At 41.2% G+C, this 72,089-nt stretch overlaps 2 protein-coding genes across 2 annotated transcripts; one reads left to right on the plus strand and one right to left on the minus strand.

The window, feature by feature from the left end:
• Nucleotides 1–3,352: 3,352 nt before the first annotated feature.
• Nucleotides 3,353–41,320, plus strand: LOC308292310 (ras/Rap GTPase-activating protein SynGAP-like; the record flags this gene model as incomplete). Its single annotated transcript, XM_080734626.1, has 18 exons — nt 3,353–3,415; nt 4,544–4,665; nt 8,617–8,770; nt 13,629–13,727; nt 16,328–16,567; nt 17,525–17,860; nt 19,434–19,578; nt 20,124–20,268; nt 23,933–24,169; nt 26,651–26,852; nt 29,374–29,564; nt 30,325–30,532; nt 31,108–31,722; nt 34,092–34,469; nt 35,068–35,280; nt 37,327–37,488; nt 38,783–38,994; nt 41,272–41,320. The coding sequence occupies exons 1-18, from the start codon at nt 3,371–3,373 to the stop codon at nt 41,318–41,320; spliced, it is 3,753 nt and encodes a 1,250-aa protein (XP_080590752.1). The 5' UTR covers nt 3,353–3,370.
• A 13,740-nt stretch (nt 41,321–55,060) lies between these two features.
• LOC308292311 (relaxin-3 receptor 1-like) lies at nt 55,061–56,185 on the minus strand (the record flags this gene model as incomplete). The annotated part of the gene is made up of 1 exon (XM_080734627.1): nt 55,061–56,185. The coding sequence occupies one exon, from the start codon at nt 56,183–56,185 to the stop codon at nt 55,061–55,063; it is 1,125 nt and encodes a 374-aa protein (XP_080590753.1).
• Between the last annotated feature and the right edge of the window lie 15,904 nt (nt 56,186–72,089).

Raw genomic sequence — 72,089 nt, forward strand, 5'->3', positions numbered from 1 at the left:
GCATTGTACCCATCCTATGACTCAACCCCAGTGCTTGAGTCAAAGTGTAGATACTGTACTCCTGCTCAAATACATATGACTCAACTGCAAGGGAATGTTGCTCTGTCAAATTTGTACTTGTATTGGAGCATTTGCTGCCATGCCAAAAATAAGTATATAGGAAGTATTCAAAACGACATGCTTCTAAAAAATACCTAAGTATCAAAAGTACGAATAACATTTTCTTTTTAACACTTATGTTGCAATGATTTTTTCTCTTCAATGTCTCGCGTTGCCATGGTTACCTTAGACTTCCATGTAATTGTGCAATTGTGTAAAAAGTGCACGCCCATGCCTAGATGATGCACCACGTGTGTAGATGCTGTTCACAGCTTTCAAACAAAAAAATCCGCTTGGAAATCCGTTCAGGCATTCATGATTTATGGGCCATTATGTTTTCTACAGATGTAAACAAACATGGCTGCCATGTTTGAAAGAATGGGTTGGTATGGGGGTTAAACATGCAATTTCGCGATCGCGATCATGCCTAATACATTTCTGGAGGTCCAAACAATTTTTTTGAAAAAAAAAAATTGAAAAAAATTTTTTTTTTCTTTTTCAAAAACGGCACAAACTCGGGAAACTCGGGGTTGGCACAGTGTTGGTATCAATACAAACTCGGGAAACTCGGGGTTGGCACCAGATGTGTTAATATCAAAAGCATCGCTGTATTTAAATTGAGACATTTTTGAAGAAATTGTATAAAAGACACGTTATGCATTGTGACGCATTGACTGCTTGTAGATCTGCCATTTTCACTTTGTGAAATAAAGTTTAAGAGGTTAATTGATAAAGTACTTTTTTCCCTTCTGAAAAATGTAGTGGAGTCAAAAGTAGTGATGGGCAATCCCGTTCATTTCAGTGAACGGATCATTTCGTTCACGTTCACGGTAATGATCCGCTCAAAAGATTCGTTCAAATGATTCGTTCAAATGATTCGTTCATAGCCTGATCGTCCCGTGAAAAACACAATCGCGGGAGCGTTTTTATTACATCGCGAGTACAGCCCGCCGTGGCGTCCTGTCTGCCGGCCGGGGTTATTAGGGGGAGGGGCGGGGGTGTGAACGAAAGTGTGAACGACCCATTTCAGGGATTTGAACGAATCGTTCACGAGTCATGCTAATGATTCGATTCTTATGAACGAATCACTCATGAACGACACATCACTAGTCAAAAGTACAATTTATCTTTGAAATGTATTGTGAAAATAGCAAAACAATACATACCGGTATACAGAAATGGTAAAATACAGATACTCAAGTAATGTGCTTTGTTACTGTCCACCAATGATTAGGAGCAGTGTGCTGATCAAAGGGAGAGATGTAGGGTTTCAGTGCTCTGGGGACACACAAAGTATCTGAAATAAAGAGAAGCCTTATCAAAAGAATGACATAGTATCTCACATAATGGGAAACCTAATAAAAAGAATGACTTAGTATCTCAAACACAATGAGAAACAGTCAAACGTTCCCAAAATAATGAGTTAAAATCTCGAAATAATGATCTAAAACTAACAGCTTATATCCATCCATCTTCAACCGCTTATCCGGAATCGGGTCGCGTGGGTAACAATTCCAACTGAGACTTCCAGATTTCCTTATCCCAAGCAACTTCCTCCACTCCCTCAGGGAGTATACCAAGGCATTCCCAAGCCAGTTTGGAGATATAATCCCTCCATCTGGTCTTTGGTCTGCCACAGGGTCTCCATCTCTTCTCTAAAGAATGACAAAACATTTGGAAATAATATGAGAAACTGTCAGAATAATGACTTTGTATTTTCATTTCATTTACTATACTCTATTTTACTATAGTCATTATTTCGACATACCATTATTTTGGGAAAGATTTCATTTTGAGATACCGGTACTGTCATTTCTTTTTACAAATCAAAAATATAGATACTGCCATTTTGTATCAGATACCAGGTCATTATTTTGACAGACACCGTCATTATTTTTAGAAGGTTTCTCATTATAATATATTATTTGGAGATATTAAGTTATTTTTTTCGTGATTATTTTGAAATGCTGAGTTATTTTGAAATTCCATGTCATTATTTTGAGAAAGTTTCTAATTATGACTTTTCTTTTCTTCACATGGATGAAAATGGGCTTCTATATGAAATAGTCCATGGCTTGAGATGTGATAACTATACTCTCTTGGTCACTATATAGTGGAGACTGACATGGAGGACGGGGAGAGGGAATGAGGTGATGTGTTCTGAACATAAGTGGCATTAAAAAGCCAAGGACAGCTTAAGCTGTCCTTGTATGAAATGTCTCAGTTAAAGTAGCTCAGGTGAGTACTGGAGCACTTGATTTACTTCAATATATATATAGGTGCAAACAAACATCCTCCTCCACGTTAACCCTTCTAGGTCTTAGGTCATCAACAAGCGTTCTCCAAGCAAACAAACATACAGAGCGACTTTTTAGCGAGTGCTCCAGTACAATCTGTGGGTTTTGTCATTCAGAAGTGGTCCATAAAGACCTGTTTTTATTACTTTGTACTTGTGAGAGTGACAACCTCCTGTTGGACAGGGGGCTGAGGCACACAAAAACCTTTCAACACTGTGTTAAGACTCAGGTGAGCTTCTCGCTCAGATGGCACTGTTCAGAGTAGGTCCAAACACAACTGAGATGCTAAACTACGAGGAAGCAGTTTCTTTTTTTCCTGTCACCGTTTGGCCACTTGTTTGGTTTCATTTTCTGCCACACTTGACCCTAGGTATTAGGGCATTCACCAAATATTCGAAGTCGAATATTCAAATATCAAAGTCACTATTCGACGTTGTTAAACCGAAGTCGAATATTCGCTTTTTTAAATTATTTTTTAAATTGTTTTCTCTTTAAAAAATATATAGTTTATAAAGCTTGGCTAGATAAAAAGTCATTAGAATGAGTTGTCAACGCCCCTGGTGGATGAATTTGTTAATGCTCTATTACAGGGGTTCTCAAACTTTTTTAGGCTGTGACCCCCAAAATAAACATATTTGAACTGGGGACCCCCACCCTGACAAGCACTTGGAATTGTAGGTATTACATTTAATGTGACTCGGTTCCGCAGATAGATATTGTGAAAATAGTAGATCTACATGCTCAACGCCTCGCAAACGCACTGTATGCGTTTCTGGTAATATTATTGTCCACTCGTGTTGTATGTCTGTGGCAAAAATGTACTTTTGTCAAAAAGATGTTCACCACAAGCCAACATTGCGATGACCACCGATCAAAATCCAGCCATTCCATATGTGTTCCCTATTAATCCGTTCTTTGTCTTTCTCCTAGACCAACGCTTGCAGGCCAAGTTTGCCTCTGCCAGAGAGTCCAGCATGGAAACCCCTCCCAACGCCACACCACAACCCTTCAGACAGCCAGTGAGTTCACCAACACTGCAGCGTTTTCCTCTTGTTACCCCCCTTAGGGTGCGGTCAGGCTTCATGAAACAATGCATGAGTAATGTTCTCCGCGTTGGCACCCATCAGGAAGGTGTCCTTGAGCGGCAGGCTGCTCCCAACAGCCCAGTGGAGCCGCTCAATGACGGCGTCAATGTCACCAACATCAGCGCCGCGTTTATCTCTCCTTCCCCTTTATATCGGTGGTTTTCAATACCGTTTCATATCAAGATCCATTATTTATTCAGCATTTGAGTCACGGACCACCATTTGATTTCGCCTCTCAGACCCAAAACGTAGAATGTTTTGTTATCGTTGGATCAGACTTTGTCCACAATTCCACGCTGTTTTGAGAGATAACACTGCAGGCCAACCATGAACATTTTTTTCTACATTCTCTAATTGTGTCGACTTATAGTAAATTAAGAAATGCAGATGTTTAACCATAATTTAACTCTTGAGAACGTAACATTAAACCAAATGGACGGGTCCATAAGGGTCCATTTGGTTTCACTTTACACTCTCAAGAGTTAAAGATCTGTAAGGGTCCATTTGGTTACCAACTCTCCATCATTTAGCTGGGGACCACCTGGAACCCCCCTCAAGGACCACTGGTGGTCCCCAGACATGAACAATCAGTATTCTCTATTCTTGAGAAATAGTAGAATGCATTTCTTATTAAACTATAATGTATTCTCTAAACAATGATGTTTCTGGCTATGATTCTGAGTAAATGATTGGTTTATTTAATCACTTCTGACAATACTAATTATGAAACACTGCTGACAGTGTGCAACTTGGCTGAGTAATAAAAGTCAGACTGCAACAGTATTTTTATATTTATTCTCTATATTAAATTGTATTTCTCCTGTATTCATTCTATCCTTTATTTCTCTTAAAATGCTTGTCCAATGGCTTTTAAATGGCTTTAGATGGACAGTAAGTCTATCTTATGCTAATGACCTTGAATTGTCTTGTTTGCTGTGTATCAAATGTGCAATATACATAAACGTGCCTACTGCTTTACGTACATCCTCCAGTGGTTGTAACGGCTACAAAATGTGTTCTATTGTGCTCTTACAGACTTCTTTCTCTTTGTTGAATTTCAAGAGTTTTCTCAATCGGAGATTGAAGAGCTCCATCAAGAGGGCTAAAAGTCAGCCAAAATTGGATCGGACCAGCAGCTTCCGGCAAATGATTTTACCTCGTTTCCGAAGTGCAGACCAAGAGAGGTGAGCTCCCTTTTGTTAATTGTCCATTTAGCGTGCATTAAAATTAAGATTATCGTGCCCAATGGTGTAAAGCACTGGTTCCCAAACACTGGGTCGGGACCCATTTGTGGGTCGCTAGATTTTGTTTTTAATTATTATTATTTCAAAACATAAAAAAAAAAGAAAATCCCAAAAAATCTAAGAAAAATCTAAAAAATGACATAGATTAGAAAACAAGAAGTAGTGAAAATAGCCCATCTACAAGCTCACAATACAACGTTGTTTGTAGATCTTGGGTAGAGCTTGGATCTTGGTAGAGCTTGGGTACCGGGCAAAAGTCTAATTTCTCTTTTGGGTCACAAGCTAAAAAGTTTGGGAACCACTGGTGATTTCACAATATGTATCTGTGGAACCAAGTCAAACTAGAAGCAGTGCTCTTCCGAGCACAGGTCTCCACCAGGTCAGGCATGTAATGTGTTTTACATAAGTCGGCCTCCTGATGGCGCTATAAAAGGCTGATGTAAAAAATGCAGGGAAAAGGTTTTACCTTGGCCTCTAAGGAGTGCGCATACAAAGTTTGACACTAATCGGTGGAGTTATAGGTGAAAACATGAATGGACCTGTTATAGCGCCACCATGAGGCTGATTTGATTGTGGCATTTATTCCTCTGCCTATTGGGAATGTGCATGCACAATTTCACCAAAATCGCACACTGCGTTCAGGATTTCAGGCATTTTATTCAAAACTGACCAATCCTGCAAACTTTGAAAGCCAGTTTTAGCCAATCAGGATGGAATATGGAAAATCTGACACATCCATGTCGATCACATGACTGTAGAGATACTGTCTACTGATTTACGTGATTTTTGGACAAAATCTGTAGGAGTACTGGCAAAAGTTAGTTTTGCAAAAGTCGGCCTCCTGGTGGCGCTAGAACAGGCCCATGTGAAATATTTGGGGCAGAGGTTCTGAATTGGTGTCGAGGGAGTGTGTGTGCACAGTTTGGCAGCGACCGGGCCAACGGCGCCGGAGATTAGCTGGTAACGGACAAACGGACGGACGGACGCACGGACGCACGCACGGACGGACGGACGGACGGAGGGGAAAACATACTCTCCCTCAGCCTTCGGCTGGTGGAGACAACTAAATGTTATGCCTCAACTCCTACAATTCCAAGTGCTTGTCAGGGTGGTAGGAATCCCTGGTTCAAATAAGATTATTTTTGAGGGTTCAGGGCCTGAAAAGGTTGAGAAGCACTGGACCAATAGGATTACAAGACTTAGGCTCTTATCGCACACTATTTTGATGGAATTTAAATCACCTGACTGTGCTGGGATGCACTTGACATTTCACTGTATAGGTCTCCACACACTCCTTCCTATATATGTGAATTATTGAGGCCTCTTATCCTGAAAGGGCCCAAGGTCACATTGGGATCGGAGCTTCACAAACCCAGTAAAATCATCCGTGTTTATCCCATTTAGAACGGGTACACATTATTGTGTATCGTTATTTTATGCTTTAACTATTGAAAAATAGCGGATATACAAGCTCACAGCGTGGCACCGAGTGCCGTGCTGCGAGCTTGTAGATCTGCTATTTTTTGAAAAAGTGTCTTTTGAATCCTTCTATGGTTTTTTTGAAAAGCCTATGTTTCTATGTCAGCAATCTGGCTGGCCATCGTCAAAGAAAAGTCTGTTCTTGAGAGACTACTATGTCAGTGGTTCTCAAACCTTTTCATGTGAAGGACCCCCAAAATGATATGTATTTGGCCACGGACCCCCATCTCAAAATATTTAGTTCCAGGGACCACCCAGAAGCAAAATTTGAGTTACAAACGTTTGCTTTGAAAATACATATATTCAAAGATTTGCACACATTTTCATGACTTTAAAAAAGATAGCAGATCTACAAGCTTGCAGCGCTGTGAGCTTGTATATCTGCTATTTTTCACTGGTTAAAGCATTCAATAATTCTAGGCCTAAATGGGATTTATTCATCCGTTTGTAACTGCGAGAGGCCACGGAAAAGGACCAAACGGTTTCCGGGGTCCATTTGGTTCTATGAACACTGAGGATTTTACTATGTAGTTGTTTGGCTACAGTCCAGTGACTGCACACATGGGAGACAAAGTGAGAAGGCAGAGTGGGGAGAAAAATTATGCTGACGCAGTTTTAGAAAAAAAACAAAACAAAGCACAACCCTAGCAGATGCATAATGGACGTTTTCAGGGCAGGACGAGTGGGTGCGCGGCGCCACCAGATGTGATCTTAATACACATCTGACTTTCATGATCACATCGAAATGAGGGTGGCTGCAGTCGTACAGGCCGGGTGCCACAGTAGCATTTTATTCTCATGAATAAGGGATCCGATTTTTATGATCAAAATTATACTGAATTGAAAAGTATGACCAGAGACATTGCAATATTGGTTATAATATGGGTCAGATAAAATATTATATATTATTTATATTAACAAACTTTCAAAATTGGATAATAAGCTCTTCATGACATTATCATCCCTCTAGGATACTGAGGAAATGCAATCTACTGATCTCTGAGACATTTAGATTCTGTTGAAATTTGTACCTCGTTTATACAAAAATAAAATCGTTTTACCCATCCTCCCTATATGTCTTGTGACTCACTTGGTGTGTTCTCGTTTAGTGAATTCTATTAAGTCCTCAAGAATATTCTCTATTGTACACTACCATTTGTCACATTGCATTCAGGCAGTCAGCTTTGACAGTGGAGGCCACAACTCAGTGGAACGCATCAGTACTTAATTAAAACCAAACTAAAAGGCATTCTAAAAGCCACTCGACACTAACCAACACTATAATACATTTACATAATACAAATAATGCGTAAAATCATGCCTCTACCTTTTTAATTTTAGCTGACGGTGTGGGTGTGTGTAATGTGTATCATGTACAGTGCAATTATTTTTTCCCTTGCATCTATTGTGCTGTTTTAATTGTTCGCAGTCAATGTGACTGCAGATAGGTATAAGCTAACATTGGTGCAGTACATCAAATGGTAACAATTATGTTTAATTCACCCCCAAAATGACGTTTTTTTTTTTCTTTTCTATCGATTACTCACCCCATGGAGACTTGAATTGATGGAATAATTTTAGTTTTTGTCGCATTCCTAAGCCAATAACTTGAGGGGACTTGTTGTGTCTCCATAGGGTAACAAAACAGGCTCTTTGTGTCTCCAAAGGGAACCACTGCTGGTCATGAAATTATTTGCTTAGTAATGTGACAAAAACAAAACAATATCCATGAATTCAGTCTCCATGGGGTGAGTAATCGATATTAAAAAATATATAAAAATATTTTTGGGGGTGAACTTTTAACTCACCCACTGCATAGGATGAGTTTGACGAGCTATATTTATGGGTCCACTCTGCTTATGACGAATATGGCGAGTTATCAATTAGCTTTAATAACTATAAAACAAAAAAGTATGATCGCCGATTCGCCGTCCATAGCGCTCTATGGAAGCTCGCTATTCACAAAAAACGGATCTGGATGTTCCAGAGCGGAAATGGGGGGGCGGGACAACGACGCCTGTATCCTGTCTGCCGAAATGTCATCCGGTTCAATGTTGTGCAACACCAGCGTGGCGCTCAGTAGGTTTCGCTTTGAGCGATGGAAGGCTGTAGTGTTTTGTTGCTTACCGTGCCTGGATCGTATTGTGAATGCAATCGGTGAACCATCGCGCAATGGATTCGCGCGCGCGCCCACGTTAAAGGTAAGCAAAATCCTGGCGGTGTGGACCATTAGAAGGGTCTTAAAAATAGCGGTGGGTGAGTTTTAATGGGTTAATACAGTACAAGGAAGGCCCTTACAAAAAAAAAAGAAAAAAAAAGAGGAAAGTTCGATCTCAGAGCATTTGCATTTGGAGTGCGTAACAGTAGCACAGAATGGATCTTGCATAAAGCTCTCTCCCCGTGTCTTCCCAGGACACGCCTGATGCAGAGCTTCAAAGAGTCTCACTCCCATGAGTCTCTGCTCTCCCCCAGCAGCGCCGCAGAGGCTCTGGACCTCGTCCTGGACGAGGACGCCGTCATCAAACCCGTCCATTCCAGCATCCTGGGTCAGGAGTACTGCTTCGAGGTACACATATTATCCCTTTGTTTTTAGTTTTTTATGTTTCCTAAATTATTTATTTTAATTATAAAACTCAGCACAAAAAGAAAGGAAACTTGACTTTGGTCCTTTATATCTCCCCTTTAATAATACCAAATTGTATTGTGTTTTATATCATTCTTATTGTTGATTCGTCACCTTTACAACGAGGTACAGCTTGTAAGCATCGGGCATTCGAGGCATGAGCTACACTGCCAAAGGTGTGGGTAACGCGGACCAAAATTTTGCCAAAATGGCTTGCAATACTGTTCTGCTGGCATTTACTCTCGTTGTGGGCTTCCCTGACACTGAGCGTAACATTAACAAAGTGTAAAAATGGCCAATATGTGTTGTTCTTTTCTTGTCCTTATTACTGTGGGAGAGTGCAATCATTCAATGCTCCAAGCAACAAAGGTGAATGCCAAAAGAACAATATTGCAGGACTGCTAGGCCATTTTGACTATTTTCCGAGGGGCGATACCCACACGTTTGGCTGTGTTGCTCATTCCACGAATGCCAGATCCTCTTTGTAAAGGTGACAAATCAACAATAACAATGATATCAAACACATAATTAAAGGGGAAGTATAATGGACCGAATGTTGGAAATTTTGGGTCGGCGCTACCCACACATTTGGCTGTGGTGCTCATTCCACGAATACCTGATGCTTACAAACTGTACCTCGTAAAGGTGACGAATCAACGATAGAATTATATAAAACACAATACAAATTGGTATTATTAAAGGGGAAATATAATGGACCAAAGTCGAGTTTCCTTTCTTTTTGTACTGAGGTTATTGTCTTGTGATTTTTTTTTTAGTTTTTAAAGCAATTAAAACCTTTTTCAAAAACAATTTCATGAATAAACTAAAAACAATTCCCTAAGTAAGAAAACAAATGTTGAAGAAAAGGTGAAAAGAGCACATATGCAAACTCACAATGCGGCGTGTTGAGAGCTTGTAGATCTGCTATTTTCACTAGTTTGGGTCCCAGGTAAACATCTGATTTCTCTTTTGGGTCTTGAGCTAAAACGTTTGGGAACCACTACTGTAAGAGAAAAAGAAAGAGACGTGAGAAAAACACAGGACGTGACAAAGAAGGCTAGACTAGGACAGCAAGAACTCAGTCACACTGTCAGTCGGTCACAACAGACGGACTTTCATATCATTGTCCGTGTCTGACGACTTTGTATATCCATCCATGAATAATACAAACACCAACAGTTGTGAGTCCATTGTGTTAGGCACACACACACGCACACACATTTCTCTCATTGTTCATGGCTGGCTGGTGGAAGGCATTTTGCTCTGGTTGTGGATTGCAGAGCCGTGGCGGTGGATGTCAGAGAGCAGAGAACAGGGTTGAGAAAAAGGGTTACGAGATTGGCAGCACCTGTGAACCGCTGCCTTCCCTATAGAGGTGCTGCGTCGCATATAGAACAGCTTTTTTCAACCATAGAAACACCTTCTAAAATCTAACCTAAGGTTTCTGAAAACCTTTAAATTCTTATAAAATGTAAAATAAATGATGTTGCTATATGTTTAGCAAATACTAATGAGATGGTTTGAAAAGTATAACAACGGGTCTAATTTGTTTAAATTTCAAGGACCTCCAGTTTGATGAGCATTAGGCCATGACTTCCATTGTACTTCACGGGTCCATTTGCTTCCAATTCTACACTCTTGGAGTTACAGACCTTTAAGGCCCCATTTAGCTCCTAACAATCAATCATTTAGCTCATAAGCGATGTTGAGAACCAGTACGCTAGACTAGTCTATAACATTGTACCGCACATGCAGGCCCATACCTCCTTTTTTGAGTTTTCCCCTAGAATAATAAAACACCACCATAACAAACCTGTGGCGCGAACGATCCGAAAGAGGCGGCACGAACGGTTGCTTCGGTGTCTTCACCCCACTTGGCAAAATCCAACTGAAGCGACCTTCGCTTCACCCCCACTCCACCCATCGCGTCCTGACAGCCAATCAGTTGGGACTCCCTTTTTTCCGGGTGTTTCGCCTTGATTCCAACGGGACATGATAAAGTGAAGCGATAGAAGCAACTAGAATAGAAGAAATAGCTTCAGGTTTGCACGCAGCTTAAGGGATCAAGGGGTTAGAGGTGAACCAGGCACTACGCAACCACCTCCGCCAGCGTTCTGCTTCACCCACAAACACAAGATTGTAGCTGGCCCGTAATAATTACAGTCATTTAGTCTGCCACACTCTTTAATCAAGCTCTGTTATTCATATTGCCTGCCTACTGTACCTTACTTGTTCCTATGGACTTTAGGTGTGCAAGCAATCACAGTGGAATATGTAGTAAGGTGTGTGTGTGTGTGTGTGTGTTGGGGGGGAAGGTAATGCAGAATCATTATGGGATATGAGGTTGCCTCTGCGGTCATTACGAATTCTGTATAGGCTCCGTATATACATTCTTAATTACAACTTTGCCGGAAGGGAGTACTTTCTGTAAGACCTGAGAACATGCACAGTAAAATCGAGAGTGTTTAATTTAACTCCGACCCTTACGGGTCAATTGTAACACAGTAAGTGTTCAAATTACACACCAGATTTGACCATGCATGCATTGCACATGCATAGTGCATACACCTGGGAAGCTGCCTTGCAATACCATAGTATTTTATGGTATGGTAATTACGCACAGGGGCGTCACAAGGGCGGGGGGGAAGTGGGACTGAGTTACTAGGGCCCAAGGTGGAGGGGCTTTACTTATTTTATGCTTTATCTATCGAGAAATAGCAGATATAGATCTGCTATTTTTTAAAAGTCGTGAAAATGTGTGCAAATAAATATTTTGAGATGGGGGTCCGTGGCCAAATACATTATTTTGGGGGTCCTTCACATGAAAAGATTTGAGCACCACTGACGGAAACATTTCCAAAAACCTTAGAAGGATTTGAAATATTCAAAGACTTTTGAATATATAGCAGCAGCAAGTTTTCAATATTTTTCAAAAATAGCAGATCTACAAGCTCACAGCACGGCACTCGGTGCCGTGCTGTGAGCTTGCATATCTGCTATTTTTCAATAGTTAAAGTACCCAGGGCCCAGAATTTGGTGTGACACCCCCTGACAGTAACAGTTGTAAATTGAGTGCCTCGCTCAAGGGGGGTCTATGCTGTTTTCAGGGGTGTTTATCATGCCCCACCCCCTCACTTGCATTTTGTTTGTGTTAAAAATACTTTAGAATATGACTACGTCCCTCAAATTCTCTGCACTTTTTCAAGTGACTTGAGTAAAGTATAACGTTACACAGTTTGACGTAATCATTATTATGTCACACGCTCCTAATACGTTTCATTGGTTACATATACAGTAAAACCCTCATACAGACTTACCCACTGTCAACCTTTTTAAAAACGTTGAGGATCTTAAGGCTCACCTGGCAGAATGCGCTTTGAGCATTTCTGATGGCGACGAAGTATAAAATAGAACAATTTGTAAAATGTGTGTGTGTGTGTGTGTTGTGTGTTCAGACTGATTTGAACAACGTCAACCCAAAGCCGCACTGCGTCGACATATCTGCTTTGCTTACACTGGTAACGACGTAGGCATCATGACTTTCTCTCTTTATATGTGTTTGTCAAATTCGTCAAATTCCTTTTTCTGACATTGCAGATAGGACCTTGTGAACCCATGTTCTGCATTGCCGTGAGATATGTCCTCATATGTTGCCTTGCTTTTTCCTGTTCTCGTGTAAGCCTACTACCGGTAGGCTTCCCCCCAAAGTGCTATTCCACTGCTCGCCATTTCTTCTGTAGTGTAAAACTAGCTGAACTATTGTTTTATTTTTATTACACCCCTTGCACTCTCGTAAATCAAAATGCAATTCCCGCGCTCTGTAATGACGTCAGTGGCACTCGGGTTGCACTGCAAGTGACGGTTTGATATGGACGTAGCTCGTTAGATGAGGTTACTGTGTTCAGACTGAGACACATCTTTAGAAATCGGATCTGAATCAGATCTGAAACCACCTCTAGATGTGGCTCAGGTCACATTTGAAAAAAATCTGATTCCATGTGACCTGTCTGCATTTAGACTGATTTAAACAAATCGGATTCCACTCTGGATGTGGCACAGATCTGATTCAGGTTAAATCCGGCCTGTAAGGCCGGCTTTACACTGCCACTGAAATCTAGCCTGAATCAGAGTCACATCAAAAGTGGAATCCGATATTTTTTAAATAGTCTAAATCCAGACAGGTCACTTGCAGGTCACATGAAATCCGATTTTGAAAAATCACATCCAGAGGTGGTTTCAAATCCGATCCATCTGAAATCGGTAACCACATCCACCCCATTGAGTTATACGCAAGTCACATCAAACTGACCAAACGTCACTTGCTGCGCGACCCGAGCGCGGAGCGCCGCCACTGTAATGATGTCATTACAGAGCGCGAGTATTTACTATTTGATTACAGCGCATATTACAGCGCGCTGAGCACATGAGAAAAACAAGAGAGGAGAGAGAAAACACGTGATCTGAATAGATAAAACCAGAGAGAAGAGCGAAACACAAGAGTAAAGAAAAGAAGAGAGAAAAACAATATTGTAACGTGTGTGCCAACGTCGTTACCACGGTAACCAAAGCAGATATGTCGATGCAGGGCAGCTTTGGGCTGACGCTGTTAAAATCAGTCAGAACGCACAGATCAGATATGGTCACTTGCAAATGCAGTGTGAAAAGTCGGGCCAAAAGATCAGATTTGAGAACCAAATCGGATTTGGGCTGGATTTGACTGCAGTGTAAATCCGGAGGTGTGTGGAGGTACACGGTTTCTTCCTGACAGTGCTAATATACAGTGTGTGTTTTGTGTCTGCAGGTGACCACTAATTCAGGGACAAAATGCTTTGCGTGTCGTTCAGCTTCAGAGAGGGACAAATGGATCGAGAACTTGCAGCGAGCGGTCAAACCCAACAAGGTACAGTACGAAAAGTGGTTGAAAAGAAAGTAGAACTAAAACGGATGAACTAAAAACACGTGAATTGAGGCCAAACGTTTCTCTCATCTCAAGAGAGAAACCTGAACCTACATGTTCTAAAAAAAAAAGTAGTAGCATTTAGAGGGGAATTAACACCATTTCTCATGACTTTCGTTCAGTGGTGGAAAAGGTGCTGCATTTCTTTACTTAAAGGGGAAGACCACCCATTTTCAATATTGAACTATGTCGTTAATATACTAGGAGCTGTTTGGAAATACAAGAAAGGTTCCCTCCCTTCTGTGTTGCCTAGAACTGGAGGATTGATTTTGGCGTTTGTATTGTAAAGTACACCGAGATGAAACCCCAAAATCAATCCTCCCGATTTTTCCTTTAAAAACATGGACTATTGACACGTTTCACACAGATTTAATTTCTTTGCTAAATACTGTTAAATCAATCAATCGAATTGTATCATATCGCCATGAATGAACCAATATCGTCCATGTATCGTATCGTCAACCATGTATCGTGATGCGTTTCGTATCGTTGTTAAATGGACATACTTTGTACTTTACATATAAGTAAAGTACAAATACCTCAAAATGGTACTTAAAGGGGCACTCCACCACTTTTCAACCTATGTTCATATAATTGGTCCTCACTCAAAAATAGTTTTTTTTTTCTTTTTTTTTCTCAGAGGAGGGCTGTGGGCAGGTCAGAAACCCATCGTCTTGTGACATCATCGATTGCCAATCCAGCTTATAGAAACTGCAGGCTTTCTATTCCTGAAAAGTTGCAATTTTAAAGTGGAAGCCATTGTTCTCGCGATAATAAAAATCGAAATACTTTTTTTCAAAAATATTGATTTATTTTTTTTGGGGGGAAATGATGTCACAAGACGATGGATTCTGAACTTCCCACAGCTCTCCTAGGAGACTTGGACTGAGTAAAAAAAAATTGTGAGTTTTTATCATGAACATTAGTGAGGACCAGTGTTGTACCCGAACGCGTTCAAAGAACGATCGTTCATGAACACGTTCATATTTTGGGCGAACGTGAACTGAACGTAATTGTTTTCGCTTGATGAACGATATTGTTGAACGCGGTCATTCTGACGCCCGTGAACGACGTTCGTCGGCGTTCGTCGGCCGTTCATGCGGCGGTCCGCCGCGCCTCCGCGGTCGTCTGTCCTCTCCTCTCTCTTTTCATTCACATGCTCCAATTGCACGCACGCACTGTGTGCTCATTCACTGAGCTGAAGTGTATTCTCTCGGTGGAACACTGTCTTACGGACTAGTATAGCACTGCCCCTAAGCTCCCCATTCCCCACACTTCAGTTCAGTCTGCACTCTGAGCAGTGAGGGAGAGAGGGAGAAAGTGATCTGTCGTCTCTAAGTGAAGCTGTTAAAACATCTTATAATATAGTCTAGCCTACTTCTACCTCTGTTCCTGAAATCCGCGATGTTGTTAGGGTGCTGGGTGCTCCAACTTTCTTGGATCAGATGACAGACTGCACGCACGGTAACACTGCCATGCATAACGATCGACTCGATCGCCTCATTGAAAATGCGCATTTGACACAGATTTGACCACAGGCAATTAACAGCTCAACATTAATAGCAGCTGTTACAAACGCTTGTTTTCTCTGTCTTGTGCACGTGTGTCACTGTCAACTGTTAAATCTGTAACCAAGATGTCAAATAATTCCGTGTTATAGTGCAGTGGTTCTCAACCTGTGGGTTGGGACCCCTAGGGGGATCCCCAATTTTATTTTTTGGGGGGTCCCTGACTCCCCAGTTGTTAAGCTTAATGTTAACATTGTTTTCTCACTCAACAATAAACAGATCAACATACAGTATAGGTGTGGCATCTGCACATTTCACAAGCATGTAGATCGGCTATTTTCACAATCAAACAGTCAAACTAATGTAATGCCAACTCCTATAATTCCAAGTGCTTGTCAGGGTGGGGGGTCCCCAGTTCATATGATTATTTTGGGGGTTGCATCCTGAAAAGGTTGAGAACCACTGTAGTAGTGCAGGTAGGGCCTACTCAGTAGATTCTCTCCACCTTATTTTAAATGACTTGTAAGTTCCACTTCTCAAAGGGGCAACTTTATTTGTCAACCTGAATGGCAAGCCTAATATTATTGTGTTCATGTCTTACTTTATTTAATTCATATTTCTTCAAGACGTTGTGTGTAGGCCAGTGTTTTAGACATAGCCTTAGGCCTATTGTATAGATTGCTACACAATAAATTGTAAGGTAAAAATAAAAAATAAAAAATACATATTTTTTTATTTTTTTTTAAGAAGAATTATGGTTAAAAAAAGAACGAAAAAGAACTAAGTTAGTTCATTTTGGGGAACCATGAACTTTAGTTCAAAATATAGAATCATGAACTAGAAATGAACTAGTTCCTTTTAGAAGTTCTGAACTTGAACTTGAACTAGTTCGTTTTTAAAGTGAACTTTCCCAACACTGGTGAGGACCTATTGTACAGTATGAAGACAGGTTGAAAAGTGGTGAACTACTCCTTTAAGTAAATGTACTTACTTACTTACTTACATAGTTACTTTCCACCCCCTGCTTTCTTTTAGGATAACAGCAGAAGGGTGGAGAATGTGCTGAAGCTGTGGATCATTGAAGCTCGGGACCTTCCCACCAAGAAGCGCTACTACTGTGAGCTGTGTCTGGACGACATGCTGTACGCGCGCACCACCAGTAAGCCCCGCACCGACACCGTGTTCTGGGGGGAGCACTTTGAGTTCAACAACTTGCCAACAATACGTAGCCTTCGCTTGCACCTCTACAAGGAAACGGACAAAAAGAGACGCAAGGTAAATGAAGTCAATTCATTCATACGTCTTACTATACACTCGCCATTTATCCAAGACAATCTTTTAACTGTGCCATATTCCACAATATATCTGGGCAAAAATGTACTCACTGTACTGTAGTGAAATAATACTGTTACGTCAGGCAGTCTTTTTTTAGACTTCAACTTTGCAACTTTGCATTGTGGTTGGCAGAGAAGCATTGTAATGAGCGCCAATATTCACTTTATTTACATTACAAAGTAGTTTTCTCATGAATATTAATAGTGAAATTGTGGTGTAATTAGTAGCAATAATACACGAAAGAGGGTCATTTGGTCCCCCAGTCCTTAACACCTATAAAGACAAGTAGTGAAAATAGCTCATCTACAAGCTCACAACACGTTGCGAATCGCGATAGTGCATGTTGTGAGCTTGTAGATGACCAATTGTAGCAAATTATTTTTTATTTGAAACTTAATTCAAATATTTTTTCACATTAATGGAAAAATAGGGATGCCAGTTGTTTAGGGTTAATCAAATTGTTTAATTGTGAAATAAGATAAGATGTTTATTGTCACTGTATGGAACATACAACAAAATGTTGTTTAGTGCATCCACTTAAGAACAAATAGCAGCATCAACAAAGAAATAAAGACCGAGCAACATTAGGCCAAATATATCAGACAGTGTTCCATTCCCAAAAAAGTACATGTATTGATTTCAAGCTGACCTTGCAGGGAGATAACATTTCCAGCTATAAATACTTCAAATAGCCGATCTACATCATGTGAGCTTGTAGATCAGCTTTGAACTATGTTAAAATGTTTTTCAAAATAGTAAAAAAGGCAAAAAAGTTTAGGCATAAGGGGTAAGGCAAGGAGGAAAATAGGGCCCGAACCCATAGCAAATCAAACCCTGATAATTGCTCGTGTAAATTGTTAACGAATCCATTTTAATTGTGATTTATTCCCAATCAAGGAAAAGAGCACTTACCTCGGCCTGGTGAGCATCCCCATCTCCAGCATCACGGGCAGACAGTTTGTAGAGCAGTGGTACCCCGTCATACAGTCCAGCGTCTTGGCCAAGAGCGGCGGCGTCGGGAGCGGCAAAGTGATCAACGCCTCGCTCCGCATCAAGTCCCGCTACCAGACCATGAACATCCTCCCCATGGAGCTGTACAAGGAGTTCGCCGAGTACATCACCAACAACTACCGAACACTGTGCGCCGTCCTGGAGCCACTGCTCAGCGTCAAGAGCAAAGAGGAGGTAGCGTTCGCCCTGGTGCACATCCTGCAGAGCACAGGGAAGACTAAGGTATGGTTGCAGGGGTCAAAAACATTGCTGATGGCTGCACTGTTGTTGTTTTGTTTTGTTTTTTGTTCTGAGGGAGGACATTTGGTCAACCTTAACATGCTGTGAGAGCATGAAAGTGATATTGGAACTTGTTTTTTTGTTTTTCTTAACGCAAGGAGGCCATGTTGAACATTTTAAATGAAATATATACATATATTTTTAACTTTTATTTTATTCATTTTCATCTCTTTTCCAATTGGTGTCCCTGGCTCCCCAGCTTCCACCTTGAAAAGCTGGCTGAGAAATTATTTATCCATAATTCTTGTTGCAAACAACTAATCATGCACACTGTCTGACTTGCAATGATGTATGCATTGCCACATTTCATTTCAGTGCTGGTCTGCTGGACCTTTTGTCTTGCAAATCAACACAGAAACATTGCAATACACCATATATATACCTGTATATCACTGTGCAGGATTTTTGGTTTGCAAGATTTGATCCATTTGTCCTTCTCCTACGCAACCAAGAAATAGATAGTGTGAAGTGTTCTTCTGATCCAACATTAGTGCACCAAAAATTCTAGAATATCATAGCCTGGTTCCAGCCCACTCTCTGAGCGGACTGTTTCTCTGGTCTGGTGTTGTTATCTGAATCTGCAGGGGGTGGGTCTAACAAATATCCAATCCACGCAGCAGTTGAAACGATTACATTTCATGAAGAGAACACACCAGGCAGCACACACACATACACACACGCATGCTGATTTCACCAAGCTGTTGATTACATGTTTCTGATCGCTGTTCTGTGTGGAAGCAGTCACTCGCACAGACACACACACACAAGCCGCTTGCTCGCTCGCGGCCGCGATCTCTCGCACACAGACACACACACACACACACACACACACGCGATGTTTGTTGCCATTGTGTGTGATGGGGACCACTCTAACAGAATCCCTTGTATGCCCATATATGGAGATCCCTGATGTCATCAATATGATACCCATATCTAACAGGACTTCATATGGGAATGCCCATATATGGAGGAAGACAGCCCATATCTGTGTGGCTTGTTCAGACAGGGATCTCCATGTATGGGCATAAAAGGGATGTACTATGTACAGTACATGGGTCTCCATATATGGGTAACTGGTCCGATATACATACATCACTGGCCAGATGGTCGAGAATTGGCGCGACCTCGAGGTCACCCTGAGGCGTCTTATACTAATATAACTAATTGACATTAAAATGTCATAAATTCCTCCCAATGTATTCTCATAGCAAACAATAACAAAATAAAACCATTGTCATTTGGATAATATGATATAGTCGTGATATTTCTATCCAAGACTACATTGACTTGTGTCGAACTGTATACCATGAAATTAGGATGAGTTTTTTAATCTGTCCAATCTTCGCATTTGCCAAAAAGTATGTAAATGTTCGGGCCGGGCTGAGCCTCAGGCAGGCCCACTGGGGCCCAGTTAAGGCTGCGCCTTCATTTTCAGGCCCGTTGAGAACTCTACTCTCTATACATTTGACTTTTTTTTCCCTTTTTTTTTACTTTTTTGTGACTGCTCCCTTTTCAGGAGTTCCTGTCTGATATGGCGATGAGCGAGGTCGACCGATTCATGGACCGGGAGCATATGATCTTTCGGGAGAACACCCTTGCAACCAAGGCTGTCGAAGAGTACCTCAAATTGATAGGTCACAGATACCTCAAGGATGCCGTAGGTAGGTAAAACATAGCACTGTAGCACTGCAGATTTCTAAACGTGTCACCATGGACAAACGGCCACGCAAGCTAGTCTAGGAGGGGTGGAAGATTGGGGGAATGGGTGGTGCTTACAGTAGCTACTGTCTTTGTTCAGCCTTCCGTTCACAGAGCCGTGTAAGGTATTCAGAGAGACCAAATGTCTTGTTTTTCTCCTACAGAGAAAAGCAATTAAGTTTAGCTATACAATTTACAGTATAGCAATAGCAACATAAGCCTACGTTTTTCAGAAAGAACCGTGGTTTAGAAACCGTGGTTCTCAGAAATAGCAGATATACTGTACAAACTCATAGCGCCTCACTTAGTGCCGTGCTGTGAGCTTGTACATCTGCTATTTATTTACACATTTGAAGGGGTAAAAAAAAACATTTTCAGATGGGGGGTCCGCAGACAGATAAATTAAATTGGGGGGTCCTTCACATGAAAAAGTATGAGAACCACTGAATTTCTTTATTGCATTGCAATAGTAATAAATCCTGACAACGCTAACGTGTTCATCTTGTAGGTGACTTCATTCGAGCCTTATATGAGTCTGAGGAGAATTGTGAGGTGGACCCCATGCGCGTCCCCCCCTCAGTCCTTGCGGATCACCAAGCCAATCTTCGCATGTGCTGTGAGCTGGCGCTCTGCAAGGTTATCAACTCCCTGTGGTCAGTATTACCGTTACAGCCATACGATTACATACAGGAAAGTGTGCATTTGTTTTGTGGTAAATCAATCCTGGGTTATTCACCTTAAATGTGGTCTCAAAAAAAAAAAAAGTGAAAGTTTCTTCACAATCGGATAAAAGTGCAATATTCCCTGTTCAAAACATCATATTTTATAGACATAATTTGGAAAATAAATCTTCTTATTTTGTTGATTCATATTACAAAAACGTAATTATGAAAATATGATATGTCGTCAATACCGGCGTATGTATGCTTTAACCCATTCAGGCCGGGAAAACATTTTAGTGTATGGAAGGGGCTTACAGTACATGTACAGTACATGTACATTTGTTTTTGTAGGCTAATTTCTGATTTAGGCCTAACTATAGGTTAGGCCTAATGTATTCAATAACTCAACTGTCACATATTTTAATCTCCACATGTCACTGCATTTCTGAGGGCCATGTATGAACTAGTTGTAGGATGAAGTTGCCTTTAGGGTGCGACTTGAACGCTTGTCAGCCTGCCAGGCTGCACAAGCACAACCCTCCAACCAACCAGATCACTTGCCACTAGGGCATTCACGAATAGTGATTTTTAGAATTCGAATTATTCGACCTCAAAGTATTCGAATATTCGGAATTCGACGGGTATTTTTGTAATCTAATAAATCATTAAAACGCTCCTTTGCGAGCCTTAAAAACAACCAGCAATTAACGGGTTAACCTCTGTTCGTGAAATAACAGCCATCGATTGGCTGTGAGAGGTTTTCACTGGTGGATGCAGAACTCAAGCAGCAGAGAGAGAACGGACCCTTTGGAACAGACCTACAATGCACAATGCGTCGCGGATAGACGCGTTGTGAGCTTGTACATCTGCTATTTTTGACACGCTGCACTGTCTTACGACTGAACATAGCATAAACATGCTGATGAAACTTGCGACGAAAAACGAGTTCATTTTACTAGGAAAACTCCGAAAATAACTGTTCAAGCCTATCCTATCTATCTTCAACAACCACATTTATACTGTCCATCCTTGTTCGTTACAAGCAGTGTTGTAGGCTATTGTGAATTGTTTAGCCTCGGGATCCAGGCATTATAGTGATTGTTTGATGGGATGAACGCTATGTTAATGACTTCACACGCATGTCGTTGACACCTCCGCTACTTAGCAGGCCATTAATATGTACCGAGACTCATTCCAATGTTAATGAAGGCTGGTGTGACTCGAGTCTCGACCAGTACAACAGACAAGGCTAAGATGGGTTATGATTACATTACATCACATGCTATAGTATAGAAGTATACAGTATGTAACACAAGCTTTACAAGATCATCAATTCCACTCCAATCCGTGTCGCGAAACTCTCGACCCGTTATCATAAATAAAACGGCGGACGCTTGTACCTTTATGGTTTAAAGAGGAGATACATTTGAATATGAAGCATGACATCAACGTGGTTGCGGTGAAGCGCGGTCCGAAAGAGCTACTGTAAAGAGAAGGGTGTCCTCTAAACTGGATATACTCGGCAAGAGGAACGTAACTCAGCAGCAATAAAGTAAAGTAGCCTAAAGAATTACACACTTTTGTCAGCAACGAGCAGAGCTTGCTTGTTCTGGAGAGCCCCTCCCCTCCCCTCCTACACTGAGTGACTGTCATCTATAGTGACGGGCCAGCAGTGTATGTCGGCAGTCGGCACATCAATCACATAAGCTAGCCACTACAGTGTGGTTGGATTTGACAACAATCAAACATGAATGGATTAGGAGAAATACTAACACCAGAGCTCACAGCTGCATGTCTACTGTAGAAATATTGTTTGTCACGAAAAAAAAAAAAAAAAACGAAAATAATATTAAAATTAATTTCGGCGATTTTTCGAATAGTGTTTATAGTAATCGAATAGTGTTTTGATATTCGAATATTCGAATATTCGAATATTCGGTGAATGCCCTACTTGCCACCAAGAAGCGCGTCGCCTCGGATAGCAACCAAAGTCAATTTCAGGTCAACTTATTTATACCGCAGTTGTAAATATCTAAATTAATGCTCTACTTTGTCATCCTAAAATATCACACATAAGTAGCAAAAACAGCGATCTATAAGCTCACAAGTATTTTACAGAGACCCAACAATATCCCCATGAGCAAACACTTGGCAATGGTGCCAAGGATATACTCTCCTTTAACAGGAAGAAAACTCAAACAGAGCCTGGCGGCTTTCTGCCTCGACTGGTTGGTGAGAGAGGGAGAGAGATAAATATGCATGACTTAGTTTACATCACTTCAAAAAAAAAAGGCAAAGGCAGGCATGCCAACAGTAGCGTGCTTGAGCACCGTGAAGCACGAAGCACCCGAGTTGCATACCGATAGGGTGGGAATCAACCTTACTGGATTCTGCAGGAGACTCCTTGATTGTCATTTCTCTTTGATTTGGTATCAAACTCCCCAAATTCAACAGAACACAGGAAATTACATCTACTATCGTATGTTGAAAAGGATCCCCAGACCCCCCGCTTGGGGGTGTGTGGTCAGTGCATGCAATCATACAGAGGTATTCACTTTTAAGTGATGAATGGTTATTATGAAAGATGGGTCTGACATTGTTCAGTCATCTAATCCATCTTTGTAGGCCTGTACTTTTTGCTTTTTAATGGTTGAAATTGTACCCATCATTTTCCAATGCCAGTAAAGATAAAAGTATCAAACTCACAAACTTACCCAGAACACAGGAAATTACATCTACTCTTTCTCACAGTCGGATGTTGGCAGGCCTGAGCCTGGCAGGCTGACCAGCCTCCAGTGGTGGAAAAAGTACTCAAATGTTTTACTTAAAGTTATACCATGTAACTTTTTTTATAAAACAAATCTTAAAATTGTCCTAACTGTTAAATCGCTAACGTTTTAGAACCCCCACTCTGTTATTTTCAGCTTCTGAAGCCTTCTCTTTATATGTTTTCTATGAGTTGTGAGGGGGGGAGAATTTCCCGGCAAAATGATGTCATCTCCCACATGATACACTACCGGCCAATCACAGCGCCGATCATACACCACCGGCCAATCACAGCGAGTCGTGCTGTCTCTAAAGGAAGTAGCTTCCCTCAGCAACTGTGTTTACATTGGTGAAGGAATCTTGCTTGCTACTCCCTCAATTCTGGTCTAAAAATGATGGGAGACGGCTCTACGGAATCGTATCGGCAAGGCGGAGGTGCTCGCGACGACCGCGGTGGTCCGCGGACCCCCGTTCCGGTGGTCCGCGGCGACTCTGGCCGAAAAAAGCAATACCGCTACTGACCACTAGTTGAGCAGCTTCCACAGTACAGCTTTAAGTAAAAGTATCAATATTGCAATATAGAAATACTGTAACAGTAACAGTCAGGAATTCAAAATGTACTTGAGTAAAAGTGTTTGAAAGCAAAATGTTTGAAAATAGCAATAGTAATAGAAGTAAAAGTATTGGAAATCGGAAATGCTCAAATAAAGTAAACAATACCCCAATGTCAGCCTCCAAGCCGACTTCTAAAGGCAACTTCACCCCAGAGCCATGACTCCCATTTTCTGCTGAAACATTTTTTCCATGATGATGAATAAAATAAAAGGCAATCTTTCTTTCTTTCTTTCTTTCTTTCTTTCTTTCTTTCTTTCTTTCTTTCTCTCTCCAGCATCTTTCCTCGGGATCTAAAGGAAGTGTTCGCCTCATGGAGGGCCAGGTGTGCTGAGCGGGGGAGGGAGGACCTGGCAGACAGCCTCATCAGCTCTTCCCTGTTCCTGCGCTTCATGTGCCCCGCCATCATGTCCCCCTCCCTCTTCAACCTCACCCAGGAGTACCCCGCCGAACGCACCTCGCGCACGCTCACGCTCATCGCCAAGGTGATTCAGAACCTGGCCAGCTTCAACAAGTGAGTCACTGTATCTTCCTTTTTTACCCCAGTGTTATGGAAGCTAAAGTTCTAAATATATTCTTCTCAGTGTGTGGAGGAAATAAGTACTCATTGTTTTTCAATACTGCAATGTAGAAATACTCGAGTGAAAGTCAGGAATTCAAAATTGCCTTGACAAAAGTATCGGTATCAAAATGTAGGCTACTTAAAGTACCAAAAGTAGAAAGTACTCATTATGTAGAATGTCCCTGCATAATATATAAAATGTATATTAAAAATGTAAAAAGATCTTTTTGAAAATAGCAGATCTACAAGCTCACAATGCGTTGCGTTTTTCTTTTCTTTTTTTATGCGTTGCGATGCATTGTGAGCTTGTAGATCGTCTATTTTCAAATGGCCGAAATGTATATATAGGTTGAAGTTGTTTTGTGATAATAATCAAAATCTACAAAGTAACTAGTAACTAAACTTTTCAAATAATTGTTGTGGAGGAAAAGTAGAATATTTTCCTGTAGTAGTGGAGTAGATGTAAAAGTAGCCTACTGAACATCGGAAGTACTCAAGTTACTGTAAGTACCTCAAAATTCTATTTAAGTTCAGTACTTGAGTAAATTACTTTCCACCACTATTCTTTTCCCAACCTCATGGCAGCTACCATTCTAAATATATTCTCCTGGGATCATTTTTTATTTATTTTTTTGATTTGCATGACTTGAACCTATGGTATGTCGGAACGGAAATATCCTTGGGATTCGCTGACAGCTACGATGTCAGCAAACTGCCATTTCACAGACGGCTACTGCGTTGTAGACGGAGGATCTTCTTTTCAACTGCCATGGCCTAATGCTTAACTTTTACCATGACAAATAAATATATTGTCAGGTCCAATGTGAATAGCACTCGAAAGCGATCTCAAGTTTTTGGCGGATTTTAGCCTATAGATGTAATGTTTCTAGACATGTTAATGGAGTTCACAACCACAACAACAAATATAGAATTGGAGAGACAGCACTCAGTAGAGTGTATACAGTACCTCCACCAACAATATGCAGTTGTCAAGGTACCGTTTCCTCCTCTGAGATATGATAGACTGGGATGACTCATTTTCTTTTTTTATATGTTGATAAACTGGGAGCCTTTACTGAGTAGATGAAATGCATACGTTCTGTTTTTAAGCATTTACAGTATGATGGTTCTTAAGTACCCTGCAAGCCAAATTATGTCATGATGACGTTATGATAACGTCCTCCGGTGACTTACAGAACACGGACAGATCACAGTCCATATGGGGATGATCTTGACGTCATTACCAGGACGTCATATGGACTTTTTTGTTTGACAGGATTATTGTTTTTGTTTGTTATGTTAGTTGAAATATGGTTAGATATAAGGTCATATTCTGGGACATATCTATCTATCTATTTATCTGGCCTCGATCGGACCCTCTCTGATTAATCCAGGACGTCTGTTTTCGTGGGCAGGATTTATGTTGTTTGAAATCAGGTGATATTCTTGGCCAGATCTGACTAGTCATGGTTTGACTTGATCTGGCCCCAATCGAGACGTCACTGATTGGTCCAGGTCCTGACCGTGCTTGATGGGTAACTGTTGATGGAGAGCAGGTTAGATGAGTTACTCATAGTGTACTGTATCTGTGTATTTTGCATGCATTATGGCTTGTTTTAAATGACAAGTGTGGATGACATTTCATGTATAGAGCGATAAGTTTGGCTACCACTCAATGAGATTGTTAAAGGACCACTTCACCTCTGGGACAACCAGATCTTATTTTATTGTTGTTTGGGACACGATCAACACAATCCTGAGTTATTTTTTGTGTTCAATCTGTGTTTTTAGATATTTTAGTATTTCAGCATGCTACATAGCATCATATGATGCTTTATAGCATGATATTGCATCATCTGATGCATCATATGATACAAAAGGCATCATATGACCAGTTGTTGCATGCTGAAATACTAAAATATCTAAAAAACACAGATTGAACACAAAAAATAACTCAGTATTGTGTTGATCGTGTCCCAAACAACAATAAAATAAGATCTAGTTGTCCCAGAGGTGAAGTGGTCCTTTAACTCTTCATCACACATAAAGTAATTTTTTATGTAAATGAAAGGTGAACACCCCTGAATATCAGCTGCATATGTTTTGTTTCTGTGTGTATTGCTCCTAGAGGCTATTCTCATCGTTTTGTTAAAAGAAAACTATAGTGCTTCAGTAGTGCAATTTTTCAAAGTTTGTTTCACTTGACCTTTTAAATAAAGCAAGCCATTACCAGTTATGGGATTGAAAGCTGATCATCGTTACTGTGCATGATGAAAAAATACTCTGGATTATGACTCTTCAGCTCGGCCGCCGGTGTTATGTCGAGAATTAAACGACTCCTAATCCCACACACCGAAACTTAAAACATATATTTCTATGCTCTCCTTTTTCTTTCTTTTTTCTTTTGTCATTTACATTCTAAAACCACTGTAGATTCGGACCTAAGGAGGAATACCTGTACTTCATGAATGAGTTCCTGGAGATGGAGTGGGGCTCCATGCAGCAGTTCCTCTATGAGATCTCCAACATGGAGACGGGGGGAAACGCAGGCGGCTTCGAGGGCTACATCGATCTGGGCAGAGAGCTTTCCATGCTCCACAGCTTACTCTGGGAAGTGATGGGCCAACTCAGTAAGGTAGGTGAAGTATATATACTGTATATATCGTCACTGTTGTGCAGAAACCTTGTATCTCCAAGTTTAAAATGTGTACGTTTTTCCGTAAAGTAAAGCCCTGGTGCTTGTAGATCGGCTATTTTCACTCGTTCATTCTTTTTAAAACGATAAATACAAAACGAACGGTTTTGGGCATACAAGGTTTCCAACCGACAACGACAATATACTGATGTGTTTTTTTAAATGAACAATAGAATAGGGATGGGACGATAATCGTTATTATCGTTTATTGTGATAAAAAACGACATCGTATCGTGGAGATTTAAATCTATTGTTATCCTGAGACGAATAACAGTCTAAGTCCATATTTAATTTCTTTTGAATATAGATATTTTTTTATTTACCAGACTGTAAACAACAAACTAGTCATTTTTAATCTATTAAAATGTTAATGCACTTCCCCCTCATTTTGTTCACTTGTCAGTTTTAATGTTATGTGCTCCCTTTGTCTGCTGAATATTGCTTGTACGGACTTATACTGTTGTTCCACAAACTGTTGGAGATATACTGTTTTTCCGCTTTCCACCAGTATTATGTCTTATAATTCCTAAAATATATGAGTTAAGTAAAAAGATCTAATTCAACAAAATGAGGGGGGGGGGGTGCATTAAGAATTTAACAGATTAAAAACTTCTAGTTTGTGGTTTACAGTCTGGTAAATTAAAAAAATATCTATTTCAAATATGGACTTAAGGTCTTTGCACGCTGCTGCGTTTTTCGTTGCGGAATGCGTTTTTCTGGGCAAGGAGAGAGAGAGAGATAGAGAGAGCAAGGGACCAAGTGGTGCGCGAAACGGGTGGCAGTGTGCAAACGTGACTGACATAACGTGAGGTTGATTTTTTATTTGCGTGCTCCGAAATTCACTCCGATATTCGGCCTGAAAAACGCAGCAGTGTGCAACCAGCTTTAGACTGTTTTTCGTCTCAGGTACTCAATTGGTAAAACGGACTTGGAAATAACATACTTGATAGAGCCTAAGCTGAGATGAAAGCAACATGGAGAAAGTGCAGAGAAACAGGTAGATTTTAGTTGGCTATCCTCCTCCTCATCCCCTCAGAGAGACAAAAAGGGAGGGACAGGTTCTTATCAAACAAACAGGCTACGCTCTGAGAGCTTCGTGGGATTCCTATAGCAACGGCCTTGACTGGAGATTATTGCCACAAACAGTTATGAACATCTTTGATTATTACTTCAATAAAATGCATTGTGTACATGTAAGAGATCTGTCTGCTAGACACGGAGAAAGGAAGACACAGAGAAAGGGAGAGAGAGAGAGACTCAAATAAATATAGCAGTAGAGGTCATCATAGGTTGCAAGCTAGCAGCTCAGGATGGAATGTCTGAGTGTGTGAGTATGGGTTTGCACATTATGTATGCTGTGTGTGTGTGTATGTTGTGTATATATATATATATATATATATATATATATATATATATATATATATATATATATATATATATATATATATATATATATATATATATATATTTTTTTTTTTTTTTTTTTTTTTTTGCGCAAAGCCACAAAAGAACAGGATAGAAGGCAGATTATTTGTTTGATGGTTTTAGATCCCTGCATTGGAAATGGAGTCACACGAGACCCAACTTAAGTCTGGCTGGGGCGGGCGTTTGAAAAATAAATAAATGATATATAATTGCAGATGGGAATGGGTGGTCAAAAGAAAACCAGCTGGGTTGTTCTTGCGAGACCCTGTTGCATCTGGAATAAAGCAGACGCAGCATACCTGAAGCATGCAACAGTGTGGGTGGAGCAGAGTTACAGCGTTCCATTTTGAAACGTGCTTCCTGACAGGGGGCGTGCACGCATCAATAATTGAATCGAGGCTTACTGCTTGACAGTAGGTTATTTATAAATTATTTAATCATAACCTACTGTCAAGCAGTAAGCCCTGCCCAGCCCAGCGTGTGGCTGTGGCTGTCTGTGGTGCTGTAACGGCCACCTCTCTGTCTCTCCCTCTCCGTTTGCAATGTTTTTGGGTCCCAATGGAAATATTGCAGGATTACGCAGGACCAGACGGTAATATTGCAGGATTATGCAGAACTAAACTCTGTTTCTGCTGTGGGCAGCAGCGGGCCGGGTGTTCAGGAATTAATTGCAGGTGGCGAGAAATGATCTCGGTGCTGGTAGGAATGGTCAGAAATCAAACTGGATCTGGCAGGAGTGGGACTAAGAAAGAACCAGTCTCACATAGGGCTCTACACATCACATAAACAGTCTGCATATTATTTAGGAAGGATCATACAACCACAATTTCTGGGTACTTGAATTTGACTTTTGATAATAACTCCTCCAAAACTCAAAGTCCAAAATTCAACCATAGGTTTGTGTGTGTGTGTGTGTGTGTGTGTGTGTGTGTGCGTGTGTGTGCGTGTGCGCGGGTGCGTGTGTACGTGTGATTATGATTATTATTATTTTTAATAAAGGACTCACTGGCTCATAATGTTGTCAAACTTCCCTCAGGACGCAATTCTGAAACTTGGACCTCTGCCTCGGTTGCTGAACGACATCAGCGTAGCCCTAAGAAACCCTCAGCTCCACACGCCAGCCAATCACCAGCCAGAAAGACAGAAGGATCGATTTTTCTCCCGCCCGTCTTTCAACCGCCTGATGTCCTCAGATTTCCAAAACCTTATGATGCGTGACTTGAACAGGTGATGGGATTTCTGCTCCATGCTGTGTGTTCCTTTGTTTAGCTCCTTTTATTGAGTTGCACACATATCACCCGTTGTGATGAAATGAAATGGTTTATTCTTAGACAGTGGCAGTCAAATCCCCTTTATGTTTCTATTCTGGAATAGAACGGAACTGAAACGAGCACAGACGGTATTTTGGAGACATAGGAAGAAGCTAATAACAAGATTCTGAGCCCAGAAAGGCTTCATACATGTGGTCCCAACTAGAGTTCTCAAATTCTGCCCGAACCCGACCATACCCGAACCCTACCCGACATTTAGGGTAGGGTAGGGCCTAAAATGTATGCTAATTAGTCGGGCCGGGTAGGGCCTCAGGCTCAATGAAAAAAGAAAAAATATATTTTTGTATTATTTTATTACTATTACTCTGTGATAGAGTTCTCAAATTCTTTCCCAACCCCGACCATACCTGACCCGAGCCGACGTTTTTCAGGCCGGGTAGGGCCTAAAATGTATGCTAACTAGTCTAGTTAGTTAGCCTAGTTAGGGCTGGGCCGACATTTTCAGGCCTGTTAAGAACTCTAGTCCCAATAGTGAACATGGTAAAGAATGAGTTATATTTGGTCGTGCGCCAGTGTCATGCACTGGAATTCGCTGATCTACAAGCTCACAACGCGCCGCATGGTGACACATGGTGAGCTTGTGGATCGGCTAGTTTACTACATTTACACAAGTATAAATTGCCATTAACCATTGTATTTCGGCTCTGGTTCCGCAGCTCCATAGACATCTCCCGCCTGCCCTCTCCCACCACCGGGGTCTCTGCGGTGGAAGCCCTCTCCTCTCATCTCAACATGAGGCGCCAGCCGGAGCGAGACCTCCGCTCATCATCGAGGGAAGTGTTCTATGTGACGCGGCCGCCTCTGGCCCGATCCAGCCCGGCATACTGCACCAGCAGCTCAGACATCACTGAACCTGACCCAAAGGTACTGTGCTTTGTCTAAATAGGTCATTTATCATTGTTCCCGCGACCCTGTCAGAGCGTCTCATGACCCACTTTTGGTGCCAAAATATTATATGTACTAGGACCTAACCTGTACTAGGTGGCGACGCATGTGCAGTACAGGCAGCGGTATCAGTGATGTCAGAGATTTGGGCACTGTTTCACCGGTTTATGCCCATATATGGTGTTCCGTGTCCTATGCCCATGTATGGTCTTCCATGTCCAGGCCATTATGTGATGTCAGTACTATGAAGTCGGAGTACTGTAGACAGACGGCGGACAGACAGACATTACATAAATTAATAGTTAAGGTTTGACCGCGTGAAAATATTCGCTTTTTTTTTTCATAGCTCATAGAGCTATGAAATAGCTTGTATATCTGCTATTTTTTTATATCCGAAGTATTAAAAATAATGGTTAAAGTGGTTTCATCCTTTCCTTTTTTATTTTCATCTTTTATTTTTTTAATAATTCTTTTTACATAATACAATTTCAAAACAGAAACTCAAGACTGCACCGTCACAGTAAAAATATGACCTCTTATCTTCTCCCCCCAAGATCCACAGTGTTAACAAAAGTGTCTCCATGATGGACCTCCAGGACTCCCGGATGAACAGCATCTCCAACCTCAACTCGGTGGGGGACATGCTGGCCTCCTCGCAGGCCTCCATCGCCGGCCTGGGCCACAGCTTCGGCAACCTGGGCGGCCCGCACATGGCCCGCATGGGCGGCGGGCACGGCACGCCGGGCGCCGGCACGCCGGGGGGCTCCGCGCTCCGCCTGAGCCAGATGGGCCACATCGGGGGCCCCACCGAGTCGCTCTCGCAGCAGCAGCAGCAGGCGGCGGCCGCCATGCACTTCCCCCTGTCCTTCCAGAACCCCCTGTTCCATCTGGCCGCGCAGAACGCCCCGGCGCAGTCCCAGCAGCCCCCTCCTCCTCTCCTGCTCGCCCCGGAGCCCGAGAACGGCCTCCACCACCACCACCACGACTACCACCACGCGCAGGCCTTTGGCAACAGCGCCTTCTCCCGCAGCGAGGACCTGTCGGCGCTGCGCTCGCAGAGCAGCCTGGTGCAGCCCAGCATCGTCCACTCGCACAGCTACAGCGATGACTTCACCCGGCACAATCAGGGCAACGACTACGCCTGGCGCCAGCTGTCACTGCAAGTGCAGGTAGAGGCCTTATTTTAGTTTGGTGCCCGAGGCGCGAATTAGCCGCTACGCTTCGTTAGGCCTTACGTGATGGACGGCCATCCGTGCGGGGCAAACTGAACCAAGCAATATGCTGGTTTTCCGAATGCGGATATTAAAATGTTCCTCTTAAGTTTAACAGGTTATCTTCTCTCTCAAGGTCCCATAACATAACATAACATACCTGTAACATAACATAACATAACATAACATAACATAACATAACATAACATAACATAACATAACATAACATAACATAACATAATTTAAGTAAAACGTACTTTTGTCCAATCTGTATGGTAGAGTATGTTAATTGCGACAGTAGGTTGCATTTACTGTGAAAACCTGCAGCTCAAGTGCGTCAGTCAGTCACACCTCATGTCACGCTCCATATATGGCCAAGACAGAATTCATTTGCAAGTGTGACTCAGAGCAGAAACGAATCACAAGTACTTAACAGAAAAAGTACACATGATTAACAATAAAGCAGAAAAGAAAAGTAAAAACATTAAAAAAAAAAGAAAAAGAAAAACATTTAAAACATCAATAAAAACGGTGTGGTCACACTTGCAAATTAATTACGTCCTTGTCCCTTTTATGCCCATATATGGAGATCCCTGATGTCATCAATATTAAGCCCATATCTGGGAATGCCCATATATGGACATATTGTGTCAGTCTCTGTTGTTTCAGCGCAACCTCTCTCTTTAGGGCGAGGTCGCTTCTCGCCCATAGGGCGTATTACAGGTTTAATATAATATAAAAGTTAAGCTCAATTCACATTGGATAATCAACGCGTTTCTAAAAAATAGCACTTAGGCGATCCGATTTCTGATTGTTTTGAATTAAATCTAATTAATCTAATAGCTCTGTAAACTCGGGTATGGCGGCCTGGAACAACGAGAATAACTCGGGAAAGAATATGGCTGTGAGTTAATTTAGAAAGGGTATGATGCAGCTATATCAAAGGTGTGCAGTTATGTGAAAATAATGCACACCCTCCGTCCTCCGACCATTCAGAATCCATTTATTTTCAGTGACCCTACCTTTAACTAATTTACTGTTTTTCCCCCACGGTTTTACCTCAGTAAACCTGTGATGTGACAATAAAGTTCTGATTTGATTTTAAACCTAAATCCTATAAATCTACTTGGTGTCAGGTCTGATATAACAGTTCATGATGTATGCCAATAAAAAGCATCCGTCCACTGGTGCAAGAATCTTTCATTACTTTGACAGCCGCCTGGATACAGACTGACAGAGAATACCCACAGTATATCATGCGTGGCATATTATGTAAAAATGCTCTACAGTACATTCAGGTTTATGTGCAATATCACAGGGGATTCATTATACCGGTTTGATGTTAAAGGTGGAATGTGACTTGCTATAAAGAGGTGAGGGAGGATAGTTATCACCAATGTGTTTTGCTTAATTGCTTTACAAAGAGAGAAATTACAACATAATCTTCTTTTGTCTGTCAAAAGATACATCATTCATTTAACTATCACTATATATAAATCTGTCCAAGCCTGGATTCTTTTGTTCCTGTTACATCTTTGCACCCAGCGGCTACTGGCTTGCCCCCCACCCTCATTGCCTGAATGAAAATGCACCAGTGACCAGATGGAATCTTTTCGGGCCAAGTCTGTCTACTGTAGCTTGCTGATAATTTCTCTGTTGGCGTCCTTGTCACTTTCTCATCTTGTGTCTTCCCAGGGGTGTCGCACCAAATTCTGGGCCCTGGGTACAAGGATTCGCTGCGGGCCCCCCATGAATGTTCTTCCTAAGGGGAGGGGTTTAACCCATTTAGACTGGGAACACATTATTTTGTGCTTTAACTATTGAAAATAGCAGATATACAAGATCACAGTTTTTTTTGAAAAATCGTGAAAATGTCTTTGAATATTTCAAATCCTTCTAAGGTTTTTTGAAAAACCTATGTTTCTATATCAGTGGTGCTCAAACCTTTTCATGTATTATATGTATTTGGCCACAGACCCCCATCTCAAAATATTTAGTTCCAGGGAGGGACCCCCTCAGAAACAAAATTTGAGTCACAAAATGTTCACTTAAAAAGATACATATATTCAAAGGTGCACACATTTTCACGACCTTTCAAAAGTAGCAGATCTACAAGCTCGCAGCGCGGCACTCGGTGAGCTTGTATATCTGCTACTTTTCAATAGCTAAAGTATAAAATAATTAAGGCCCCTCCCACCTTGGGCCCTAGTAACTCAGTCCCACTTTTCCCCCCCATGTGACGCCCCTGCTGCCCACTGTAGCTTGCTGATAATTTCTCTGTTTGCGTCCTTGTCACTTTCTCATCTCCCTGTCTTCCCCCAATGCAGGAATCTCTCCAGCAGCAGCTTCTCATGGGCCTGACCTCGCAGACGCCCACCGGCACGGGCACTCCGGCCTCCTTGGCCACTCCCCCCACCACCGTCCACCCCGTCCGCCACACCTCCGTCATCCCGCAGCACCTCAAGCAACAGCGCTCCTTCAACACGCCCACGGCCACGCCTCCGAGGGCTCGCCCCCAGAGCAGAAACCTCCTCCTGGACTCTTCGGAAGCGAGCTTTGGCGGCGTCGGCCAGGCGATGCCGCGTCCGCTGCAGCCTCAGCCCTCCATGCAGCCGCAGCCGTCCCTGCAACAACAGCCATCGCTGCAGCCACAGCCGTCCATGCAACAACAACAGCAACAACAGCCGCAGGAGGCGAAGGTTAGTGTGGTTTTGCATTTGTCATGGTCTCTCCGCCAGGTCGAACGGTCAGGAACACATTTATCTCTGGGGTCAAGATTATGGTTGGCTGTGACTGCCAAAGTTCGCGGGCCATGGGTAGGCAATATCCCCGCGCCGAGGGGGCGCATATTTTTGATTCGCTTTGAATGTGGGTTTGCTAGTTTGTATTAGTTTTTAATTGTAATGTAGAGCAGTCATGGGTGAGTGGGTAAAACGAAAAATAGGGAAAATGCCTGAAAAAAGTTTGCCAACAGAGCTTAAATCTGCAGCAGCTAAAATATTGCAAGATTTCATACGCATCCCATTATTAGGCATATGTATGAAATATTGACAAAGACTACAACTATAAAATATGTAGTCACATCTGTAATTAAAGCGTTCTATAATGATGAGCGCTTTTACATACTGTAGCGAACAGGATGAGGAAAGCAACCATCAAACACAATAGACATAGTTTCAGTTGACATTGCTTTTGTCTTGTTTTTTTATTTTTATTTCAGTTAACTGAAATGTGTTTTGATTTGATCCATTTTAGTTTTGGTTGTTGTATTCTGTTTTGGTTAACTCTCTGATAACCCTGCAGGAGCCACAGTCGCTGACAGACAGCCCGGCTCCTGGCCTCCCTTACCAGACCAGCTCGGCCAAGGAGAGCCAGAACCAGAACCAGAACCAGGGCCCGGGGCCCGCGGTGGCAGAGGAGTCCACTGACACACCCACCAAAAGCACCAAGAAGCCTCCGCAGCCACTGCTGCAGCCCCCGCAGCCCCACCTGCTCAAACCGGTTGGCAACAAACAGGTGAATGTGAAGCCTAATGTATGCTTCAGTTTCCCTAGTCTCGCGTAGCCAGACAACTATTCCACAATCTCTGAATGCTATATAGAGTCTGGAACAGCAGCTCCCGAATGGCGAGTAATGGAAACGGGCATTACCGTTCAAGAAAATTTATTTTAAAATGTCATTTCTGCTAAGCAGCAAGCTAAACATGCTTATGTGATTTTTATTTATATAATGATAAATGTGCGCGATGTGAGACGGAAACGGAAGTGACGAGGAGGCTTCACTTCCGCTTTAACCGGTACTCATCGTTCTTCCTTCGATGCACCAGACTGTATGCCGGGAGCATTTGCCCAAATCGCGGAGGCAACAGTCTGGCCTCGCGAGACTACAGTTTCCCTAACAGTGGGTCCGGACCCATGTGTGTGTTTTTTTTTTTTTTTAGCGATGGTCACACCGTCTCCTTAGCGTTACTGTGTGTGTCTATTTGTCTATGTGTGTCTGTAGCCTGGACCCTGGCCTGCAATACCGCTGGGTGACCAGAGAGGTGCTGTTTAGCAGCCTTGAAATGCACATGCATGCATGCACTCATGCGCGCGCACACACACACACACACACACACACACACACACACACACACACACACACACACACACACACACACACACACACACACACACACATTGAAATAAATGGACACCACCGCTCAGTTCACACTGGTGTGATTTTTTCTCTTTTTTAGTTTAAAAAAACAAGTTTGAACACAGCAAATTCCAACATTTTTCAAAAGTGTTTCATCAAGAAAATCAAGAAAATCTAATAATTTCCATGGAAGAACAAAAACACAACAAAGTTCAAGAATTAGTGAAAATAGCAGATCTACAATCTCACAACGTGGCACGAAGCGTTGTGTTGTGAGCTTGTAAATCTGCTATTGTCATGGGGAGAGACATGCAGCAAAGATTTTCGGGAACGGGACTCGAACCCACAATGCGTGTCAGGCTTCATTAGAGCCTAAGTGCCCGGACCGCTAGGCCAGCGATCCAGGCCTCTTTGTTTGGGTCTTGAGCTAAAAGGTTTGGGAACTGCTGCTTCAGCGGACACTTTCTCACTCAGTAATTAGAGTAGACTTTACACAGGACCTTAAAAGGCTAGGTCCCTAGACAGTAATAAAATCCTAAATGGAAATTGTTGATGAGGAGAAAATTAAATGTAAGGCGGTAACCCCCAAATAATGATGAATTTATCTGGCGTGCAATTATGGAATGACTAATGAAAGATGATGACATTTTGAATAGTCGTTTGCGTGGCAGTTTCACCATGAAATTGCGACATCACATGTATTTATTGTATTCATATTTCATTTTTGCTGGAGCGCTGCGAAGTTTGAATGATTCATAGTGAGACAGCCAGGCAATAGTGAAGTGACTAATGAAATATGTGTGTGGGGACGACGACGACGACGACTTATATATTATATTTTTACAAGCTACTTTTTGGAGCTGTGTGGAACACAAGCTCCCTATACGTGGCCGTGTGTGTGGGTATGTCTGCGTGTCTGTCTGTCTGTCTGTAGCCTACAGGACCTTTTGTGACCACACGAGGGCGCTGTTGTTCAGGCCAGGCCAGACACACACACACACACACACACACACACACACACACACACGCACACACACAGCTCCACTTCGAACAGAGGTTCGATTTTTTCTGGAAGGCTTGCACTTGGTGAAAATCTCACGTGGGGGCATCGGGGGGCTAGTTCCGCCAGTGCTCTGTACGGTGCAATATTGGCAGATTGTGGCTACGCACGGGCATGTGCACGTGCGCAGCAGCCATGGTGAAGGCCTGGGTATAAAACCCACCGCCCGCCACTGCAGAAAGAACATGAAATGTATATCAAAGACGGTGTTTTTCTTTTTTGTATTTCAGGGTTCTCAGTCTAACTTGAGTACCCCGGGTATGTTTGTCTTTCAGGGTTCTCAGTCTAACTTGAGTACCCCGGGTATGTTTGTCTTTCAGGGTTCTCAGTCTAACTTGAGTACCCCGGGTATGTTTGTCTTTCAGGGTTCTCAGTCTAACTTGAGTACCCCGGGTATGAACGAACGGACGGTAGCTTGGGTCTCCAACATGCCGCATCTCTCAGCTGACATTGAGAGTTTGCGACCTGACCGTGAGGGGCAACTGAAGGAGTACTCCAAGAGCATGGACGAATCACGACTTGAAAGGGTCAGTGCTCACCCCACAAATGAAATATCTATTGTATAAATTATGATGGTACATTTATTATAGAGATTGCATGTAAACTTTATTTATAAAGGAGCATTCAAAACCAGAGCAAAAGCATTGCATACAATAGGGAATCAAATAACAAAAACGACAGGATAAAACCTACAGTATAAAAGCATCAAGAACTACACTTCTGTCAGATAACTCAATACAGAATGAACCAATACAGAATTAATGAACCAATATATTTTATTATTGTAACATGAGAATAATTGCAAGTGTATATGTAATATTTAATCTTGGCGTTCAGGCTCTGCTACTCTTTTTCTCCCTGCTCAGCACAATTAGAAAACCATCATTAACCATTAAGAGCAGGGAGATCTATACATATAAATATATATATAATAACAACCCCCCCATGGGGAACAGAATAGCAGAGCCCACTGGTGGTGCTGGGGTGGCGGTGGGAGCAAACAAAGCCTCACAACCAGAGGCATGCTCAGAGGAATGCAGGATGAGCACAGGCTCAGGTGACCTTAAATACCCACCTAATAGGTCAGCTGATTGCCACGTCGCAGAATGACGTGTGGGTCTTGCTCAATACTGAACACACCCACATAGGGCAGCACAGTGCAACTTCTAATCTAAGTGTATCTGCCAGAACTCACCTCGCAGGCTACGGTAACATATATGCGAAACAAACATATCAACCAAAGTGCTTAAAGGACAACTTTGTTGAACAAGGGTTCATATTTTAGATTGTAATTAGAGAAAAGATAAGATGAATGTTTTCATGTACTGCTTTCTATTGTTTTAGCCATTTTAATTATGTTGATTTCAGTGTTTGGGGGCATGCATACAAGGGGCTAAATATGTATGTTTAGACACAAAAAGCCCATTCCCAAGATGCACTGCAATCTTTCATGGGCAGGTGTGACTTATGGGGTTTAGTAGTGTTACTTTAAATAGTAATAAAGAAATCTCCAGCATATTGTGTCTAAAACGACATATTTAGCCACTTGTACACATGCCCCCACCCACTGAAATCTAAATTGCTAAAATCTCTAAAACGATAGAAAGCTGTACAAGAAAACATCTTAACACTCATCTTTTCTTTTCTCTAATTGCAATCTAAAATATGTGTTGTCTTGTTATCTTGTTGTAAAAGAAAAACAAAGTTGTCCTTTAAGGAACAACGTTTTTAACAACATCTTAAAGAAATCCAATTACTGTGCTTTTTTTTTTTAATCTTATATACGGCATGTACTTTAATTTTCATTTATATTTCTTTCAGGCGAAAGAATATGAAGAAGAAATCCATTCCTTGAAGGAGAGGCTGAGGATGTCTCACCGCAAACTTGAGGAGTATGAACAGAGGCTGCAGTCACAGGAACAGCAAACCAGCAAGATCCTGCAGCAGTACCAGCACCGTCTGGACGACAGCGAGCGGCGACTGAAACACCAGCAGATGGAGAAAGACAATCAGATCAAAGGCATCATCAACAGGTGACATAATTTAGCAGCTTTTTGAGAAGAACAAATGGAATAGATTTCATTAGGGGTGTAACGATACATTTTAATAGTGATTCGATACATATCACAATACATGGTTGACGATACGATACATAGACGATATTGGTTCATTCATGGCGATGCAATACAATTCCATTCAATGATTTAAAATCGATATAGTAACTATTTAGCAAAGAAATGTAATCTGTGTGAAAGGTGTGGATAGTGCAGGTTTTTAAGGGAAACATGTTTTATTATGGATATAAATAAGTAAACACAGTGATTATCTGCCAAATACATGGACATTGTATATTGACAAACCTGCACCTTGACATGAACGCAGAGATTACACACATTTATCGATAGCCCAGTGTAGCTATATATGGAAAGGAAAAGTAATTAAACCCTCCTTTTCATTTTTTCTTCTTAAATACATTGCACAAAGATACAATCGATTCTTTGCACTGCCAATTCGATACGATACAAAATAAAACGATACGATTTGATTTTAGCTGTTTTCATTTCAATATACTTCAATTTGTTTTAGTTAAAAACGATATTTCGATACAGTTACTATATCGTTACACCCCTAGTTTTCATAGTTCCGTGTATACCCTCAGGCCATGAATCATGGTGCTGTGAGAGGTCTATGCCAATGTAACTGGCTGAGCCACACCAGCTGCCCATATACTGGGTCGGGGGGGGGGGTTCCCAAACGTTTCAATGCCATAGCCTCTGGCTGTGCCACCCCCGCTCACCACTCTTCTTCTAAAAAATAAAATAGAGAAATATATACCAAGCTCACATACCAAGCTAATAACAAGCTGTGTTGTGAGCTTCTTCTGTTATATTCATTCATCTTTGAAAATGTGTGTGACATTTTTAAACATACACTACTGCAGGGATCTTCAACGTTTTCAGGCTAAGGACCCCTTAGCTGAGAGAGAGATGAAGCAGGGACCCCTGTACATATTGTATAAATGTGTGTGCAGATTTTCATCGATTTCATAGATAGATTCATAGACTTGTTTGACAGCACTGTCATCAGTCTATGTTGGATTCATGTTAATGTGTATTTTCAGACATTTAACCACTTACATCGTCGATATTTTGTAAACTTGACCTTTCACTATGTACTTGGTCTGCTCTTTTTACCTCTACATCAAACCTATTGGCGTTGAGAGCTTGTAGATCTGCTATTTGTGGTTAAAGTTCTCCTCAGAATAGGGATGTGAGGGTTCAAGTTGTTAATTTAAAAGAATGATCCTACCACACAAGGATCTGGAGGACCCCCTGTAGTAACTCTGAGGACCCCCTAGGGGTCCCGGACCCCCTGTTGAAGACCCCTGCACTACTGTATATATTTTTTTATTTACATGTTTTCCACTTCTCCTCTCCTTTTCCAATTTCCCCCCTTGCGGCTCCCACTGTGAAAAATAATAATAAAGAAGCTGTAGGTTTCAAGCTCATTATAAACGGGCAGAGGGGATGCTTCACGAGTGCCTTTGTTTCTTTGTTGAATGCATTCAACTTCAAAACTTGCTGCAAGCTAAGATGGGACCGAGTTCCAAAGAACGCTTTGTTTATGCACAAGTATTATGTATCTAACCTCCAAGCAATTGAAGCAGCTTGCACACTTAACTCTCAAATACCTGGAACGCGCCTGAGTCGCGCTAGATTTTAACCACTTATTTTATGCTTTAACTTTAGAAAAATAGCAGATATACAAGCTCACAGCTTGTATATCATGCTGTTCTCAAACCTTTTCATGTCAAGGACCACCAAAATTACAGGTATTTGGCCACGGACCCCCATCTCAAAATGTGTTGTTCCAGGGACCACCCAGAAGCAAATATTTGATTTACAAATGTTCGCTTTTAAATAGATATATTCAAAGACTTGCAAAAAAAATCTTGATTTTTCAAAAATAGCAGATCTACAAGCTCGCAGCGTGGCACTCGGTGCCGCGCTGTGAGCTTGTATATCTGCTATTTTTCAATAGTTCAAGCAGTCAATAATCCTAGGCCTAATAAAGAATTATTGGCTACTCGAAATTTAACTCAGTATTTGGATGAAACATAATCGCATATAGAGGTGTAAAGCCAGGAAGGTTAGCTATATCTCCATTGACCATGCAGTGCCAAGTCAGAGATATTCATTTCAGCACCATGTAGTGCTACTGGAAGTCAATGGTATTAAGTTCAGATAGTACACTAGTCGTATTGGTATTTGTGAATCAATGTGTGTCTTTTTGTATCTTTTTGTTCCCAGACTCATGGTAGTGGAGGATGAGCTCAGAGGTGCCGATATTAAGGTTTGAATCCTGACAGGTCTGTTTTATTATTAGTGTTGCATGACTTCTTGTGTCTACAGTACACCTTCTTTATAATTATTACTGTACTTCAAATTCAAACTTTTACAAAGCCTTTGTTATGTCCAGGGCTTCTGTGCTGAAACCCTCATTAATCAGCTACAGGACAATAGCAAAGGGTATATTATCAGTGCTTCTATACTAAATATACTACACTTACTTTATGTTTAGATTATGTAAAGATGAATTGATACGAATAAGAAACCAGTTTTAATGTTTACAATGCAACTACATCTATAGGCAGACCCCTGACTCGCTCGGACGATGATAGGTTGATCAAATCGTTTCTGATAATTCAACTTAAGTAAAAAAAATCTCCTCATGTCCAGTAATCTCGTTGACCTTTTTCAGACACAAAGGCAGACACTATTCCCAGCATACCACCATATCGTCGTTGTCGGGTGAAAACCTTGTATGTACAAAACTGTTCTTTTTGAATTTATCACTTTAAAAATGATGCGAGGCGTTGTGTGCTTGTAGATCGGCTGTTCTCACTACTTTTGTGCGACGGCCTTGTCTGATGAAGCAGGGCTTTACTTTGCAAAAGAACGTACAAATTTGAAACTTGGAGATACGAGATTTCCACCCGACATCGACGATATACTATATATTTAAAATATAAAGTTTAGAAGAGGTGGGCGACAAGTATGCTGTGGATGCTAGTACAACAAGCAAGAGCACGCAAGACACAGAGGTTAAACAATTTTTCTAGCCACATGACCTCACATCCATTTTATTTTTTTACGACTTTCGAGACATGGTAAACACATTAGAACCGAAGTGCAAGATAACAAGACAGCATTTTCTTCGTTGGTCAAAGTAAAGAATCTGTTTCATAGTTGTTTATCAAAATAAAGAACAAAGTTAAACAAAAGATAAGATATCCATGTTTGCTGAAGTACACTGCATTTAACCATACTGCACCCTGTTTAATGTCTGACCGTATACTGCATACTGCACAGCTTTTTAGTTTATGAAATTGATAACCACTTTTTTTAGGATTGGCAAATTGTTATAGATCATGGAAAATGAATGTCCACTTTAATCAAACGTTAAGAGCTTCATCGTATTACAGCGTATCACACTGAATCAAGTCACAATTAATAATTTTGTATTCAATTTGTATCGCACTTTCATGACAGTAGCCTAACCTAGACTAGTGATAATGACCATTAAGTTAACTTGTCATGTCATTACCGTGGGTATTTTGCCTGAGCTTGACTAACATCAAGAGTAGTCACAGATCATCAGTGACAACAAGCTTGCGGCAGCAGTGGCTCAGGAGGTAGAGCGCCTATTTGGGATTCGATTCCCAGCTCTTCCTAGCCTGGCGTGGCCATACAATATCACACTGCGCTTCCTTGTGTTAACAATGGCAGAAAGTCTAGCTGCGCTAGGCTAAGCTCTTCCTGCCTTAGTGTCCTTGAGCTTTTCTGTCTAATGTACAGTGTTTGCGTTCAAATTATATAGTGAGTGAGATGTGAGGATGGGACTCCAGACAGTTCAATAATCTGTTTTTATGTAAAATATATAGTGTGTAACGATTCAACGAAGCAGCTTAATGTTTGCAAATGAATTTAATTACTTTGGCAAGCTAGCCTCGACTCATCCAAAGCAGTCCCTCAGCCTCGGGGTAGTTTTGAATTCCCTTGATGAAGAGTTTTTAAATACTGTCTCATTAAAGAGGAACACTGCTCCCAACTAGGATTTCATGCATGCTGGTCCTTCCTATACACCCAGGGAGAGCCCAATTAATATGTGTGAACAGCAACAAAGTCTGCAGAGAAACCACAGAACTAAGACCCATACTTCTTCTCTCTCTTTAGCCTCTCAACCAAGGCTACGGTGGCCACCCAGGATCCTGACTGCCGATTAAGATATAAAAAGCAGAGCTGATTATGATCCAAGTTGGAGAAGTTCTTCGACCCTACTGCAAAACTCACGATTAATAGATGCTCCATGACCACAGTGATACCTGCCTAATTCTTGCTCGGAGACCAGCGGGACTCTTTTGAGCGTTTGTCTAACACTTTGCACAAACTCAAACTTTGCCTGTACTAGGAGTTGACAATCATCAGCTTGGGAAAGAAAAAGAAGAAAAAAAAAGAAAAAACACGCAGTATATGTCTGCATGTATCGACTGAAATATAAGCCAATGCCACAACCATGGCAATATTGAACCTGATATTTGTCTTTATTTAAGCAGACGAATACAGTGTGTGTATAAGACGCTGGGGATGAAGATGGAATCACCATTTCCTCTGCTCCAAGGAGAAACTGGCTTCTCGCGTTGTAAGGGGCTGTAGGCAGAATGTATAGTATTTTGATTTTTCTTTTTTTTTTTACTGCTATCCCCCATGGCGATGCCTAATAACATGCAACAACAGCATGTTATTAAAATCATTTGCTGTCTACAATGCTCAAATAGAGGGCCCAAGTAAGGAGCTGTGCTCACGAAATCAAATGCAATCATTTAGAAAAGACCTTTGATTGAGTAATGACTTGCTATGAAATGTATTTCTTAAAAGGACTATTTTGAAATAAGTTACTGAACAAGAATGCAATTTCCCTCAAGTTCTTCAAATATTGGAAAAGATTTCAATCACCTCACTTTATCAATATTATCTTCCCTATTTTTAATTACATCCTAAAGCAATTCAGCTGTCGCCAAAAAAGTAACTGAACTTTTTCTTAAGAATTGCAACTGAATAAATATATAGATACTCACTTGAGCTTAAAATGTAGCTCTTTACTTTTCTAAGACTGTATGCTACCTTTTTAGCGTATTATGGTTGGACCCAATATTTCTGAATGGCACTGTAGCTGCAATTGAAGCTGGCATCAATCTCCTCTCCCTCTTCCATATTTTATCAACAAAGAACGTGGACTTAATTTGAGATTTTCCTCATTGTCATGAAAATAATTGTGTCTGTATCAATGTACTCAGTTTTGCTTGGTGTGTGTACACGCGCACACGCACACACACACACGCACACACACACACACACACACACACACACACACACACACACACACACACACACACACACACACACACACACACACACACACACACACTAAGAAATGCCAGGCAAAACATGACATAAAACACTAAAACAAGCCAACACTACGAGACTACAATTGATAATAGAAATAGATAGAAATCCAGTCTATAAATGATTGTTTTCATTATTTTGTGAGCCTCAACTCTTTGTGCAAATGTGCAATATGTAGGCCTACCAAAGTCAAGGCGCCCGGACAACACATGTTTACCACTGGTCTTGAGTCTGTACTTAAGAATGGCTATGAGGAGTGTTATTGGCTTTTACTTATTTATTGTGCAGCGATTTCTTTTTCTTTTCTTTTTCTTTTTCTTGTTTTTTAATTTCGTAATTTTATTTAGTCATTGCCAATTCCCTTCATGTTCACAGTCCCTGTCACTTCTGACCCCTACTGCTTGGTCTTTGGGAGGTAGTAGACAACAACCATGTCTCTTCCGAAACACATGATGTCGCTCTTTTTTTCACCTGACAATGAGTAGTTCACCGAGAGGGTGTAACCATATAGCCTAGTAAACTGACTCCTCCCACCTTCTGTTGAATCAGAACCAAGAGGGCGGATTAGACCCGTGCATCCCGTTTCTGCGTGACGTAGGTAGATACCTTTTTAGGAGGCGGAAGCATGTTTGGAGTCTATTCATTTACAATGGGAGAGCTAACGTGAACACAGAGCAAAATAATAGTTGAGAAGCTATGGTCACTGAACTAAATATTGGACCCGATCATCACAAGCCTCATAATATTAACAAAATTGTCATGCTAAAGTAGCTTTTTTCAGCGACACAACAAAGGAGAAAATCGACTTTATTATTGCTCTTTAGCTGTCCCAGCAACACACTCTCGCGGGATCTATAGCACCAGTAAACAGGACATGCGCGAGATTTGCCGTCAGAGCCGGTGCCCACTTAGGAGTCTATTTGTAGGATTTGTGTGCCATGTCGCACTCTAGTGGATCCAATGAGGTTGAGCTATCTTCATTAATTAAACATCTTTGATCAGAAGGCAAGAGGAGCCTGGTTTACGAGGCTAGTAACCATAGAGTTATAATCTAACTAGAGGGCGGACTGCCAGCTATCCAGCTATTCATTTGAATGAAAGTCTCTCACCAGCGAGAGTTTCAAATGTTTTCAAATGTTCGCCTATAATGCCATTCCCAAAATAGGGATGCCAACATTGAAAGTGGTTAATAAATTAATGGTTGCAAACAATAACGTAATGTACTGTACATGGACAGGCATCGATTGCAATGAAATCAGAATAATGTGCAAAACAATTCATAGTTGAGGTCAATATTCATGAAATAACTGAATTTTAGGTTACAGCCATTCCCTGGTTCCCCAAATGACACATGCAGAGGAACATGCTACCGGTATCTCTCCCACTTCCACTCCCGGCAGACCAAGCTGTAGAAGTTTACTAGTGCAGTGACAGAGAATGCCTTCCCCTGCCGGGCTTCACACACTCGTCAACACAGCCAGTTTATTTTGTCGGAGTGCCCGGCCAAGCCGGAGGAACTGCGGAGGAAATGGAAACCCCATTTCTCTCCACTGAGGTGGGCGGAATCTTTACGGTTTACGCCATGCACCACCCGGATGCCCTGTACAGCACTTTTTTGTGTTTTAACATTACTTTGAGTGACATAATTTAAATCTCTTCTAATTATAATAATGAATATGCTACAGCAAACACATTTATTTCAGCAAGTAGCAAATTACTCATTGTATTTCATGGTAATTCTGCAGCGTAGATGTGCGACAGTTCTGCATGTGCTTTTTTAACGCGAGGAAACATTCAAAGGAGTTTGCTGAATTTCAGAGTGACTTAGTGGTGTTCAGCTATAGTATGATTGTACCAGCTCAAATTTGACATTGACCATTGTGTTTACTGAACCTGCCAACTCTTCCCTTTTTTTGGAAGAAGTTGCTTATTATACAACAAGAATATGTTAAAAGATGTAGTGAAAAAGAGCCAGTAGAGAGAGTGACACAAAGACCAAGAATAGCACAATGTTTTTTTGTTTGTTTTTTCTCCGAGCAGGGACATGTACTATATTATGTACATATGAATTGACTGCCTTATAGTCTGGGCCACATGGCCCAATACAACATACTAATACACATTTGTATCTCGTAAGGCAATTTGTATATTAAGTGTATTTTAATAGTTTAGTGACTTAATAAGCAGCGTGTTGGTTAACTCTGTATGTGGGATGGAATAATTTATATTGCAGATTTCATGGTTGATATTACTAATCCTAACCTCTTGCCTTTAAAAAGACTATTTATTTCTAAGAGAAAATTATCATTTTACGTTGTATGTTTTTCTTTTCTTTTATAAAATCTTAAGCCTGCAATCCAGAGTCATTGGTGTGACTATGCTGCTTATGGAATGGAAGCTGGTGTAAGCAGAGTAAATGAAAGACCCAGTAATGGCAATCACATACAAGCTTTCTACTCAAGCTAGCAGTGTTGGGCCCGTTACTGGAAAAAAAAGAAGAAATATATATACGGTATATATATTACGGTACGCGTTAGTCTTTTCAAAAGTAATATCATTACCTTAGTTATTACTCCCAGCCAAAAGTAACTTGTTATATTACTTTCCCGTTACTTTTGTTAAATGTGTACCTTCATCGGAGTCAACTTACTATCTCAGACTTGATCAAGGGAGTCTAGTATAATTTTTGAAACTTGGCAAGGAGATCAGAACAGTGGTTCCAAAACTTTTAGCTCAAGACCCAAAAGAGAAATTAGACATTTGCCTGGGACCCAAACTAGCAGATCTACAAGCTCACAACGTTTTCTAATTTATGGAATTTCTTAGATTTTTCTTTTATTTCTTCATGAAATACAGTATTTTCTGGACTATAAGGCGCACCTGACTATAAGGCGCACTGTCAATGAATGGTCTATTTTCAAACTGTTTTCATAAGGCGCACCTGACTATAAGGCGCACATAATAGACGCTACCGTTGCGTTATGCATCCAACAGATGGAGCTGTGCTAAAGGGAATGTCAATGAATGATCCATATATAAGGCGCTCTTGACTATAAGGCGCACTGTAGTTTTTTGAGAAAATTAAAGGCTTTTAAGTGCACCTTATAGTCCGGAAAATACGGTACTCAAAGGAATCGTTGAATTTTGTTTTTAATTCATGAAAGATTATGCTTTTTTGGGAATGTTTATTGAAAATGTTTTGAAATAATAATATTAAAAACTAATTGTAGGAATGTTTGGGAACCAGTGTCTTAGAAGGGAGAGTCAAGGTGTGCTGGAAACACCGGACTGTACTGTCAATCCTCCCAAAACACGCACATGATGTTACATGTAACACACTACATCTCAACCATGTGCCCAATTTACAAGAACATTGTAACTAGTTACTTTTGAGGGAAAATACTGTTATATTGTTACTCACTACGTTATAATAATTAGTTATATTACTCGTGATGACATTACTTTTTTCTGGTTATTTTACTCTTGTTTCTTACCAACACTGCAAGCTAGTATGTGCAACAAGACGTGATACTTTTAATTGATGCACATTGCAATACAGTATTTTGAAATGTAATACTGCACTTCTGTTTCCATTTCATCTAAAGTAGGATGAAATCTATAATCTGGAAAAGCTTTTCAGTAAGCATAGGTTGCTTGAGAGTTAAAACACATCCTGAATTAGGATGCAGTAGTACAGTATGCTACCTCTCAAATCATGTCATCTCCCTTCTCTGTTAGAATGAAAGTTTGGGGCTTTGCTGTACTTCATACAGCAGCCTGGGAAAATACTTGATTGTCCATTAAAGGGATATTTCACTTAAAACATATGTATCGTCTAATCAGAATTTTGGGAGCACCCCAGATCGTTTTTAAGCTGCTTGATTCAGTATTTGTATAGGGTTTTGTGTCGGAAGGGATTGTGTCTGATAAAATTAATATCAAATATGTAAATACTAACCAAGCAAAAAACTGTCTCAGGTGCTCCCAAAGGCCTGTTTAGACAATAGAATGACCACTTTCTTTCTTTCTTTCTTTCCTTCTTTCTTTGTTTAAGTGATATCCCTTTTTCACCTCATGATCAACACGGATAATGATATCTAGCTAAACGTTGGATTAGATATATTATTTAATATGAACTTATTTATTATTGTCTGAGAGTAACTGTTCCGGATATTAGTCAGACTTTCAGGTACATGATGAACCAAGAAAAAAAGGTTGTTTGAAAAATGTTCAAATTATGAAAGTTGAATACCCACAAATACTAAGGCACACTCCTTATTAGGCAGGATAGTGTCCCTTGAGGTCCCTTGATGATGGACTGCAGAGGCAGTCAGTATTTAAATGTCATCTATTTAAAGGTTTAGCATTATGCCTCATTGTTGTCATATTCTTTTTTCAAGTGATAAAGTGGGACATCCATCGTCTGAACACATTAAAGGACAACAAGGTTCATGTTTTACAAGTGGCTAATAATTATGTCTTTTTAGTCACCTCGCTCATTCCCAAGATGCCCTGTGGACTTTCATGGAAGATTGTGACTTATTGGGAGCTAGTAGAACATTCAGTGAATAGTAATTAAGACATTGCCAGCTTATTGTGTCTGAAAAGACATAATTAGCCACTTGTACACATGCCCCACCCACTCAAATATAAATTTGCTAAAAACGCTAAATCGATAGAAAGCTGTAAAAAAAAAAAAGAACACTCATCTTTTCTTTTCTCTAAGAACTATCTAAAACATGAACATGAACCCAATCAAAAGATTGCTCACAATGCGTTGCCATGCAATAGGTTGCCATGCAATGCGTTGCCATGCAATAGGTTGCCATGCAATGCGTTGCCATGCAATTTTGCGAGCTTGTAGATTGGCACATTTTGGTGCGGGACAACTTTTGACAAAACATATGACATATGACTATCACAGAAATGAAGGTCTACCTAAAATAATTTATATGAAACCATCAGGTGAACACCTTTACTTACTTACACAACAAGATGTATGTAATTTGTATATATTTAGAATAATAATCAATTCATAAATTAAATACATGCATATAATGCATTTTCTTCAAGTGTATATGGATGGCATTTATGAAGTGAAACCCTTACAATTATTTTTCTTGGCAGCTACTGGGATTGACAACCTGATTGTGTCACAGTTGAGCCAGTGTGATTTTTATTTTTATTTAATTTCTTCTTCGAGCTGGGCCTCCTAGATGTAATATGTTAATTTATTTGACATTTGTTTTGAAATAAGCCATGCCCCTTGAATAAGCCATATACTCCCAAAAACTCTGATGTTGTATGGTGGATGTTATATAAATGTTGGTAGTTTAATTCATAATGGTAATTATTCTAGGTATGCATACTCTTGTAATTATTATTATTAGTGTTACTAATATTTGATCAATATGGTTTATTTAGTTTGAACATGGAATGTATTCTTTTTTCTTTTTTTACCCTCAGGTGTTTCTTTTTTCCTCTACAGTGGTTTCAATAAATTCATGAATCCCTAAATCCATAACGTATTTTCTTTAGATCAGTGGTTCTCAACCTTTTCAGGCCGTGACCCCCAAAATAATCATATTTTAACTGGGGAACCCCCACCCTGACGAGCACTAAGAGTTTAGGAATTACATTTTGTATAACATGGTTCTATTGTGAAAATAGCAGATCTACATGCTCTACACGCGAGGCGTTGTGAGTATTGACGTAGAAATCCTACTTAATTTATGGACTCCATAGCGGAATTGAAACTCTCAAAGGATCAGCAAAACCTTGACTCAGAAACTATGTTAAAAGATAGTAGAAAACATTTATTTACAGCGCTGTAACAGTCATACAACATACACATACATCCTTCACCCACGACAGACAAGACAAGACTGCCTTGCCCTCCCTCTCACAGTTAATTATTTCATCTTCTAAAACAAAAACATCTATTCCTTCTCTTTCCCTAGCTCATTAAACGCCAAGAACTTATCTCTTTCTCACAGCCATAAAACAAGGAGGCACTGACTGGCTGCCAGCTGTGACCTTCCATCCTCTACTCCCTACTTTCTGACTTCATCTACAAATGGTTCTCAGGACTCAAACTAGCAAATGCATTCACTACTAACCAATACCATAATAATATAATTGCACCTTATCAGTATGTAGATCGGCTATTTTCACAATTTCTGCCTCTAATATTTGACAATTTGGCCAATGTTTAATTTGTCATTTTAGAGGTATTAAAAGGTCCTTAAATTGTCACTTCAGAAATGTGGAGATACCCTCTTTAATCTTAAACTTTATGTTGGTTTGTTACTGTTGAGAGAGAAAACAATGTTGCACATCATCTGGGGACCCCCCCAAAATAATGTGTCGACCCCCCCCCCCCCTGGGGGTCCCGACCCACAGGTTGAGAACCACTGCTTTAGATCACCACAGTTGATTTTCTGTCAAATCTCACCAATAATGTGAACAGTGGCTGAAAAGCTGATTCATACTCAAACATTACACCCTATCTAGTGATACATGATTTACAAAAGTTGACCAACCATGCTACCTTGTGGCAGATATGTGTCTCTAAAGCAGATGAAAATTAACCACATGAAGAAGGGTTGCTTGTTCACTATGAGAAACTGCACATCATGTCTGTGTCAGTGTACGCCTTTTTACGGTCTATGGGTTTGCCGCTCTGACATCACGCTGACTCCACGCTCTGACATCACTGTGATGTCAGGGGAACCAAATCCATTTTTTGGCCATATATGAAGATCCCTGATGTCATCAATATTAAGCCCATATCTGTGAATATCTATGGGTACCAGGGGTCTCCATATATGGGTAACTGGTCCGATATACATCACTGGCCAGATGGCCAAGACATAGCGTGACCTTAGGCGTCTTACTGGTTAATAGCTAATGTAATGTCATCATAAGCTTTCCAGAACGACACAATAACTTCATGTCATAAAGCAAAAATAACTTACGGAAGCTCATGCAGAATAATACCATAATGCCCAAAAATATCCAAAGCATCTATGGTTTGGTAGATTTTTATAATATTACAACTTTTATGTAGACAAACGCTCAATCCACTATTGAATACACAACAATATGCTTCATTTACTAGACCAGTGGTTCTCAACCTTTTCAGGCCACAACCCCCAAAATAATCATATTTGAATTGGGGACCCCCCCACCCTGCACAAGCAGTTGGAATTGTAGGAGTTGGCATTACATTTAGTTTGACTCAATCTATTCGTTGCGAGGAGTTGTGAGCATGTAGATCTGCTATTTTCACAATTTCTGCCTCTAATATTTGACAATTTGACCAATGTTTGACCAGAGGTACTAAAAAAGGTCTTTAAAGTCCTTAAATTGTCACTTTAGAAATGTGCAGATACCCTGTACAAACGTATACTGTATTCTGGTCTGTTTACTGTTGAGTGAGAAGACAATGTTAACATTTAGCTAAACATCTGGGGACCCCCCAAAATAATTTGGGGACCCCCCTAGGGGTCCCAACCCACAGGTTGAGAACCACTATACTAGACCAATGCACCTTGCCAATATTTGATTCCAGCAATGTTGAATACATTGGGTATGCCTTAGACAGGCCTACATAGAAATGCAGTACATGGGTCATTCATGTCAACAATGTTAATAGATTTCAAGGACACTAGATGGCGTCAACGTGGCTGCTATCACATGAACTCTATACTGTACGTGCTCTAGTGGTTTATGTACAGTACAATATGTACAGTAATGACTCATTTTAGCTCTGGAGTTCTTCTGCATGTATTAAAGATCTTGTATTCTATAGCAGATGGCTATATACAGTAGCAATTCTTACAAGTAACATTCTGAGACTGCGTCTTCATTTGTGAATGATCATGAAAAAGCATATTACCCCAAAATAATAACAGCCTATTACAACAGCGTAGTTTACTTAAGGAATAACAGAATCATACGCAGTTAACAATTTATTTATAAATACAATCCATAAATTATGAAATAATGTTTTCATTTCTCCTTTTGTACTTTATGTTTAGATAGTTTTGCCTTGGTATGGGAGATATGCAGAACGCAAGTTCATTAACCAGACATTTTCTTTATTTACATACCGGTAACTTTATATATGTTACAGTATGTTTGGGTAACTCAGGACGTTCATTGTAAGAGCGCTTGTTTTGTCGTTCACCACACACCAATCACCACCAGATGGCGACGACAGCCATTCACTAGTGAAGGCGCTGACGTCACTCGTTTGCGACTCTCTTTCTTTATTTACTAGCCTAGCTCGGCAGTGTTTAGCCATTAGCCATTAGCCATTAGCTCCATTGTAGTCACTTGGACAGGGCGTTTATCGTGGGCTTGCCCAGGCCTTACGGCCTGGGCATAAATATAACGATTGCATTCACCACGGCTTCGTAACTCGCGCGGCGCTCCGCCGGCCGCGCGGCCCTGGCCCGCTCTTCGCCCCCGAGCGCCGCAGGCGCGAGTGGCCGCGTGGACCAAGGTCCGCTGGCCTTCGCGCCGCTTGCAATGTCGTGGACAATCGAGCGGCTCCGCCTGGAGGACGTTGTTGTGGCGACCGCTTGTTCCGCCCCGTGCCGCACGGCGAGTGCTCCATTTCTCGACCGTACTGTTTCTCTAACAAACCGTGACATATACACCAGTAAGACTCCCTAATCGGGAGATCCACAAATAGGCCAAAAGTTTGTTTTACCAATTATCAAGACATACGGGCAGTTGACAGTTTGCCATGATTACTCATTGAAGTTGAATCTCCATATATGGAGATAACCTACGCATCACACTAAGTCTGACCTCACCAGCCCATATTTGGGCATGAGCAACTTATGTCTCCATATATGGAGATATGATGACATCACACAGTCCTCAGCCGATGATGTGGCGTGATGTCATACAATACACAAACGAGCCCTACAGTATAAAGGGGCAATTCTTGCCAGGAAAGAAGCATTTCTTCGACTCAGACCTTATCGCCAGGGTTGGCTTATAGCAGCTGTCGGTAGATAATGCCAGTCTTATATAAGGGTCATTTGTGTGCGGTGTGATTTGCCATGGTTACTCATTGAAGTTGAATCTCCATATATGGAGATAACCTACGCATCACACTAAGTCTGACCTCACCAGCCCATATTTGGGCATGAGCAACTTATGTCTCCATATATGGAGATATGATGACATCACACAGTCCTCAGCCGATGATGTGGCGTGATGTCATACAATACACAAACGAGCCCTACAGTATAAAGGGGCAATTCTTGCCAGGAAAGAAGCATTTCTTCGACTCAGACCTTATCGCCAGGGTTGGCTTATAGCAGCTGTCGGTAGATAATGCCGGTCTTATATAAGGGTCATTTGTGTACGGTGTGATTTGCCATGGTTACTCATTGAAGTTGAATCTCCATATATGGAGATAACCTACGCATCACACTAAGTCTGACCTCACCAGCCCATATTTGGGCATGAGCAACTTATGTCTCCATATATGGAGATATGATGACATCACACAGTCCTCAGCCGATGATGTGGCGTGATGTCATACAATACACAAACGAGCCCAGATATGAGCAGGGCAAAGGTGTGACGTGTGACGTGACGGACGTGACGGACGGCCGGTGGAGGTTTTGATACTAAACTGCGACCTTACGGTCGCAATTATACTATCCTTCTGTAGTTGCACTGTGTCTGAAGTTCTCTGAACCCAACACCACCACTGTCATGAAACACCTCATTATCTTTTTACACCTTTTTTGTTTAATGCATGCCGTGAAGGATGAAATTCAGCTGTATAGCTTATAAAATAAACAAATGAAGTTCACACCATATAGAGACCACAAAACTAAAAAACATAAGCATAAACCACAGATGAGTGACGTATAGCCAACATATCTCAGACCAACCCACAGTTCTTTAGTGAATACTTGCTCTAAAGCTGAAGTTATGTCCTCGACAGCAGGGACTCAAGTCAAAACTTTATGTAACCATATTCCTTATTCTCCCTTTAAAGATAGATACAACTCAAAAACTAACAGTTTCACTGTACAAGGGTTAGGGTTCTTTGAGACAAGCATAGGAACTGGCAGGACATTAAATGGAACGAACAATTAGTGTTTCCAAGTAGCTACAATTTACACCAGATACAAGTTGTTCTTGTACCCTTTGAGAAAAAGACAGAAAATACAGGTAGAGGAATATACAGAAAAGGTTGTATTCTATAATACAAGTGGCTTTATGGCATACAAATTATGGCATAGGCTACAGATTATGGGAAGTGGTGTTATGTCATATTCAGTGGTGGAATGGTGGGATGTGCTAGCCTGGAATTAGCCAGACCGATAACATGGATTCACTCACACGTTCCTCCACGGTATCAGTCTGGACTTCAGCCTATAGGGAGCGAGTACGAGAAATCAGAAAATGACCGGACCAATCAGAGACTGCGTTACACTGTTCAGTTGAAACACAGTCTCTGATTGGCCCGGTCATTTTCTGATTTCTCATACTTGCTGCCTATGGGCCGAAGTCCAGACTGATACCGTAGAGGAGCGTGCGAGTGAATCCATGTTATCAGTCTGGCTAATGCCAGGCTAGGAATGTGCTGCACACTGTACTAATATCTCTTTAGGTCAGACTGGACAGTCTGACTGTCCATGGTGTTGAGAGGAATGGCTAATTGTTGAGCCTGTCCCTGGCCCTCTTTGAGATTCATTTTGCGCAGGCAGGCGATGGCCACCAGATTCCGAAGAGCCATGCGGTATTCTTTGCGCACAAGGCAGTAGATGACCGGGTTGAAGCAGCTGCTGGTGAAGGCCAAGCAATTGGCCAGGGGGAAAAAGTACGTTTGGACAAAATAATACGAGGGACTGATGTCTGCGATGTCGAGCTGGATCAGGACACTCCAGAAGGTGAGGACGTTGTACGGAAACCAGCACACGCAGAACGAAAGCACCACCACCAACACGGACCTCGAAACGTGGGCCTTTCGCCGCGGGTTGACCCCCTTCATTTTATGCCGGCAGAGGAAACGCAGCAGGAGCAAATAAGAGAGGATGATGACCAGGTAGGGCAGCAGAAATCCCAGCACCACCCTCAGGAGCTGGTTTATTCCCAGCCAAGCGGTGCCATCTGGGAAGCGGAGCAGGCACGCTGTGTCGTTGCCCATGCCCACAATGCTCAGTTTGGCGAATATGGCTCTCGGTGCGGCGGCCACGAGTGCAACAGCCCAGATGATCACCACGGCCACCTGGGAACAGCTAACCGTGCTGCGGCACATGGGAGCGGAAGGATGGAGGGCGGTCGCCACGGAGCAGTACCGTGTCAAGCTCATGGCGGTCAGGAAGAAGCAGCTGGCGTAGACATTGAGCGCCGTGAGTAGAGACACGGCCTTGCACGTGGCCAAACCAAAAGGCCAGTTGTAGTCCAGTGCAATGTCTACCGCCCAGAATGGCAGGGCCAAGGAAAAAAGCAGTTGAGCCACAGTCAGGTTGAACACAAAGAGGTTGATGGTGCCCTTGGTGATGGTGTGTGTGGAATACAGCAGGTACATCACCAAGAGGTTCCCCAGCATCCCAGCTATAGCCACAACAGAGTAGACCACAGAGATGACCGTCCGTAGCCAGGCGGAGCCGTCGCCAGGAAAACTCAGGTCATAAAAGGTGGTGTTGTAAATGAAATGAGAATCATTGCACGGCGGCTCTTCACTGCATCTGTTGAGCTTGTCGAAGAAGTCAGACATTTCTGTAATCGTCTTGATGGTTAAAGTAGCCAAACCAAAGTGGTTTCTCTTTTTATACTTGTGCCTCTAATTGTGCCAAAAAATATACAGATTAATGTTGTCTGGTTACGTTCTGATGAATGTTTTGCTTGGCTCGTTACTTTCTGGCAGTCATTAGTCCCTGCAAGGAAAAAGGAAATTATTACTGTAGACAGTGCAGACAGTGAATACATTACCTTAGAAAAGAGAATGCAAATTGCGACCCCCAAAATAATCATATTTTAACTGGGGACCCACCCACCCTGACGAGCACTAAGAGTTGAGGCATTACATTTTGTATAACACGGTTCTATTGTGAAAATAGCAGATCTACATGCTCACAACGCCTCGCAACGTGAGGTGTTGTGAGCATGTAGATCGTCTATTTTCACAATTTCTGTCTGTTAATATTGGCCAATTTGGCCAATGTTTAATTTGTCATTTTAGAGGTATTAAAAAGTCCTTAAATTGTCACTGTAGAAATGTGCAGATACCCTCTATACACTTAAACTTACTTACTCTTGAGTGAGAAAACAATGTTGCACATTAAGCTAATCATCTGGGGATCCCTCAAAATAATTTGGGGAGCCCCCTGGGGGTCCCGACCCACAGGTTGAGAACCAATGCTTTAGAGTAGCAGGTATACATTAACAAGCCGGTAATGAGTAGCTTATGTTTATTCAACGACCACAAAATCTTGCATGTGCTTATTCGCCACTGCCAGTTACAACACAAAAACAATGATGTTCTGTAGTCATTTGGGGGAAAAAAACATCAAACTACTACAATTCCCCAGGTAATGTTATCACTTTTGCTGTGGCAAATGCAAAACATAATTATAGTCGGTGCACCCTTTGATTCACTGGCTCAGTCACTGTTTACAAAAGCAAATGTGCCTCTCTGCTGTTTACAGAGGTGTAGCTAAATTACTACCAATTAAATTATGCAATAGGCTGTAGCAATAAAAGATCACGATAATTTACTTTCACTTTTGAGTGTAAAAATATAATTTAAAGTCAATCCGCTATCCCCAATCATTTGGTAATGGAATGGTAGATTAGATTTGATCGATAAAAAAAGTGTTGCACTCATATAATGTATTGATATGAAGTGATGGTTTTTGTTGTTGTCTCAAGGGAAACTGAAAGGAATTGTGTTCAAATGCAGAGAAACTAATTTGAACACCCCAGATCCCTACCATTAGAAATCATAAAACGTTAATGATGAAGAAACTGGATGTGTGATTAAAAAAAAATGCCATTAGTCAGTCATATACTGTAGCATATAATATAGGTTAACAAATCAATTAAATAATCACGTAATCTCAATTTCTTTAAAGATCACAGCAAATGCAAAGACCATGTCTACGAAAGACCCCACATATTCCATGATTTAGATGGGGTAGATTTGAGTCAGTTACATTTCAAAAGGAAATCTACCGCACAACAAGAACTAAATATAACTATAATATGTAATACCATTACAAATTAACCACCTTTACCTATTGTGCCGTTTTTGACAGATGCTAGGTTCTTGATTTACCTGGTAGGCCTATCCTAGTTTCTTGAGGCACTGCACTCTCTCTGCATTCTATGGATGTGGAATTGTGGATTATTGACCTTGTTTATTTTAGGCCTCTCTGGATACGAGAGTCTGCTAATGCCTACATTGAAATTGTAATTGTTTCTTGTGCAGAATGAGAGATAAAGCAACTCGATTAACATCAGCTCTGAAAGGACTAATTTATGAATTTAAGCGTTTGAAAATCATGAATTCCAAAAATATTTAAATATACATAACTACAGATAGGACATGTCTAGTAGGTGGAAGGTTCTTACCTCATTCTCATACACTTGCTCAATATTCAGTATCCAACAGTGTATTTTCAGCCACCACTTATATTCCACAGCACGACATACGGTCATCTAAGTTACAGTAGCGTGGATGTCACCTCTCCTGTATTCATGCTCCACCCCATCCTTTTCTCTGCATTATTCAGTCTGTAAATTACTTGGGGCATTTCTCGCACCGCACCGGTTAGATATATGCTGTATAAATATGTACTGTAGATAATTTGTATTTGTATTGATCCCCTTCCCTCTCTCCCCCTTGTCCCCCTTTCTTCTTCCCTTTCTCTTATGGATATACTGTAAAACAAATGGAGCTTGCATGAAAATGAATTCCACCCTCGGTTTTATACCTGTAACCATGTGATGTGACAGCAAAGTCCTTTCTGATTCTATTCTGATTTAACCACTTTGAACCTGGCATGCCTAATTTGAGCACTCCAGTATAGAGGTTTTCTAAACTTTTCCAAAGCTTTCAACAATAGTGGAAAAATAACAGGCAGTGGGTTTGCAGTGGGTGATTTGCAATATTTTTTGAAGTATTTTTGAATAAAATACGCTGGGAGTCACTATTAAAAGAGTGAATCCTGCCTCAATCTTGTGGAGGAAAGTACAGTACATTTTTTCAAATGATTTTATTTGTTCTCATCATATTCTTGTTCCACCGAAGATCACCAGTTGAGAATGCCACTGAACCTAACCAGCTCTCCCTCCCTTTGTTTTTGAATACCTCTACTTTTATATGTTTCCTACAATTTAAAATATATAGATCATTTCTAAAAGATTTTTTTAATAAAAAACATTTTGGTGAAATGTTTACAATAAAAACGTGTTATTGAAAATACAAGCTCACAGCTTGTAAATCGGCTATTTTCACTTTTAAACAGGGCTGAAGGGGTTCGTTCGTAGTAATGTAATTTGTACGTTTGTATCCTGGGATACAAAATCTAACTTTTGTCTTTGGGAAACATGCGCGTACACTTCGGGAGCAAACCAGAGCTCTGCTCTTGTCTTCAGACTAAATAGGCCTACCAAAATCACCCATAATCCTGGTGGTATCATTTAATTCTTTCCTGAATAATATGTGGGTTGAAGAACTTATAGGCGATGAGGAAAAACACATTTAAAATGAAAAATAAAATACATAAACATAATAAAAATTACAAATAGAAGATCAGGGTCTTGGAATTTGATCTGTGGCTTAAGAACTGTTAAGCCCCTCCACTCCAAGTCCCCCACCCTTCCCTATGCTCCCTCTCCATTCTGACCGCATACTGACCCATACTGTTAAGAAATGACTATAGCATACATAGGCTATTTAAAGATACAGCCATTATCGTAAACACAAAAACAACAGTGTGAAGGCAAAATAGTGAGCTAAAACTGCATTGAAAAAACAAATAAATAAATTGGAGAGTCCACTGGAGATACCTTGCTTGTTACATTTTCATATTATGATAAAATTGTGGAAATACCCCAGTCGACATGTAACATTAGATGATTGCTTTTATATAAAATCTTATGTTATATGTAATACATGTTTATTAGCCAATGTTGAACTAAAAAATAATAATGATAGAAGACTGTGTAAAGGCAAAAGGAGAAAGGTCCTGGCCTTGAAGATCAACTGTAGTCTATATGAATGAATGCATGTCTTTATTACAGACTCCAGGTCCATAGCAAAACACACAATTACATACAACATGGAACATACATAAGAACAGTCCAAACGAGCATACCATCTGTTTTCTTCTATTTATGTCTGGGGCATTGTTCCAAGATTAGATTGAGCAACATGGATGCCTCTGATTGTAAACTGTTAATAGCGGAAAGATCATCAGCAATTGAATGAGTAAACTAGATTAGGTTGGAATAGGCGGAAGGGTGGTGCGGTTGATTAATGCTGCTCTGCTTAAATTGTGCCAGGTTCATCAAGTAGCTGGAAAAGAAAAAAAAAACACATTTCCTTGAAACATTTACTTTTTCTCTGCCGGGAACATGCTGACCTCAGCAATTACATATAAATGATCTAACATATACTGTAGGGTACCTTTAGGTTAAAACAAAAATCTGTCCAAGAGAACCTAAGGTTTAATGGTTCCTTTGGTTAACTAAAGGTTAACAAACTAATTGTACTCTTATGTACTTGCACACAACATGTAACAATAAAGAAACCTTGACCCTAATTTGGAGTCCTTTTATTGGTACATAAAACAAATTCAGTTCTACTGCATCTTGATCAGAGTCGTGAGTGAGGCAGTTTGAGCTACAGGTCTTGGAGCTGAGAGGTGAAGCCAATGATCAACATCTGTCACATGCTTTATGGAAGGGAGGAATTAACCTCCACACACACAACAGTGCTATTCACAATATCCACAAGGATAATGTAGGTAAGGAAATATAGAGACATTTCAGCCTGTAATACTGACACCATTGTGATATTTTATCTGAAATGGACATACAAATCTACTATAAGGGTAAGAGTAATGCAATTCCCTAGAGGTGGTGATGTTGCATGATCTACTTTACTTTAAGACAATAATAGTCCTGGGGACTTGTTCCTATTGTGGTTGTATGTATTCAATTCATCAACAGCCTAAATAAAGGAACACACTAATACATAGCATCAACAGATACAAAAACACTATAAAGGAGAAAGGGGAAAGCAGTCAGCAGTGAATGACACCTCCTTTCTTTGGGAAATTGCATTTACCTCCCCTTGTGGTCTCCCAACAGAATCGAGACATTTTTTGTTGGCTGTAAACTGTAAAGTCACCCAGACATAGAGACATATCTCATTTCTCTTTTGGGTCATTCTCTCTCCCACCTTTACTGGCTCTCTGTTCAATATATGATAATAGAAATATGATCTGGTTTCATCTGGTGTCTGGTACTTGAAACTCATAAAAGGATCTGTCTCTTTAATCATTTGTTTACATACTGTATACTGTAGGCCTACTGGCATAAATCAAACACTGTCTATCAAGGCAATCACAGTCCGTACACTTTATGGTGTGCAATTCAAGCATGTGACCATTGTTGATTATTGGCTGCACCTTGGCTACAGTAAGACATAAAATAAAAGTATATAAATCAGACTGTCATGATACTGAGGAAGATGCCGTAATGTTGAAATGTGTTGGTTTTTATTTGCACCAAAACAAAAGGACCAAATAACAACCAAGGTCCATATTAGGTGCGTGATAAAACAAATACCATTTCATAATTGCATTTCTTGAACGAGCGTCTATCCTGTCTGTGTCAGAAAAACAACATGAATGTCGGAGGTAGCAATACATCATCAGTCCTGCAACATGAGATGCATCCTTTGATAAGATAAGAGAAGTCACTATGGTGTAAACTAAGTAACTAAAGCCCCTTTTTGACTGCAGTTTTAGCACCACACCACACCACACCACACTACACCACACCACACCACACCACACCGCACCACATACAAATATGTACATTTTCCATTACACAAAAGTACCCCTATCGGTAAGAAACAAATTGACCCTTTTAACTGTGATTATAATACAATATAAATTTGTATTACAAATTATAATGCACTATAATGGATTATAACTTTGATTATAATACATTATAAAGTATTAATGTATTACTATGATAATTATAATACACTGTAATAGATTATAGGCCTAATAGTGGTTATAACACAATAGAATCTATTATCATGTATTACAACTATCATGGTAGTCTAAATGAAAAGTCAGTGAGTGATCAGTCATTATGAAGTGTTTGGCCCTGTGTGGCCTAGCTCAGACCTACTCTAGAGTGGATACTTTTTAGTACCCTGTTTAGTACCACTTTCACACCACTCTACCCAGGTCCTTGTTGTGGAAAACCTGGCACAAGTGGGCGGTGTGGTGTGGAGTTGGGCCAGTGGAAAAGGGGCTTAAGAGGCTCTACATTTACTCAAGTACTGTACAATATTGAGATACTATTACTTTACTGGAGTATTTCCAATGTAAGATCCTTGTACTTCTACTCCATTACATCTCAGAGGCAAATAATGTACTTTTTACTCCACTACAATTATTTGAAAACTTTCATAGTTGCTTTGTTGATTTTGATTATTACTACAAAACATACATTAACCACTTCAGCCCTTCAGCTATTTGAAAGTAGCAGCTCTTAAACAAGTTGCTGTCCGACAAGTTGTGAGCTTGTAGATCTGCTATTTCCAAAAGATTTCAATACCATTTAGACATTTGAAAACATGTGAAATGGGACATTCTGCATATTGAATAGCTTACTGTTGGTCCTTTAAGTATGTTTTGATGCCAATACTTTTGTACTTTAACTCAAGTTTGAGTAACAGACTTTCACTTGTAACTGAGTATTTCTACATTGCAGTAGGCCTATTGATACTTTTGCTGCTTATAGGTTCAGTGACTTTCTAAACGGTGATCTTCTGTGGATCAAAAAGAACTAAAGCACTAAACTAAACTAAAAAGAACTTCTGATTGCTATAGAACAGGGGTCTTCAACAGGGGGTCCGGGACCCCTAGGAGGTCCTCAGAGTTACTACAGGGGGTCCTCCAAATCTTTGTGTGATAGAAACGTTTTCTTCCTCCTTTTTTATATCAACCACTTGAACCCTAGCGTCCATATTCTGAGAACTTTAGCCAAAAATAGCAGATCTATACAAGCTTGTAGATCGGCTATTTTCGGCAAAGAGGTTTGTTGTAGAGGGGGAAAAGAGCAGACTAAGAACAGAGTGAAAGGTCAAGTTTATTAAGTATTGACGGTTCAAGTGGTTAAATATCTGGAAACACAAATTGACTGAATCCAAAATACACTGATGATTGTGCTGTCAAACAATGCAACTATATGGAATCTATGAACAGGTTGTGGGGGTCCCTGCTTCATCTCTCTCTCAGCTAAGGAGTCCTTGGCCTGAAAACGTTGAAGACCCCTGGTATAGAATGTTTGTTCAGTAACAGGGGTCTCCTCAACTCTCCAGCACTTTCATTGACAAAAAGTACATTTCCAAATGGGTTGCCAATTGCAGCCAATCAGGAGAGAGTATTTATCAGCGTTATGGTGTTCCAGTTCCAATTTTGTTTGCCTATTTCTTTATCATCATTTCCAATTTCATTTGTTTAATCGGTATCCTGTTTGAGTTCTCTCTCCTGATTGGACAGAATTTGTATCCCGACCTGAAAATGCATTATAGCGCTGGAGAGACAGGGAGACTCCTGTTATTGAACAAGCACTCTACAGAAATGAGTAGGCTACTATTAGAATCTGAATCGTAGATTTAACACTAAACAAGGCTCTAACTCGTTCTCCTGCTATACCATCAACATGTGGAACGCCCTTCCACAAGCCTTAAAGGAGAGCATATCCCTAGCCTCCTTCAAAATTGGTATGAAAAGTCACCTTCAGACAGCTGCTGACTGCTGATTTGGTGACTTGTAAATAGACTAAGCCCCCATGCCCCCCCCCCCTTTCTTTTTGCCAGACCCATGAAATGGGTAGGCCTACATAAGCAAATGTCGGTCTGTCCGGGTTTTCTATATAAAGGGTATATATGATGATGACATGATGATGACATGCCTACAAAAGGCATGATGTCATAAATGATGATGACAGACAGGGGGTCTGGCACAACCAGGTTGACCTGGTCTAGTTTTTTCTGCCTTTGTATTTGATGTTATGCTTTTGAAACTGATATTATCCTAGATAAAGTACTATGTTCTATCCGTCTGTCCTTCAATGTTATATGAGATACTTAAAGTGTGGTTCCTGTGGAAATAAGCCTCGGCTTTCTAGGATCTCCTTTTAGTTGACCTTGTACCAGTGATTTGTACTGTCATGAAACTGTACTTTTTCTATTGCAAACTTCTAATAAATTCTTCAATCAATCAATCAATCAATCAATCTGAATGTGTATCAGCTCAAGAGAAGTAGAGAAGACATCTGTGGGAAGAGAGGATGTAGATGTAGCTTTGTTGCCCCCTTTGGTAAAAAGGTGAAGCTACAACACCTCACTGCCTGGCTCATGCTGGCCACTGTGGCCAGGCTGGATTACATTACCCTTTCCCAGGGGCGTCACAAGGGGTAGGAAAGTGGGACTGAGTTACCAGGGCCTAAGGTGGAGGGGCCCTGGTAACTTTAGCTATTGAAAAATAGCAGATATACAAGCTCACAGCGCGGCACCGAGTGCAGCGCTGCGAGCTTGTAGATCTGCTATTTTTGGAAAAGTCGTGAAAATGTGTGCAAATCTTTGAATATGTATTTTTTAAGCGAACATTTGTAACTCAAAATTTGCTTCTGGGGGGGGGGGGGGGGGGGGGGTCCCTGGAACGAAATATTTTGAGATGGGGGTCTGTGGCCAAATACATATCATCTTCGGGGTCCTTGACATGAAAACGTTTGAGCACCACTGACATAGAAACATAAGTTTCTTGCACACATTTTTCACGATTTAAAAAAAATAGCAGATCTACAAGCTCGCAATCTGCTATTTTTCAATAGTTAACATTCATGGGGGGCCCCGCAGTGAATCCTTGTACCCAGGGCCCAGAATTTGGTGTGACGCCCCTGCCCTTTCCCACCCTTATTCTCTTGCTTCAAGTGAGCCCCCTGGCGAGGACTGCCTGACCTATAGCTAAAACCTTTTGTACATCACCAACGTTTTGCTGCTTGTACAGCAAAATGTACCTGTATGAGAGAGTGAGCGACAACACCCTGTTGAATCAGTGCAACTTCAAGGGAGGGAACATGAAGACCTACAGTCCTATCAACTGGAATGGCTTCTAGTTGGAGATGTACAGTAGACCTACCTACTGGCCAATCCTGGAGAATTGAAGAAATGCACCACAATGGTAAATGGATTTAACATGACTTTATTTCCATTGCAAATAAAGAAGGGTGTGTGTATTCATATAACAAAGAAACTGTGTTCTTTGCACACATAGGAACAGGCATGTAGGAGAGGGCCTGAAGGCATGCAGACAACAAACTAGCCTACAATGACAACCAACGTAGATGTAAGGTCAATCAAAATAACAATTCTTCTACATTCTGTGCATGTAGACTTCTTATAATTTAAGTGGTGTTTAACAATAATGTAACTCTTGAGACACTCTCAAGAGTTAAAGATCTATGGGTTCATTTGGTTACCAACTCGCCCTTAATTTAGCTGAGGACCACCTGGAACCCCCTCAAGGACCATGGTGGTCCCCGGACCAAAGGTTGAGAACCACTGAACTATTTGTTTTATGAGTAGTTTCATAATATTTGAAACTACTAGTTTCAAATATTATGGTCTAACTGCAGCTATTTGTTTGTTCTACACGTGACAAGGTTTTGTTTCTGCTGTAGCCTTATAGACTACAGGTCTGTGAAATGACAAATTCAGTTGTCGTGCCCATAGAGTTTATTGACATCTCAACAAGGTTACTGTAGCAGTTGAATGAGTGATGGTGCATGTCCAATGCCAGCAGAGAACCACAGGGTGGCGCTCCTGTGCAGCAATTAACACCTGTGGCTTGATTGCGTCACATTTCAGAAGACTAAAATGCCTATGATGATCGGCTATTTGAAGTATTAAAAAAAGGAAACAATATATATATATATATATATATATATATATATATATATAAATAGCTGATAAAGTCAATCAGCTCCATTTCGCTGTTCCTTGTCTTGCAGGGAGACTGGGAGACTTTCATAACGTACCTGTGTGTGGGGTGGAGGGGAGGGGGATTTTTCCATCCAGGTATCTTGGGAATCTTCCATTCGAGGAGAGGTGAAGCTGAATTCAGATTTTGACTCCTACTGTAGATTTGATGCACTGACATATTTTATAGCTGATGCAGATTTTGCTAGTTTTCAACTAAATGCAATGTGTTGAAATAGACAATGCTGACTGTATCTGACACCATTGCACACAGCCATACATTAACAGCGCTTTAGGCAAAACAAAGCCCAAGAATGAAAATAAAATAACATATTTTAGTGTAGAAAAGGAGAGATTCCGAATATTTAAAAGAATGGCATATTTGCCAGTTTGTAGAAAACAGTGGAACTTTAGAGAGCCTTAAAATACAATACAGAACAGTTACAATGGAATATGTCAATACAACTGACTAAGCACGTTTACATCTGGACTAAACTCAGCTGCTGCAGTTGAAGCAGGGGCTTCTCCTTTCCTTCAGCAGTGCTAGTGGTTGGCTGTCCTGGATATTTCTTTAGTGCAATGGTTCTCAACCTGTGGGCGGTGAGGATGTTGCAAGTGGGCCCCCAAATAATTTATATAATTTTGTGCTTTGTTTTATCACAAAAACAACATAATTATGCCAGCATAACATAGTATAGGTCCATGGATGCATTGTGAATAAAAACGAAACAAAAACTTTGTCGGAATCGATTGACTGATCACTGTGGACTCGTTGAAAGGCGAGGCCAGTATGTTATACCAAATCTTTATAGGTCAAGTTCTCTGCAAAATAATTACCGACTGTAGGAAGGGTCAAGTTTATTCTCAGCAAAAAAATTATTGACAGTACAAAGGCAGGGTCTTTGGCCAATAAGGAGCAGCGTTCTAGGTGACATCATCACCAACAAGTGCGACCTGATATAAATAACTAGTAAGACACCTCAGGGCGACAAGCGCGACAAGGGCGAGGTTGCGCCATGTCTTGGCCATCTGGCCAGTGATGTATATCGGACCAGTTACCCATATGGAGACCCCTGTTACCCATATAGAGATCCATGTACTGTATATGGAGATATGCTGTGAGAGCCCAAACATGCTTACTCAGTTATTTGTTACAGTACAAGTCCTATGATGTCTATGACATCTGACATCATACCCTTTTATGCCCATACATGGAGATCCCTGTCAGCCACACAGATATGGGCTGTCTTGGCCATAAGGATTCTTTTTTCTGTTATCGTGGTATGTGGCCGATGTGGCCTCCATATATGGGCATTCCCATATGCTTTTTGTTAGCCTTTGCACAACAGAAAGGCTTTTGGTCATGATTCACTTGACATCACAATATTTGACATAGATGGAATTAATTTCCCTGTGGATTCCTCGCGATTCGCGTCAGTGCGACCACACTTGCAATTTCCCAGAATTATTCTAGTTTTACTCTTACCTTTCTGTTTTATTTGTCATTATTTTCATTGTATTGTATTCAAAAGCATTTATTTTTAAATAATTTGTACAGTGCTTTTCCAAACTAAGTGAATGTTTTTTATTTAGCTCTGTCTCTATGCTCAAAAGTTGTATGTAAAGCACTTGCCTTGAGGTTGTAATGTGCTGCAAATAAACATTGCCTTGCCTTATACCAGGTGGGGAGCCCCCCGGATCGAGTGGGTGCTGGGGGTCAAGATTCTGGGCCCTATTCCTGGTTATGGAGCTGCTACATCATAGCACCCCTGGATTAGACGGGGTCTTCAATGTTTTCAGGCCAGGGACCTCTTAGTTGAGAGAGAGATGAAGCAGGGACCTTTTCATATAGATTCCATATGGTTTCATCGTTTGACAGCACAATCATCAGTGTTTTTTGGATTGATGACAATTTGTGTTTTCAGATATTTAACCACTTGAGCCATCAATACTTAGTAAACTTGACCTTTCACTCTGTACTTAATCTGCTCTTTTTCCCCCTCTACACCAAACCTCTAGTCGAACTACAAGCTCACAACGCCTCGCAGTGCGAGGCGTTGTGAGCTTGTAGATCTGCTATTTTTTGCTTAAGTTCTCAGAATATGGACGCTAGGGTTCAAATTGTAAAAAAAGGAGAAAAAAAGTTTCTATCATACAAAGATTTGGAGCACCCCCTTTAGTAACTCTGAGGACCCCCTAAGGGTCCCGGGCCCCTGTTGAAGATCCTTGCACTAGTCACTAGACTACTTCACCAAGTGGCCAGAGGCATAATATGTGGTTCTGGTTCCAGAGTACTTCCACAACAGAGAAACAACAGTAGATGCAGAGATGTTCTGCCAGTTCGTGTGCTTGCCTTGAAGAGTTCCACAATGGCAGGGGACCAACTGTGAGCCCACGGGTGATTTAATCTAAATCAATGGGGGGTGTACAGTACATTAACTCACCACACAAAATAAATAACCAAGAAAGACACATGGCGTGTCTGGTTGAGGCTGTGCGGCTTGTTTGCACCTACCACCACTTGGTGCTGTCAAACTATTTACTATTTACACCAGGGGTCTTCAATGTTTTCAGGCCAAGGACGCCTTAGTTGAGAGAGAGATGAAGCAGGGACCCCCACAACCCTTCTGCTATGCTCAGAATATGGACGCTAGAAGAAGAAAAAAAAAGTTCTAGGCCTATCACAAAGATTTGGAGGACCCCATGTAGTAACTCTGAGGACCTCCTAGGGGTCCCGGACCCACTGTTGAAGACCCTTGATTTACACTGAAAAGTGTCTGTCTGTCTGTCTGTCTGTCTGTCTGTCTGTCTGTCTGTCTGTCTGTCTGTCTTTGTCTCTGTCTATCTATCTATCTATCTATCTATCTATCTATCTATCTATCTTTCTCTCTTTCTCTCTTTCTCTCTCTCTCTCTCTCACACAGGCATATACTCTCTCTCTCTCTCTCTCTCTCTCTCAGGCATATAGGAAGAATTCACAGAGGAAAGAAAGGGTGCATCTTTCCTATGCTATAAAATGTGTAGATAGGCCTATTTTATACAATAGGCTATAGGTGATTTCTCAGTCATGTACCGGTAGTCATTAAAGGCCTACTGTATAGGACAGGGGTCTGCAACCTATTTGTGCCATGTGTGTCATATCAACATTAGTTTGATTATTATGACACCACAACATATTTCCAACAGACTTTGATTGTCCATAGTTTAGCCAATTTTACGCTATTTCTCTTCGTTTTTTTAAATAGGCTATGGTGACTACTTTCACATCAGAACATTGTGATCATTAGAGTCCGAGTTCATAGTTTGTATGAATGTAGAATTAGAAATGATGTGCACTGTGCACACAGGATGTGAGGGGACTTCACTTAATTGATTTATTTTTATTTCATAAATTTGTATTTTAAAATAAAAATCTTCTCTCACACACTCATGTACCATTGATTACCTCCCCTGTGTGATCATCCACGCCACGGTCTCATCACACCAGCACCACTATTTATTATTTAACCTTTCCCGCTTCGAGGTTTGATGTTCTGGATTGGCTATATGCACGAGCACGCGCGCGGTCATTGAACCGGGAGCTTTGCGGGGCAGAGAGTCTCTCTCTCTCTCTCTCTCTCTCTCTCTCTCTCTCTCTCTCTCTCTCTCTCTCTCTCTCTCTCTCTCTCTCTCTCGTCGCTTCAGGTATTTCAATCCAGCCTCTACTTTTTCTTTCAATCTCTGACCGTCCCTCTCTCTCGCAGTGCGTGTGATCTGCCCTTGGCCTGTGTCCAGATCGGGCTCACTCAGCAGCAGTTGTGTGCGCTGTGTGGCCGTGCAGGGCAGGCGCTGCGCTCAACAACCCAATCGGTGTCAAGTATGACAGGGCTTTAGAATCGCGTTGACCTCCCGACCGTTACTGTGTGTGGACGGACTGACAGACGGATGGACGGATGATTAGGACCGAATACAGACAGACAGCGAAACTCCGTCCGCGCTCACTGGAAGCGTCAAGAAATCCTAACCGGAGTGGTGGATGTGGATGTTGACAACTTCTAGCCTCGCTTGCTTTCCAGTCTGCTAGAATTCATCCCCCATGGGCTGTCGTCATACACAACAAGGTAAGGATCAGGATTGGAATAAATAGGATCCGTGCACAATAGGCTATCTTTGCTCACAGTGAAGTACAGGTGAACTACAGGCGGTGCCATCCGTGCAGTTACACAGATCTGAGATGTGTTTTGCTGCTGGTTGAAGGCAGTGCATTAAAGTTCGGTTCGGGACGGGGTGATCGTCAGCCCGATCTTTTTTATGGGGGCGAAAGTTCTCTCTCACATCAAACAGTGAAGCAGCAAGCAGTGAGCCTCAGTAAATAACAGGAACAATGTCCTGTGTGTGTTTGGAGCTCAAGGCTGGCGCGATCATGCGCTACATTCACTTTAATACTAACGCGAGTGGCATGACATGTTGTCAACATTGTCTCTTTCGTTGCTCCCATACCTTATTATTGGGACGCGGGGGGACAATGGGTTATTATAGAGGCTATCGGCGTGTGTGTACAATGTCAAGGCTAACTTGCGGTGGTGGACGGTGGTAGAGCGAGAGGCTCAAAACAGGACAGACAAGGCTGCCATTGTACCGGATCAGCAGCGGATTACTAGAATTCCTTTTCTGTCCACTGTCTGAATGGCCTCTCAGTGTGTGTGTGTGTGTCATGATGACTGCCTCTGTTGGTAACGTCTTTATTTTGTTGAAACATACTAAAACTGCTCGTTGGCAGCAGGGCACCCCGTGACATGCTCCCATGGCCCACTTTAGATGTCCATTAGGGGGGATAACGTTAGACCTAAAAGTGTCAATTGTTGTTAATTCCCATATAGCCAGAATTGTGGATATGTAGTCAGTTACTTGCCAACTGTTTCATTATTGAACTCGTGCTGTACTGGCCTGGGCCTTTTATTAACTCACCACTCAATATAGCCTAAATACAGTGGTTCACAGTGTATTTACATTTCAAGGTCTTCCCTTAACTCTGACAGTATACAAATGGAACCAAATGAATCCGTCAGGGTCCATTTGGTTCCATTTGTATACTGTCAAGAGTTACAGACTTGTAAGGGTCAATTTAGTCCCCTCTAAAGGAACCTATAGAGTCCCTGGAATCCACTTTGAGAACCACTGGCCTAATAGATCTATCAATCTGATGGGCCTATATCTGTTGTTTTTGGCTATTGTCTGGTGATGAGTATAGGCTAAACATCAGTGGATTAGCATGATGTAAGGCCTTGTCAATGTCAAGACTCACTGACATGCTGTAGATTGGAGGGGGAAAAAATGACTTGAAACATTACTGGCATATTGCCTATTAATACTTCAGGGGTGCAGACAACCCAAATAATGCTCCGATAAGTACAGACTTATAGGGTGTTGGCCCCCATCATAACCCTCCACAAACACACGTACCCCTCCATCCTCCCCCGGGTGGCCAACATGTGGGGAGGTAATCCCAGCTATTAGAGTAATCTCCTCAGCATGGCGATCGTGTGTGTGTGTGTGTGTGTGTGTGTGTGTGTGTGTGTGTGTGTGTGTGTGTGTGTGTGTGTGTGTGTGTGTGTGTGTGTGTGTGTGTGTGTGTGTGTGTGTGTGTGTGTGTGTGTGTGTGTGTGTGTGTGTGTGTGTGTGTGTGTGTGTGTGTGTGTGTGTGACAACTGCCAGACAAGAGTGGAGGGGGACAACATTTGTGCCAAAGAAAAATTATTTAATCATCCAGATTAGGTCAGGAGGACTAGGGGTCTGGGGATATGGGGAGGGGGGCATTTGTGTGTTTGGGATGGGGGGGGAGACATACATACAATAGAGGTTAAGATTAGGGAGGCTGTTCCATGTTTCATCGGCCCCTGGCTGTTGAGGTGAAACATAAATGGTTTCCTGTAGATAAAAGAGTGTGATAGCAACGTGAATGAAGGTTTATTGTTGTGTGAAAAGAAGAAGAAAAAGCAAATCTCAGTCACATCTCAGTAGCAATGCTTTTTAAATGTCTTGCTCCCTCAGTTAGACACACACTCCTTCCAGAGACTTTAATAGACACTTAAAACGTTTTTATAATGTACATCCTTAATGTGACATACTAATATTTAGTTAACATAGCAAATGGTCCTGCTTGTTGCGCTGTTAGGTGGCATCCTTAAGGAAGAGTGTGTGTGTGTGTGTGTGTGTGTGTGTGTGTGTGTGTGTGTGTGTGTGTGTGTGTGTGTGTGTGTGTGTGTGTGTGTGTGTGTGGGGGGGGGGGGGGGGGGGGGGGGGTGTGTGGGTGGGTGGGTGGGGGGGAGTTCTGATGCTGTAGCTAGCACCATACAGTATGGCATCCAGTCAAATGCTAATTATGCTATAGCTATAATACCCCTCCTAT

This window comes from Nannobrachium achirus (genome assembly GCF_963921795.1).
Source record: "Nannobrachium achirus genome assembly, chromosome: 10".
Taxonomy (NCBI): Eukaryota; Metazoa; Chordata; class Actinopteri; order Myctophiformes; family Myctophidae; genus Nannobrachium; species Nannobrachium achirus.